Below are 68,648 nucleotides of genomic sequence, written 5' to 3'. Positions count from 1 at the left end.
CAGCTTGTATCCTTCCTAACCTTGCTGCTCACGGTAAACATACCATGTCCAGAAGCCTGGAGTCATCCTTGATTTCTCTTTCTGTTATAGCCCATATTCAATTCTGCCTTCAAAGTGGTTATGTCCAGTGGTGAGGTGGTAAATCTTTAACAAATGATTCTCCAAATGTAAAAAAAATAAAGAAAGAAAGAAAGAGAGAAAGAAAAGCCTGACAATTTCTTGGTGTAAATACTCCCAAAGTAGTCACTTTCAAGTTACCCACATTTAAACAGCTAGCTTTCAAAATTCCTGAAAATGTAAATCCTGGTACTCATGAGCTTGTCCAAGCCTCCTCCAGCACACCACTGGGTTGTATCCATAATCTACACATTCTCACACCCACTTCTACTGCCTGGTCCCAGCCACCATCATCTCTTTCTGCACAATTGCTATGATCTCTGACTGGCTTTCCTTTTTCAGCCTCAGTGATTGTTTGCTAATATAAGTCAGATCCTATCACTCTTCTGCTTCCTCTCCCCACGTGTCTGCATGGTTAACTCTCTCTTCTTTCCAGCATCTGCTCAGATGTGACTTTATCAAAGGCACCGTTCATACACCATCCTGTATAAAATATCAATTCCTCTCTCACCCTGGCATTCCATGACCTCTTAACGTGCTTAATTTGTTTCCTGAGCACTTATTACCATCTGACATAGGCAGTTCTCACTATGTATTGTAGAGAAAGACAAAAAAAAATTACTGTGTACACTGAATCATGGACAGTAATCAATGGGAGAAATAATGTTTGTTCTGTGATCTTTAAAATTTGCTTTCAAAACATTAGAAACTCTCTTACTGTCCGCTTCAAATTTATAGAGAAAAAATAGCAAAACTAATAACATGTGGTTTGACAAATTAGAAAGACTGAGATTTAAAGCAATTTATTTCTTTATAAAAAGTTATCAGAAGTGTTTGAACAGTGCTGGCCTTCTTCTTGTGTAATTTACAATATAAGAGCATCTTTTTCACAACTTTGTGAATTATCATGCTCCTTGCTAAGTTTGGGTCAGTTTCTGACATTTTATGCCTTATACCCTCAATGTTGTAAAATCTTTACAAAACTTCCTTTAATTAGAAGTAGTTTCTGCTGTCACTTCCTCTGGGACATTGTCACTCTTTTTCCCACCACCACTTTCCTCACTTATGTGGTAAGTTTGCCTTCACGAAGTTCTTCTGACTGCCTATCTGGAATCTTTCTAACAGTATCAAGTTACTATTGCCATGGTCAGCGATTTCTTCTGTACACCATTTATATTCAGTTTGAATATAACCTCTGACATCATTCATTTTTTGCCTCTCCATTGCACTTTCATCTTTGCTGCTGTTTCTCTTTCATAATGATTCATTTTGTAAATGTCATGTGGGTTCATCACTAGGAGAAAGGTGACAATACAGCTACATATTTTGCTGTCTGTGCCTAAACTGAGTAACAGAGTCACAGTGACCAATCACTTTCAAAGAACTGATATGATTGGTTGGTGATCAGGATAAGCATCTGCTAGTATATCATGATTTGTGGACTGAAGTAGAATTCGCAGCAAAGTTGTACTTCATGCAATTGTTCACAGTGGTAAATTTCCTGTGGCAACTGAAGTCTGAACTGTGTGTTGGGGCACTGATGTTATTTAACTAAACTGAAATTCACGCACCAGGGAAAATGAACCCTGATATGTGTGCTGTCTCTTCCTCAAACAGGAGGTCAGTTCTATGAGAAGGAACTCTGAATCCTCAGTTGCCGGAACAGTGACTGCCACATACTAGGCCATTACCATTTATTTTAATAAGTGATTGAATTAGTTTTTACTAGATGCCGGATTTCAAAATAAAAAGTATCTAATTCAATCACCTGACTTGTGTTTTAAACTCCTTTCATTAAAGGCTAATCTCCCTTCTTTGTACATTGAAATCCTCTCCAAAATTCACTATCCTTCAGAAAGAAAGGAAGTGAAAAACCAAAGAAAATAAAACAGAAGAAAGGAAAAACTGACATTGATTAGAGTTTGTCAAAAGGGCTGAAAAGCAACTGAAGAAGGTGCCAATGGACAAAGCTGAAACAATTTGAGCAACAAATAAAGTATTGGAAATATATATATTATGAATGATGCTGTCCCCTCAAAATTCACATTTTAGAATGCAAATGCCCAAGGTGACCATGTCAGAAGTTGCAGCATTTGCAATGTGATTACTTCACAAGAGCACTTTCTTCATGAATTGGATTTGTACCCTTGTAAAAAGGACCCCCAACATCTCCCTAGCCCCTTCTGCCTTGTGAGGATACAATGAGAAATCTGCAATCCGGAAGAGGGCCCTCACCCATTCAGATGGCCACTCTGATTGCAAAATTCAAGCTTCCAGAACTGTGAGCAATATATGTCTGTTGTAAGCCATCCAGGCTGTGATATTTTGTTATAGACCCAAATAGACTAAGATTATAACCCAACATATAACATAAATACCTGTGAGTCCATAGTGATATAAATAAGTAATTGAATACATTAATAACTGGAGGAGAATTTTACAAAACCTTTTATGTAGGAAATTTCCCAATTATTTATGTAGATACATCACTCTAAAGAAGGGGAAACCCAGTTCTTCACTGCTGAAATATGAGGTACACATGGTGAATCTCTTCCAAGATGGCAGAATTGAAGGACGAAAAATGGGTAACTAAACAGTTGGGGAAACTGACACATACAAGTGAGCAAGGTAATTAACATTTCATCAACAATCATAAATCAGCATCAATAGGCATAAATCATGCAGATTTGATGAAAATGGCGCTTTTCTTCTCAATCTTCTTCCCGCAAACCCATAACCCTATTTTGACTATGCAAAAAGCATCAGACAATTGTAATAGAGGGACATCCTGCAATACATCTGAGCAATATTCATCAAATTTCTCAAAATCATCAAAGGAAAGTCAGAGAAGCTGTCACAGCTGAGAGGAGCCTAAGGAGACACGACAAGTAAATGTGTGTGGTGTCCTGAATGGGATCGTGGAACAAACGAAAACTTTATGCAGAACGTAAGGAAGCCTCTTATGGACCGAACGTTTGTGTCCCTCCAAAGTTCATATGTTCCAATCTAATCTCTGACGTGATGGGATTTGCAGGTGGGCCTTTGGGAAGGAATTAGGTCATGAGGATGGAGCCCTTTCCCAGAAGGTCACATGGTTGGAATCATGCAGCATGTCCATGCTTCCTTTCAGTTATTAATAAGCATTGAAGATACCTCCACATCTTGTCAGGGCTTGAGAGCTTATTTCATTTTAGTTCAGAATAATATTTGATTATCTGGATTTACCAATTTCCTTACCAGTTCACCTACCAGAGGTCATCTTGGTTGCTTCCAAATTATTGCAAGTATGAATAAAGCTGCTATGAACTTCAGGGAGACTCTTTCAAGCTTCTCTCCCAGCTTCTAGTAACCTCAAACATTCCTTGGATTGTAGATGGCATTCCCCTGTGTCTTCATATCATCTTATTTCTGTGAATGACAGCTCAGCTAAGCTGGGCCTGAACTCCTGATTCACAGAAGCTATGAAATAAACAACCTGTCATTTTTAACGCCATTATGTTTGTGGTAATATGTTATTCATCAATAGAAAACAAATAAACTAAGACTGAGAAATCCTTCAGGAGAAAGTTCTTCATAGGTTTGTAGAACTCACCTTGCAAACACTCTGTGTACTTTTATTTTTTTATTTTTTTGGGGGTACACCAAGTTCAATCATCAGTTTTATATACATATCCCCGTATTCCCTCCCTTCCTTGACTCCCCCCGCCTCAAGTCCCCCCCACCCTCCCCACCCCAGTCCTCTAAGGCATCTTCCATCCTCGAGTTGGACTTCCTTTGTTATACAAGAACTTCCCACTGACTATCTGTTTTACAGTTGGTAGTATATATATGTCTGTGCTACTCTCTCGCTTCATCTCAGCTTTCCCGTCACCCCCTGCCCCCTCCCAAACCTCGAGTTCTCCAGTCCATTCTCTGTATCTGCATCCTTGATCTTGTCACTGAGTTCATCAGTACCATTTTTAGATTCCGTATATGTGAGTTAGCATACAATATTTGTCTTTCTCTTTCTGACTGACTTCACTCTGTATGACAGACTGTAGTTCTATCCACCTCATTACATATAACCCCATCTCATCCCTTTTTATAGCCGAGTAATATTCCATTGTATATATATGCCACATCTTCTTTATCCATTCATCTGTTGATGGGCATTTCGGTTGCTTCCATGTCCTGGCTATTGTAAATAGTGTTGCAATAAACATTATGGTACAAGTTTCTTTTGGGATTATGGTTTTCTTTGGGTATATGCCCAGGAGTGGGATTACTGGATCATATGGTAGTTCTATTTGTAGTTTTTTAAGGAACCTCCAAATTGTTTTCCATAGTGGCTGGACCAACTTACAGTCCCACCAACAGTGCAGGAGAGTTCCCTTTTCTCCACACCCTCTCCAACATTTGTGGTTTCCAGATTTTGTGATGATGGCCATTCTGATCAGTGTGAGGTGATACCTCATTGTGGCTTTGACTTGCATTTCTCTGATGATGAGTGAGGTTGAGCATCTTTTCATGTGTTTGTTGGCCATCTGTATGTCTTCTTTGGAGAAATGTCTATTTAGGTCTTCTGCCCATTTGTGGATTGGGTTATTTGCTTTTTTGGTATTGAGCTTCATAAGCTGCTTGTATATCTTGTAGGTTAATCCTTTGTCCGTGGTTTCATAGGCAATTATTTTTTCCCATTCTGAGGGTTCCTTTTAGTCTTGTTTATGGTTTCTTTCACTGTGCAAAAGCTTTTAAGTTTCATGAGGTTCCATTTGTTTATTCTTGATTTGATTTCCATGATTCTAGGAGGTGGGTCCAAAAGGATCTTGCTTTGATGGATGTCATAGAGTGTTCTGCCTATGTTTTCCTCTAGGAGTTTTCTAGTGTCTGGCCTTGCATGTAGGTCTTTAATCCATTTGGAGTTTATTTTTGTGTATGGTGTTAGGAAGTGTTCTAATTTCATTCTTTTACATATTGCTGTCCAATTTTCCCAGCACCACGTATTGAAGAGGCTGTCTTTTTTCCATTGTATATTCGTGCCTCCTTTGTCAAAGATCAGGTGCCCATATGTGTTTGGGCTGACTTCTGAGTTCTCTATTCTATTCCATTGATCTTCCTTTCTATTTTTCTGCCAGTACCATACTGTCTTGATCATTCTGGCCTTGTAGTATAGTTTGAAGTCAGGAAGCCTGATTCCACCAACTCCATTTTTCCTTCTCAAGGTTGCTTTTGCTATTCGGGGTCTTTTGCATTTCCATACAAATTGTAAAATTTCTTGTTCTAGTTCTGTGAAAAATGCCATTGGTAATTTGATTGGGATTGCATTGAATCTGTAAATTGCTTTGGGTAGTACAGTCATTTTCACGATGTTGATTCTTCCAATCCAGGAACATGGTATGTCCCTCCATCTGTTTGTGTCGTCTTTGATTTCTTTCAGCAATATCTTAAAGTTTTCTGCATACAGATCTTTTGCCTCCTCAGGCAGGTTTATTCCTAGGTATTTTACTCTTTTGGTTGCTATGGTGAATGGGAGAGTTTCCTTAATTTCTCTTTCTGCTCTTCCGTTGTGAGTGGATAGGAATGCAAGAGATTTCTGTGCATTAATTTTGTATCCTGCTTCTTTACTAAACTCCTCAATTAGTGCTAGCAGTTTTCTGGTAGAGTCTTTAGGGTTTTCTATATATAATATCATGTCATCTGCAAAGAGTGACACTTTTACTTCTTCTCTTCCAATTTGGATTCCTTTTATTTCTTTTTCTTCTCTGATTGCTGTGGCTAAAACTTCCAAAACTATGTTGAATAACAGTGGTGAGAGTGGACACCCTTGTCTTGTTCCTGTTCTTAGAGGGAATTCTTCCAGTTTTTCCCCATTGAGAATGATGTTGGCTTTTGGTTTTTCATATATGGCTTTTATTATGTTGAGGTAATTTCCTTCTATGCCCATTTTCTGGAGAGCTTTTATCATAAATGGATGTTGAACTTTGTCAAAAGCTTTTTCTGCATCTATTGAGATGATCATATGGTTTTTATCCTTCAATTTGTTGATATGATGTATCACATTGATTGATTTGCATATATTGAAGAATTCTTGCATCCCAGGGATAAACCCCACTTGATCATGGTGGATGATTTTTTTAATGTGCTGTTGCAGTCTGTTAGCTAGTATTTTGTTAAGGATTTTTGCCTCTATATTCATCAGTGATATTGGTCTGTAGTTTTCTTTTTTTGTGACATCTTTGCCTGGTTTTGGTATCAGGGTGATGGTAGCCTCGTAGAATGAGTTTGGGAGTATTCTGCCTTCTGCAATATTTTGGAAGAGTTTGAGAAGGAAAGGTGTTAGCTCTTCTCGAAATGTTTGATAGAATTCGCCCGTGAACCCATCTGGTCCTGGGCTTTTGTGTGTTGGGAGATTTTGAATCACTGCCTCAATTTCTGTACTTGTGATTGGTCTGTTCATGGTTTCTATTTCTTCCTGGTTCAGTCTTGGAAGATTGTATTTTTCTAAGAATGTATCCATTTCTTCCAGGTTATCCAACTGATTGGCATAGAGTTGCTTTAGTAGTCTCTCATGATGTTTTGTATTTCTGAGGTGTCCGTTGTGACTTCTCCTTTTTCATTTCTAATTCTGTTGATTTGCATCTTCTCCCTTTTTTTCTTGATGTGTCTGGCTAATGGTTTATCAATTTTGTTAATCTTCTCAAAGAACCAGCTTTTAGTTTTATTTATTTTCTTATGGTTTCCTTCTTTCTTTTTCATTTATTTCTACTCTGATCTTTATGATTTCTTTCCTTCTGCTCCCTTTGGGGTTTCTTTGTTCTTCTTTCTCTAGTTGCTTTAGGTGTAAAGTTAGGTTGTTTATTCGATCATTTTCTTGTTTCTTAAGGTAGGACTGGATTGCTATAAACTTCCCTCTTAGAACTGCCTTTGCTGTGTCCCATAAGTTTTGGGTTCTTGTGTTTTCGTTGTCATTTGTTTCTAGATATTTTTTGATTTCCTCTTTGATTTCTTTAGTGATTTCTTGGTTGCTTAAGAGTGAATTGTTTAGCCTCCATGTGTTTGTATTTTTTGCAGTTTTTTTCCTGTAATTGATATCTAGTCTCATGGCGTTGTGGTCTGAGAAGATGCTTGATATGATTTCAATTTTCTTGAATTTGCTGAGGTTTGATTTGTGACCCAAGATGTGATCTATCCTGATAAATGTTCCGTGTGCACTTGAGAAGAACGTGTATTCTGTCGTTTTTGGATGGAATGTCCTATAAATATCAATGAAGTCGAGATGGTCTAATGTGTCATTTAAAGCTTGTGTGTCTTTATTGATTTTCTGTTTGGATGATCTGTCCATTGATGTAAGCGGGGTGTTCAAGTCTCCCACTATTATTGTGTTCCTGTCGATGTCCCCTTTTATAGCTGTTAGCATTTGCCTTATGTATTGAGGTGCTCCTATATTGGGGGCATAGATATTTACCATTGTGATATGTTCTTCTTGAATGGATCCCCTGATCATTATGTAGTATCCTTCCTTGTCTCTTGTAATAGTCTTTACTTTCAAGTCTAATTTGTCTGATATGAGTATTGCTACTCCAGCTTTCTTTTGACTTCCATTTGCATGGAATATCTTTTTCCATCCCTTCACTTTCAGTCTATGTGTATCCTTTGGTCTGAGGTGGGTTTCTTGTAGGCAGCATATAGAAGGGTCTTGTTTTTGTATCCATTCAGCCAGTCTGTGTCTTTTGGTTGGAGCATTTAATCCATTGACATTTAAAGTGATTCTTGACATGTGTGTTCCAATTACCATTTTCTGAATTGTTTTGGGTTTGTATTTGTAGGTGTTTTCCTTTTCTTGTGTTTCCTCCTTAGAGAAGTTCCTTTAGCACTTGTTGTAAGGCTGGTTTGGTGGTGCTGAATTCTCTTAACTTTTGCTTGTCTGGAAAGCTTTTGATGTCTCCCTCAAATCTGGATGAGATTCTTGCTGGGTAGAGTATTCTTGGCTGTAGGTTTCTCTCTTTCAGGACTTTCAGTATATCCTGCCATTCCCTTCTGGCCTGCAGAGTTTCTATAGAAAGGTCAGCTGTTATCCTTATGGGTTTTCCCTTATATGTTGTTTGTTGCTTTTCTCTTGCTGCTCTTAATATTTTTTCTTTGTGTTGAATTGTCATTAGTTTGATTAATATGTGTCTTGGTGTATTTCTCCTTGGGTTTATTCTGTATGGGACTCTCTGTGCTTCTTGGACTTGGTTCATTATTTCCTTTCCCATGTTGGGGAAGTTTTCCACTAGAACCTCTTCAAATATTTTCTCAGACCCTTTCTTGTTTTCTTCTTCTTCTGGGATGCCTATAATTTGAATGTTGGTATGCTTAATGTTATCACTGAGGTCTCTGAGACTGTCTTCTATTCTTTTTATTCTTTTTTCTTTTTCCTGCTCTGTGGCGTTTATTTCCCCCATTCTATCTTCCAACTCACTTATTTGTTCTTCTGCCTCAGTCATTCTGCTGGTTATAGCATCTAGAGTATTCTTAATTTCAGTTATTTTGTTATCCATTGCTGTTTGTTTTTCTGAGTTCTTATGAACTGTTTCTTGTACTTTCTCTATTATGTTATTGAGATTTTGTACCATTTTTACTATCATTACTCTGAATTCTTTTTCAGGCATTTTTCCTATTTCCTCCTCATTTCTTTGGTCTTGTGGGTTTGTTTCCTGCTCCTTTGCCTGCATGGTGTTTCTTTGTTTCCTCATGGTTGTCCAAACTTTTGGGGTTGCTTGTCCTGGCGATAGAGGTGTCTATAGAAGACTGTCCAAGCCTCAGACTAATGTCCAAGTATTGGATTAAACAAATACTAAGTCTAGGAAACACATACATGTATAAGACACATGATTACTGAATCCATTAGGACTTAACGCTCTAGAAAGACCTGTCAGAACCCCCATGTGCTATCAGATATTCAAAGAGAAACCCAACAGAAATTGACAACTGAAACAGAACAAATCAGAGACAAAAGCAAAAGCGAACAAGCAAACAAATAACACCTTACACATACTAACATTAATCCAGGGAGATTTTGTAAGCTAGGATCAAATATAGAAAAGAGCCAGAGTACCACCAGAGAGAATGGAGATTCTCAGAATATAATTAGACAACTGTACTAAGAACTAAGATAAAGACAAAAACCTAATATTAAATACCAAGGCGGTGCGTCATCTGAAGAATAGAGCATGGAATCTGAGCAGATCGATAGTGTTGCTTATAAGTATGTTAAGATAAAATAAACTTAAAATGAGTGGAAGAAAGGGGAACAGAAGAGTGTAGTGTGATTGGAAATATGCAAATAAAAAGAAAGGAAAAGAAATGTATAAAAGACAGGGATGAAAGGAAAGTATGAGAGATATATTGTCCGTACTACCCAAAACTTAGCTAGATATAGAAGTATACAAAAAGGCAAAAAAAAAAAAAAAAAAAAAAAAGAATAAAAAATATCATTAGAAAATTATGTTATAAAACTTGCAGATCCCTTAGGGCTAAGGTTGTATTTAATAAAGAAAAAAAAGAGAGAGAAAAAGAAAAAAAAAAAGGAAAAAAAATCCAGAACTGATCCCAGAATGGACCAGTTCAATAGAAATTGATACTAATATTTCTGTTTCCTTAGAGTCTCAGCTGTAAGTGTCCTTCTCCTCACCTTGGGTTTTTTTGCATTATTCTGTGACCAGCAGAGGTTCCTTTATTGTTCATCTGTAAGCATCGGTGTGTGGGGAGGGAGAGGGTACAATAGTGGCTCCTTCCCCTTGGAGTGAGTGAGCAGTGGCACACTGTTGTTTCAGTCAGACTTGGAGGTGCCTGTTGCAGAGGGATGCCAGTGGCTCAGGCGTAAACAGAAAGTGTTAGAGTTGGGCCTCTCTCAGGTTTTTGTTGTTGTTGTTGTTCTTTTTTCTTTTCTCGGCAGCCTCCCTGCTGCCGGCGTTCCAAGGGGTTTTAATCCAGCCCCCCCGCTGCCCGAGTGCCTGAGGATACTTGTTATCCCTGAGCGCCTTAGGTGGCCCAGGGGTGTCTCTCCACTGCCTGCTGCAGAGGTGCCGAAAGAGAGAGAGAGGCTATTCGTGCAGCTCCTCCCCCCAGCCCCTGAACCTGCAGCCTCCAGCTGCCATCATGGCCGGGCAGCTCTCAGGGGAAGGCACTCCTCATCGTGGACCTCTTCCCTCCTGTCCTCTTGGTCCGTCACCTTACTGGCAACAATGTTTCTCACACTGAACCAGCTCTCCAGTTCCCACGCTCCTGCTCCGGGACCCTCTGTTCAGCTGTGGATCGACATCTCGGTCAGGGAATGCTAAGCTGCGGTGCGGACCCTCCATATGTTTTTCACTCCCTCCCATCTGCCACAGCTCCGCCGCTTCACCCTCTTCTAGCCCTCGTAGATGCCTCCCTACCAGTTATGTTGGGCTCCTTGCAGTCCTTTCTGGTGTCCGAGGCCGTCTGCTGGTGTTCAGCTGGTTCTCTGTGGGAATTATTGCATCCTTCAGTGCATTTCCAATGCATCTGCGGAGAGGGATGCATTCCACGTCCCTCTACTTCACCACCATCTTTTTTCTCCGTACTTTTCACAAACTCAATGACAGTGCTGCTTGTGTAATACCCAAGAGCACATACCAAGAGCAATTAAAGCCTGAGGAGGGAGATTTTGTAGGTAAGGTGGAGCATGGATTCACATGAAGCATTGTGATCGTTAAGATTTTGTCTGACTCTAAGAACCAATTTTCACCCCTCAGGAAAAATATCAAGTTCATGGAGAATGCAAGTCTCAACCTTTATTTGGTGAAGGTGAATGAGTGGGCTTTTATACCACAAAGGAACTTGCAGAAAATGGAAGATGGCTCTTTCTCCAGGTAACTCTCTGAACACAGTGCGTTATGAAGTTTTGAAGACAGTGTGCCTAGTTTGGTGCGTTCTCTGATTCCAGAACGTAAATAAAAATCTGACACAAAATTATTTGCCATTTCTTGTTTAATAGAAATGTATTTGTCCTCATTGCAAATATGTTTGTTTAAGTGCCTGCTGTGCTCCAGGCCATGCTCACATCCTGAGGCAGAAGGAAGGTGCCATCCTCCTTTCTGTGCATTGGTCTCCTTCTCCTAATCCATATGGCAGCCACATTTATACTTTTAATATTTTGGTGCCAGTACACACAGCTGAAAGGAGCTCTAATGAGACCTCTCTTTGATCTATGCCAGAACCTCAGACCATCTTGGGCCAAGACAAGCAACATGAGCGATGCTGTGACATTTGTTACAGGAGCTTCAGGTGAACAGTTCCATGTGAACCAAGCTGAGAGCTCTGTGTCAGTCAAGGCTGGAGATGATGTAACACTGAGCTGCAACATGTCTTCTCTGTCCCCAGAAGGGCCTGTCTAGTGGTCCATGGGGACTGGGCCAGAAGAAAATTAATTTATGGTCTCAATGGAAGACAATTCCCCCTAGTATTCCAAGGGGAAAACACAATGACCAACCAAACAGATTGATTCCATCTGCATCAAAGATCTGTCACATGAGATGGTGACAATGCTACTGTGTGAAGTTAATGAAGGGGCATCCTGACATGTCCATATATATGGTCCAGACACTTATGTGTCTATGAATGGTCAAAATAATCTGAGAAACTGCATCCCTTGCCTTGCAGAAGTAAATTTTTAAAGAATCTGCAATATGCACTAAATCATTACCACATACTGGGTACTGTGCCCCTTCATTCAGAAACAACCCCACAGGATGGCATCCTGCTGATGGCCCTTCTGCTTATTCATTCTGGAATCCTATGTCTAATACTTAGTCAAGCCATGCTGAGAGACTATGCCCTTCTGTGATGGGCCGCTTCACTAGAATCTGAACATAAGCCATTGTGCACTCCCAAGCAAAAACAGTTGAGGTAGGGAAAAGGCAAGTGTGCACTGAAGGGTCCAAAAAGTTGGAAAACTGAACCCTGGACAGCTGACTAGTCATTCTGAGATTTCAGGACAAACCTGGGCTCAGAAACATGCATTGTGTCTATTATGACCTATTTCCTGACCCTGAATATCAGAAACAGATACTTGTAGCTACAGCATAGCTTTTGATTTCAAGAAAAAAGTCTCCACATGGGTGAAGTTTGTCCCCAAATGCCCAATATCAACTGGGCCAAAATAAAGGAATCCTTAGGCCAGCAGAAACTTGTACAGCAGGCACAATTCCACGCACCCATTTCCAACTGGAATGTGACCAGGTCCTGGTGGCAGGTACCTGAGGGGTAACCACAATTCAGTCTGGGACCTTGCTTCCCCTCCAGGAAGTCAATGAGTGGCTGTGTCCTCCTACTATGGACAGGAGCAGCTCTGGGGCATCATGAGACTAGAAAACATGGTCTTGAGTGTCACCCACTTCCAGATCTTGTTTAGAAAATCCCTCCAGGAGGGGTTAATAACTCTCCTGGCATGTGACCTTTCCCTGATCTGCTCTGAGAATTGTACTCCAAGCTCTGCTCTTCTTTTATTCTCTGGGGATGACCAGTGCTTCGTTTCCCTTGCCACCCTCTGAACTAATATTGTGAAATACATTGAGATGAGTGTGCTCCTGTGTTTTGAACAAAGACCTCAGAAGGATGAGAATGAAAAGATTAGAGCAGATTAGAGCAGAGATAAATAAACCCCATGAGAATCAAAAGGAGGCACTAGGAGAGGAAAGAAGTGCTGGGGGGTGGGGGTGGGGGGATACAAAACATACAGAACACAGTGAACAAAGCAGCACTTGTAGCCCGTCCCTGTTAGTAATTATTTTGAGTGCAAATGGATTCAACTCCTCAATAAATCGACGTAGGTTGACTAAATGGGGAAAAAGCAACCAGGATCCAAGCATATGCTACCTATAAGGCACTCACTTTAGATGTATGAACATATAAAGGCTGAAAGTGAAAGAAAGGAAAAGCATGTCCACGTTAATGGTAACCGAAAGATAGCAGGGGTGCTATACAAATAGTAGATAAAATAGAATTTAAGTGAAAAGCTGATACAAGAGACAAATAGGACATTATATAGTGAGGAAAGGATCAATTCAACCAAAAAAATACCTAATATTTGTGCAGCAAATGACAGAGCTCTAAATATAAGAAGCAAACATTGCCAGAATGGAAGGGAGAACTAGACACAAGAAAATAATAGAAAGAGATTTTAATACCTCACTTTCTATGATAAATGAATAACCTGAATGAATATTAATAAGGATGGAGAGGACTTGAATAACAATGTAGATCAGTTGGACTTCACAGATTTGTATAGAACATTCCACCCAATAACAGTAGATTATATACTCTTCTCAAGTGCATGTGGAACATCCTCAGGATAGACCATATGATAGGAAACAAAAAAGTCTTCACAAACTTTAAACAATTGTGATTATAGAAAGTATCTTTTCTGATTACAATGGGAAGAAATTACAAATCAGGAACAGAAGGAGAAGAGGAAAACAAAAAAAAGTGAAAATTAAACAGCACACTCTCAAATAACCAATAAATGAAACAAGAAATCATGGAGGAAATTAGAAAATGCCTTGAGACAAATAAAACCAAAAACAACATACCAAAAATCATGGATACAGAAAGCAGTGCTCTAATATCCCTACTCTTATTTAATTAATATTAACATTTAGCTCTATTTGCCTTACATTGAGCATCAAAGAAAAACATACTTCTTTAATATTTTTAAAAGGTAATTTTTTTGAAAGTGATAGATCTTGACACTGGTTCCTGGGACAAGAAGACATAGAGAGCAGGCAGGCAGGGGTAATTTCACTGGATGCTTTTTTTTGTTCTTGTGTTCAGTTGTCCGCACCCTGAAGGTCACCATCAATCCCTGTGGGATACATATGTGCATCAGAGAGTGACTCTCATGTGCCATGTGAGCCACTTCTATCCCTCCTCCTGCACCTCACCTGGAAGGAGAACAGGGACAAGACACAGACCATGAAGTCCCTTCAGGTGGCCAGAAGCCCAGATGACACCTAAACTCTAGAGCACACCTGGTAGGCAGAGGTCACGCTGGAGAGAAGCAACTTTGTCTGTTGGGTGCTGCAGGATGAGCCGCCCCCAGTCCAGTCCAACATCACCCTGTAGGCTCAGACATCCAGTCTGGAACAAGGTGGATGCAGCCTCTTGCCGGCCCCTCTGGGCAGCACGGCTGGGAATGTCAAGTGTGAAGATACCTGTCATCTGCCTGGGGTGCAGACTGTGGTAGGTCAAGGATTCAGGGTAGCCAGGGTTGAAGGTGAATGAAGGGAGGACACCTGAGCTGGTGATGAAACTCTCAGGAACTCATCCCCAAATTTCATTCCTCCATTCCCTACAACCTCCTCCAGAAGAAGGAGTTGGCCTTCCATCCCCAATGCCATATACTCTTTGGGTAGAAAGTTGTCTGTCTGAACACTTGACTGCAGGAAACAGTAGACACGAAGGACAGCTTTGGACCAAAATGCCTTCTAGGAAGGTTTTATTCAATACTGGTTCATATGGAAGTTGTTGGAAGTCAATTTTAAAGAGAGGGCAGAATTATTCTTGACTGGCTTAGCTGGGAAACAGGGTTGGCATGGACGTTGGGGGAATGCATGTTTGAGATTCTCATTCTCTCTACTAGTTTTGAATTTCTTCTTCCACTTCTGCCCCGCCCCCCCCCCCCCCATCGCTTCACCTCCTCCTGCTCTTTCTCCATCTTTCTTCCCCATCCTAATCCTTTCTCCTCCTCCCTGTCTCATCCTGTGTAGCCTCAAGTGACTTTCTCCACAAGGGGGAGCTGCCTGCTAGCAGTTCAGACTAGAGGAGGCAGGGGCTTTTTATGGTCCCACATTGATAGGTGAGTCAGTTTGGGAGAATGAAAGACTAGGCAGAAGGGCAGCAGTTTTGGGGAGGGGGAAGAGGTGGAGAAAAGGTAGGATCAGGATTTGGATTAGCCAGTTCTCTGCCAAGCAGGCGTAAAGCAGAGTGTGGGGAAGGAAAGCTCCCTACAGGCAGTGGGAACTTCTGTGCCTGCAGCATGTATTACAGCGCAAGCTACCAACAGCAAAAAATGTGTAAGAGATGCTGGGCTCCAGGACCACACATCTTCAGCACAGGAGCACACACCCTGCATTCCGTCTCTCCCTGAAACAACTGGCCTTTTCTGCCTGCTCTAAGAATTCTCACGTCGAATAACCCCACTATATTTCAACTTCTCCATACCTTTCTCCCTGTCCAGCAGAAACCAGAAAAATGCCCACCCAGTCGGATATACAGTTCTGGGTGAAAAACTCCAAACTGATTCTTTCTGATCAGAAACAAGTTACCTTATTTCTTTCTTGACTCCCCTCCAGGTTTTTTGCTGTGTCTAATTTTTCTCCTTGGCCTGCACACATGGAGCTGCAAGGTTAACCTCCTGAGAACATCATTTTGATTCTATGCCCCACCCCCAACCTGGCAGCTGTTTAATGTGTCTGTGGTCTGCTGTGGGGAAGGGAAACTTTCTTTCCTGGCATCAGGCCACCCTCCTGTTTGGTGTTAACCTGCCTTTGCAGCAACACTTCAGCCTGATCCCTAAACCCCTTCTTCAGCTCGCACCCCTTAACACACTCCAACCTTTGTGCATCTGGTCATGTTTGCTGACACTCAAGGAACACTTACTGTGTTCCAGGCATCTTCATGTGCGTTGTGTGATGTATGACGTCTGGGACAGGCAGCAGAGGGACAAGTCTCAGGGGTCTTGAATAGCAAAGTGGGGATTAGAGGCAGGGCTGTCTGTTCACAAATTCAATTTATTTTCTATGTATTTTCCCCCTGCATTCTGCCTCAGAATACATGTCTTAGTGTTATCTCAATTCTTTTTCAAAATCCCTCTTAAATATTTTCTTTATTTCTTCCTGAATTGTCATGTCTGCCAACCTCATTCAGTTCCCACAGTCGGCCCTGAAACTATGGGGTCTCTTGCAAGTCTGGCGCAAGGATTTTCTCCATTTAAGCCTCTCCTCCCTGCTGACACCCTCATGGCCCTGAAGCAAACATGAGCTCTTATGTTTGGAGGTGCCCAAACTTTCAAGTGAAATGGATCAGTGTCACCTTTCAGAGCTGCCACAGATCATCTGAGTCCTCAGACAAAGCACTGCCATCCCTGAGCTCAGTTTCCTCCTCTGAGCAATGAGGACTGTTATGCCCACCAGGTGGGGACCAGCTGGGACTCCTTCCCTTGACCCTTTCTTGGCATCCAGATATTGGGACACACAGAGGGTGCTCTGTGATGACTGATGGCCATCTCCATGATGCCCAGACCATGGTGGGGGGAAAGTAGGGAAATGTTGAAGTTCACTGATTATTTGGGGTATGCTATGGAAATTGAGAAAGCTGTGTTGTGATAGAAAGTGCCCTTGCCTTGAAGTCAGAATTCCTGGGTTGGAATATGTGTTCTTTTTGCTGTGAGGCCCTTGGGTGAGTCAATGACCCGCTCAGCCTTTTTCTCTCTAACATAAAAAATATAATTAATAACAATCCCTTAGGTGGTTGTGGTGAGTAATTGATGAAGACAGCTATTATTTATAGAGTGATGCCCACATGTCTCATATTCTTTACTAGTTACTGTAGGTAATTTTTTAATTAACTCCGAATAAAGAATCATCCCCATTTTACAGATGAGGAAACTGAGGCTTAGATAGTTGAGTTGTTGAGACTCACGCAGTGGAGGGGCTGGGATGCAAACCTGCACGGAGTGTGACCCCAAAGCCTGTGCTCCTACCCCTTCTCTGGGCCACCTCCCTCACATGATCTGTCCTGGGAGAAGTGAGATGCTTTTCCCTGTCCAGGGAGTGAGGACAGCTCTGAGCCTGGTCACTTGGCACAGACCCTGGGTCCTTACTTCCTGGCTAAGAATCCTGGTTCTACTATCCTCTGTGAAGCTTGGACAAGTTACCTAGACTCTGGGCCTCAGAGTCCTCATTTGTGAGATGGGAATAGGAGCAGATCCTCCCTCCTAGGGTTGCAGTGAGAACTCGCTGGGGTAGGGCTCAGAGTCAGGAAGCGTGGTGGTGAGGTGTAGGTGGGAGTCAGGCCTCCTTACAAACTGCTGTGGTCCCTGAAGCTTCATTGTCTGGCCTCTGATATCAGCTTCATAATTGAACTCCTATCAGAATATAATCTTTAAAGCCTATGGAAGAGGCGGCGGTGGGGCTTCTCCATGGAGATGCTGAGGATTTGTTCTCATTGGGTTTGGGTTCCTCCACATCCTCTCACAGGTGGAGACTCTCCTACAGGCAGGATCATCCTCTTTTATGCCCTACAAGGCCCCCTTCAGTGTTCTGAGCCGGGCACAAATATCCAACTGACCTTCCCATCGTCCAGATTTGCCACAGGTCAGGTTTACTGTGACCTGGCTTAAAACCGCCCACCAGCTGTTAAATCCCCAGACCAGCATCCACACTTGTGTAGACAACTACCATATGACCAGCAGTGTTCTCATCCTGCTGAAGGCTGACGATGTGCACTCCCTTGTCCTCTGCCAAACCAAGGACAGATCCATACTCTTTTCCCACATAACCATCAGACTGGACCACTACCTCCGTGGTAAGGATGTTCTCTTTGTCCAGACAGGTTAGTGTAGAATTGGGCTTGACGTTTCTGAGCTTTCGTTTCCTCAACTGATAAATGGGACGTGCCTCAGTTTGTTGTGGCAAGAATTCAATGAAATGATACTGGTAAGTAATGAACTTTACCTCTGTGTTCATATCAAGCACAGAGAAGTGGCAAATGTTATTATTCTTTGTTATTACTCCTAGAATCACCTCTCAAGAACTCAGTGTTTTCAGCTATAAAATGGAGACAAAATACCTTCTGGGAATTTAATTTTATTATTATAATTTTTTATATGAAGAGGATAAAGGCCCTTGTGAACTTCTAAATTTTAGATATAATGATGATTTTTTATCTTTACTCATATCTGGCTAAGAGCGTAGATTTTCCATCTTTTTTGTTGTTGATTTTTATTTTCTTGGTCTGGATCAATGCCTGACAGGTCTGCACATCCCATCACATGAAATTCCTTCCTATCACACCTACTAGGAAGCTTAGTGACCATCTCATTGTTTACAGAATCTCTGAAGCCCAGAGAAGGCAAATGAGTTGTCCAAGGTGACACAGCATTAAAATTAATTTCTAAAATATTTATAGAACTTTATGAAGATTACAAAACACTTTTCTTATTTTTGTGATTACTGTGGAAGGAAACACATCATTTTACATGGATAAAATATTGATATGAATGACTCAAATGATCAAGCACATGTCAATATACATGCTTCTGTGGATTGGCTTATTTCATGTGTACAACTGCTCTGTACTACTTATCCCATTCATGGTTTATAGAAAGGAGCTGAGGGTGTAACAAGTGAAGGCTTCCTGAGGGTGTGAAGCTGGTGAGTGAGAGAGCTTTGACAGGAATTCAGGCTGTGAGTTGGCTATTCACCAGCTGTGGGACTTCCTGCTGGTTAAGTTCTCTGAGTCTCAGTCTCTCTGACTGTAAAATCGGAAGATGATAATGCAGGGAGTCCTCCTTATCTGAGTATTTGTATATAATTCCCTGGAGTTAGGACAATTGTGTAGAGAAGCAGAAGTCATTGATAATAAAACATATTCACAAATGAATTGATTATGTATAAATTAGCCTCCTCATTAAATCCTCCTTGCTCAACCCTGCCTGCATCTCAGATTGGTTTTCCCATCACAGAAATGACATTGTGGGTGTCTTTATTTAGATTCCCCTGGAGGCAGAGACTGAAACTAGGTCTTGGGTGCAGGTGGTTGGGATATGACTCAGTGAGGCTGGGATAAGAGATGGAGCGACTGAGACAGGGAAGGAGGGACACCCCAGAAAGGGTGAGTTATTGAATTGGGTGCCCCGTGGGTGACTGAGGCTCAGCGCTACTGGGGACCCTCTGAGGAACTCTGTAGACCATTCCTCGGGATTGTCCCATGGAGGAGGGAGGCTGAGATGTGCCCACATTGAGTGGGTGGCATTTCCTGGTTGTGGAGAAATCCTGAGGCAAAGCACTGGGGAGGAGCTTCAGGAATCTGAGATAGAACGTGGCACCCCCAGCACTGCTGCGCTGAGATTCGGTCGCTGCAGAAGGTGGTGTGGAGCCCAGAAACCCTCTGCTCTAGGAGGTGATTTTTTCCTTGATGATGTGTGGCAAGCATCAGACCACACTGTGCCATTATAATCCACATCTATTGCCAAGTGAAATCAGAGATTTGGAAAGTGTATTACAAGTAATTGATGTAAATGATGTTTGAGAACTGCTGGGATCCAGGTGAATCTTCCAACCTTTAAAAATAAAAGAAGGAAAATAAATCTATGATCCTAATGATTCTGCAGACACTTCAAAAGGAAACACTTTGATTAAAGAGGTCCCTTATGATATATAGAACAGTCAAATAATTTCAAATACCTTTTCAAAATTACCTTCTGATGATTGTGTTTGAATGTGAAATCTGAATTGAAGAGTTTGATTGTACTTGGTATAAGTTTGTAGGAAAAAAATTATGTCAACTTCCTTACGCTCCCAACAGTTGTTCCTTCTAAGAACTGGTGCATAGTGGTCATTATATTTTATGCTTAATTAATACACAAATTAATTACAATTATTTTTATAATTGAAATGTTGTTCAAGTTGACGTTTGAATCAATTCCTCTTTGACAACTTCATTGAAACTGGGGCCTGATTTTTTGTGTAAGGTCCTTCTATTGGCTTTTGTTGTCTTTTCTGATACCAAGTGGCTGTTTGTGTTTATACCATTTGGTTGTGAAGAGTAAATAAGAAGTGCAGTGACTCAAACAGTGTTCTCAGTGCATGGGGACAGTTATGACCAACTGTGCCTGGGTATCTATCCTTCCTCTCTCTGAGACCTTCATCCTTTTGTTGGCCTTTGTCACCCTCTAGGGCCCATGGCACTTGCTTGGTGGTACCTTGCCCTGGCCTGTTCTCCACGGGCAACACCTGGTTACCAGGCCTTCACAATCTGTTCACAGGGTCCTTCTCTTTGTTTGGTAGGAACCCCTGCCTGTATTCTGATGGAGAAAGACAGAGAACAGTCTTCTAGGGATGGTGTCTTGCTTGGCGCCCTCCCCATTAGCAGCATCATTGAGGTAACCACAAGGTTGAGGTGGGTTGAGTGTAAAGAAACAATATTTGGGGAAAAAAGATACCCATCGTTCTTTCAAATTGCACTAAATAAAGGGAGTTACTCTCTCTACCCTAGACCAAGAGTTGAAGTCTGTCTTCACTGGGCCCCTGAGAGCTGGGTCTGGCCATATACTATTTCATAATAAGGGTCTTGGAAACAGAGGGAGGGTGACCTGCACAAGCTCTTGCATTTGGCTGTGGTGTCAGTGCAGGGGCCAGAATCTGGTTCCCATTCCTTGCTTTAGCATGAGGACTGCACTATGCTGTGTGTTTCTATGAATTCTACTCAAACACTTAACGTTTTTCAGTATTTTAAAAATATTCCAAATTTTCATCAGTATGCATACATTTTACTTCATAGCTGAAAAATCTGGCTGAAAAAATTCTAGATGTTGTTAGGTCATAATTCCAAAAGCCTGCAATCATAAATGCTTGTAACCTTATCGTTTGGGTGTCAGAATAGCAAATGGTAAAACACTGTCTTTGGCATAACCCCTGCTTTGCCACTTGTGATCTTGGGTCAACACTTAACTTCTCTAAGCACAAATTCCTTCATATGTGAAATATTAGTATCTAGAGGCTAGGAATCTTCATCAAGTCATGGAGTAAGTCTACAGATTCATAGATTCTTAAATGGAATTCAGGGTCACCTTTTCATATTTAATGGCCATCGTGGGCAAGAAAGGAAGGATTAGGACGGCTTCATCATTCCAAGCTTCCACCCAAGCATGCATTCACTCATGCATTCCCACACTCATTCAGTCATGCATTTACTTATGCATCTGTTAACCAATAGCAACTCCTTCTCTGTGGCAGGCCCTGGGCAGAATATCCCATCCTCACAGAGTCCCCAGGTTCCCACAGTGAACTTCCTATAGTAATTGTCTGTTTTCTCTGGGCTGTCTCAGTTCCCCCTCCAGTGACTGTGTCCCAGTCTTCACCTGCCTTGGATTTGGTGGCCATTACCTCCCTCGTGCAGATATTCTATCCGTAGACAATGCCTCTCACCTGGTTGGAGAATTGTGATATATTCAAGGGAGCTGAGCACCCCACGTCCAAGCAGAATAGTGATGGGACCTACACCCTGGAAAGCTTGCCGTTGGTGAATGCCTTGGTGCAGAGGTCCGAGCGTGTGCTTCCCTGTAAGGTGCAGCATAAGGCACCGCCGCCCACTCAGGCTGGCCCCATAGTGTTCTCAGCTTCCCAGGGCATATACAAACCTACTGGGAGCTCAGGTAATCTCACCTTTACACCTGTGAGCAACTGGGTGACCTCTGTCTGCAAGTTGAATGAGGTAGTAACTCCCAGAGCCCCATGTGATATCCCCTCTGCCCATTGTCTCTTAGGTCCAGAGATGCCTGCCCTTATCTTTGTGGCTTTCCTCCTGGGCTTCAAAGTGCTGCTGGTGAACTGTTTCATAGTCACCTATTTCCACAGGTGGTGGAACCTGTAACAGGTGAGTTGATGGCAGTCTTAGTCCTTAGGGAGGGAGATCAGGGCCACCTTGCTGGGCTGGCAAGAGGTGTCCAGGGCGAGCCTAAAAGTCACACGATGATCCAGTCTCAACGGAGAGTTGTGAAAAATTTTATTTTCTCCAGTTGTGTCTTGGAATTCTCAAAGGCTTTCAACTCTCATACATTATTTAGTGCCCTGGAACTTGAAGTTTGTACAGTTACATTCATTCGGACCCAGGAGGTGAAGGTCCAAAGTATGCATGTAGGATAAAGGTCCGAGGTTTGAGATCCAAACTCCAAAGAGCCCCTCCATAAACCATTGTGTATTCAGTTATCACATGATATGTCCTTGGAATGAATAAGGAAAGTTTTATTAAAAGCAACTAATGGAATCTATCTGGGGGACTTGGATGTATTGACTAATAAGACTTCATTTCTGATCAGTGCCATGGACCCAGGTCAAGCAAAGTGACTGCATAAGAGTGTGCTCAAAAACATTTGTGGAATTAATGAATGAATGTTTTCCCCTACAGCTCCTGCATACCTTGATATACTGCTTTTTGCCCTGTGCAAGGGGCTCAAGTGGAGACAAGCTGTAAGGACTGAAGGTGACCAAAACCCCCCTCCCCCACCCCACCCTTCACTCTGCCATCCCCACCTCCACCACACACATGATCCCCTCCACACACCCTCCTACTTTCCATCTGACTGAGCTTTGGAGCTGAGTAAAGGTTGGATTTCGGTCATGGAGATCCGGAATGTCTGACCCTCATCCTTTGACCTTCAAATTGGCCTTGCCTCTACCCCAAAGCTAATCAAGTAGATCAATAAAAAAGATTCCCATTGTGCCCCAGATCATCAATACCCTTTAATTTTCAGAGTTCTTTTTACTTACATCTAGAGCTTTTGCAAGTGTGATTTTTTTAACACATATATATTTCAAATCACAAAATTAAAGAAGCATTTTTCTATTTTGAAATTTACAGAGCATAATAAAAATTATCCATGGACCTATCTACTATGCTATCTTTGCAATTGTTCACATTTTGTTATGGTCTGTTGTTCATTTTAAAATTACTGTCCTGCAGGGAAGCAACCTAAATGCACATGAACAGATGAATGGATAAAGAAGATGGGGCACATATATACAATGGAATATTACTCAGCCATAAAAAGGAATGAAAATGAGTTATTTGTAGTGAGGTGGATGGACGTAGAGTCTGTCATATAGAGTGAAGTAAGCCAGAAAGAGAAAAACAAATACCATATGCTAACTCATTTATATGGAATCTTAAAATAAAATATGGTGCTGGCTATTCTTTCCCAGTGACAGGGCAAGAGTTAAGATGCAGATGTAGAGAATGGACTTGAGGACATGTGGTGGTGGGTGAAGGGGAAGCTGGGACAAAGTGAGACAGTAGAATTTATATACATACACTATCAAATGTAAACTACAGAGCTCGTGGGAAGCTGCTGCATAACACAGGGAGATCGACTGGATGATGGGTGATGACTTAGAGGGCTAGGATGGGGAGGGTGGGAAGGAGTCGCCGGAGGGAGGGGATATGGGGATATATGTATAAATACAGCTGATTCACTTTGTTGTACAGCAAAAAGTTGCACAACAGTGTAAGGTAATTATATTGCAATAAAGAGCTAAGAAGTAAAATAAAATTACTGTCCTGAGTTTGGTATTTATAATGTCAATACTTCTACAACGTATGTGTAAATTTTTAAGCAATATACACTATTACTGGCATGTTTTAACTTTTATATAAATGCTATTACGCTTCATCCAGCATCATAGAACTTTAATTTTTTATACTTACAGTTTGTGGGATTTATTCGTGTAATGTACGTAGCTTCATTTTGTTAATTTTCATTGCTCTATATAGCTTCTATTGCAAGAGTACGCCACAATGTATTGATTTTTTATGTGATGGATGTTAAATCTTTATCTAGTGTTTTGCTAACACAGTTTTGCCCAAATATTCTTATCTTTGGTTCCTTGGCACATATAGGAAAGTCCTCTCCTGGTGTGGTCAACAAAGCAGGCTGTTAATATCATTTGGAGCTTTTTTTTTATATATATATATATATTTTTTTTCCAATTCTTGGTCAAGCTTTGCTCTTTCCATTTATGTCATTGATCTCACTTTATTTTGTGTGTGTGTATGTGTGTGTGTGTGTTTGGGGATCTTCTTGAGTTTTTTTTTTTTTTTTTTTGATGTGCACTGCCCTTTTGCCATACCTCAAGTTTCCATAAATTTCTGGTTCTTTTAATGAGGTTTTTGTTTGTTGTGCTCCTTGTCTATCTCTCTGACCAAACTCCCCTGTCTTAGTTAGAATAGCTTTATAAGAAGTTTTAATATCTCAGTTGGGTAAATCTTCCCACCTTTTCTTGTTCTTCAGAACTGTCGTGGCTATTTTTGACCCCAGTGAATTTTAGTTTACTTTATTTTCTGCTTTTTAGAAATTGAACTATAATTGATTTACAATATTATGTTAGTTTCAGGTGTACAACGTAGTGATTCAAGATTTTTATAGATTATACTCCATTTAAAATTACTACATAATAATGGCTAAATTTTCCTGAGCTGTGTAATATATCCTTGTTGCTTATTTATTTTATACATAGTAGTTTGTATTTCTTGATCCACTTCCCTCTCCCCAGTGGTAACTACTAGTTTATTCTCTACACCTGTGAATCTCTTTCTGTTTTGTTATAGTCATCCGTTTTATTTTTTAGATTTCACATATAAGTGATAACAGAGTACTTACCCTTCTCCGTCTGACTTATCTTACTAAGCATAATAAACTGCAGTCCATCCACATTGTTGCAAATAGCAGAATTTCACTTTTTTAAATGACTAAGTATTTTCCATTATATATATATGTATGTATAATGTATTATAAATATATATATATATGTTATATATACACCACATCTTTTTTACCCATTCATCTGTTGATAAACACATATTTTGCTTCCATTTCTCAACTATTATAGATAATGCTCATATGAACATTGTGGTGCATGTATCTTTCCAAAGTAGTGTTTTTGTTTTCTTTGAATAGAGTGGAATTGCTGGGTTATAAGGTAGTTCCATTTTCAGTTTTTTGAGGACCCTCCACACTCCTTTACAGAGTGGCTGCATCAATTGACAATGCCACCAAACGTGTACTATGGTTTCCTTTTCTCCACATCCTCACCAACATTTCCTCTTTGTAGAATTTTTCATGATAGCCATTTTGACAGGTGTAAGGTGATGTCTCATTGTGGTTTAAAGTTTGCATTTTCTGGTGATTAGTGATGTTGAGCATGTTTCACATGCCTGTGGGCCATCTGCATGTCTTCTTTGGAAACATGTCTACTCAGGTGTTCTTTCCATTTTTCAATCAGGTTGTTTTTTTCATATTGAATTTTATGATCTGTTTCTATATTTTGGGTATTAACCCCTTATCAGTCATATTATTTGCAAAATATTTTCTTCCATTCAGTAGGTTGTCTTTTTGTTTTGTCAGTGGTTTCCTTTTCTGTGCAAAACCTTTTCATTTTAGTTAGGTCTCATTCAATTACTTTTGCTTTTGTTTGTTTTGCCTTAGGAGACAGATCCAAAAAGTATTGCTACAATCTATGTCAAAGAGTGTTCTGCCTATGTTCTCTTCTAGGAGTTTTACATTTAAAGTTTTGTTCTTTAATTCAGTTAAAATTTATTTTTGTGTATGATGTGAAGGAATGTTCTAATTTCATTCTTTTACATGTAGCTGTCTAATTTCCCCAGCACTACTTATTGAAGAAACTGCCTTTTCTCCATTGTATATTCCTGCATTCTTTGCCATAGATTACTTGACCATCAGTGCGTGGGTTTATCTCTAGGCTCTCTATTCTTCTCCATCAATCTTTGTGGCTGTTTTGTGCCAGTAGCTGTGTAGTATAGTCTGAAGTGAGAAAGACTTCAGACTATACTACAAGCTTGTTCTTTATTTCCCAAGATTGCTTTGGCAATTCGGGGTCTTTTGTGGTTTCATATAAATTTAGGATTATTTGTTTTCTACTTATGTGAAAAATGTCATGGATATTTTGATAAAGATTGTATTAAATCTATAGATTTTTTGGGGTAGTATAAACATTTTAACAATATTAGTTTTTCCAGTCCAAGAACATGGGATATCTTTCCATTTCTTTGCATTGTCTTCAATTTCCTGCATCAGTGTTTTATAGATTTCAGAGTATAGCTCTTTCATCTCCTTGTATAACTTTATTCCTAGGTATTATGAGTAAATTGTTTTTGATGATAATTTATTTTAATTTTAAGCTCTTTATTGGAATATAATTGCCTTACACTGTTGTGCCAGTTTTTGCTGTACAACAAAGTGAATCAGCTGTATTTATACATATATCTGTATATCCCCTCCAGCCCATGACTCCTTTCCACCTTCCCTATCCCAGCCCTCTAAGTCATCACCCATCATCCAGTTGATCTCCCTGCGTTATGCAGCAGCTTCCCAGTAGCTATCTATTTTACATTTGGCAGTGTATATATGTCAATGCTATTGTTTCATTTCAACCCAGCTTCACCTTCACCCCCCAACCCATGTCCTCAAGTCCGTTCTCTACATCTGCATCTTTATTCTTGTCCTGTCACTGGTTTCATCACTACCATTTTTTTAGATTCCATATATATGAGTTAGCTTACGATATTTCTTTTTCTCTTTCTGCCTTACTTCACTCTGTATGACAGACTCTAGGTCCATCCACCTCACTACAAATAACTCAATTTCATTCCTTTTTATGGCTGAGTAATATTCCATTGTATATATGTGCCCCATCTTCTTTATCCATTCATCTGTTGATGGACATTTAGGTTGCTTCCAAGTCCTGGGTATTGTAAATAGTGCTACAACAAACTTTGTGGTACATGTTTCTTTTTGGATTATGATTTTCTCAGGGTATATGCCCAGGAGTGGGAATGCTGGGTCATATGGTAGGTCTAGTTTTAGTTTTTTAAGGAAGGTCCTTACAGTTTTCCATAGTGGCTGTAACAATTTACATTCCCACCAAGAGTGCAGGAGAGTTGCCTTTTCTCTGCATCCTCCACAGCATTTATTATTTTTAGATTTTTTGATGATGGCCATTGTGACCAGAAGGAGGTGATACCTCATTGTGGCTTTGACTTGCTTTTCTCTAATGATTAGTGATGTTGAGCATCTTTTCATGTGTTTGTTAGTTTTCTGCATGTCTTCTTTGGAGAAATGTCTACTTAGGTTTTCAGCCCATTTGTGGATTGGGTTATTTGCTTTTTTGATTTGAGTTACATGAGATGCTTGCATATTTTGGAAATTAGTCCTTTGTCTGTTGCTTCATTGGCAAATATTTTCTGCCATTCTGAGGGTTGTCTTCTTGTGTTGTTTTTGGTGTCTTTCTCTGTGTAAAATCTTTTAAGTTTCATTAGGTCCCATTTGTTAATTTTTGATTTTATTTCCATTATTCTAAGAGGTGGTTCAAAAAGGATCTTGCTTTGATGTATGCCATAGAGTGTTCTGCCTATGTTTTCCTCTAGGAGTTTTCTAGTGTCTGACCTTACATTTAGGTCTTTAATCCATTTTGAGTTTATTTTTGTATATGGTGTTATGAAGTGTTCTAATTTCATTTTTTTAAATGTAGCTGCCCAGTTTTCCCAGCAACGTTTATTGAAGAGGCTCTCTTTCCTGCATTGTATATTTTTGCCTCCATTGTCAAAGATAAGGTGCCCATATGTGCGTGGGTTTATCTCTGGGCTCTCTATCCTCTTCCATTGATCTATATTCTTCTTTTTGTTCCAGTACCATACTGTCTTGTTCACTGTAGCCTTGTAGCATAGTTTGAAGTCAGGGAGCCTGATTCCACCAGCTGTGTCTTTCCTTCCAAGATTGCTTTGCTTATCTGGGGACTTTTGCATTTCCATACAAATCATAAGATTTCTTCTTCTAGTTCTGTGAAAAATACTATTGGTAATTTGATAGGGATTGCATTGAATCTGTAAATTGCTTTGGGTAGTATAGTCATTTTCACCATGTTGATACTTCCAATACAGGAACATGGGATATCATTCCATTCCTTTGCATTGTCTTCAATTTCTTTCATCAGTGTTTTATGGATTTCAGAGTGTAAGTCTTTCATCCCCTTGTATAAGTTTATTCCTAGGTGTTATGAGTATATTCTTTTTGATGCTTTTTGAAGTGAGATTGTTTTCTTCTTTTTCTCTTTCTGAGAATTCATTGTTGGTGTATAGAAAGGCAGCAGATTCCTATATATTAATCTTGTATCCTGAAGTGTTACTGAATTCATATTTTAGTTCTAATATTGTTTGTGTGTGTGTGTGTGTGTGTGTGTGTGTGTGTGTGTGTAGCGACTTTAGGGTTTTGTCTAGATGGTATCATGTCATCTGAAAATATTGACAGGTTTATTTTCTTCCCTTCCAATTTGGACACCTTTTGTTCCTTTTTCTTGTCTATTGTTGTGGCTAGAACATCCAATACTGCATTAAATACAATTGGTAAGAATAGGCATCCTTGTCTTGTCCCAGAATTTAGTGGGAAGGCTTCAGCTTTCCAATACTGAAATGTTAGCTATGGGTTTGTCATAAATAACTTTTAGTTTGTTGAGATATATTCTGTTTATCTCAACTATGATGAGAGTTTTTACTGTGAATGGATGGTAAATTTTGCCCAAGGCTTTTCCTGTGTCTATAGAGAAGCTCATGTGATTTTTATCCTTCCTTTCGTTGCTGTGGTTTATTACACTGATATGAGAATACTGAACCATCCTTGCATCCCCTGCATGCATCCCACTTGGTCATGGTATATGATCTTTCTAATATATTGTTGAATCCGCTTGCTAATATTTTGTTTATTTGATTTTTTCATCTGTATTCTTTAGGGATATTGGGGTGTAAGTTTCTTTTTCTTGTAGTGTGTTTGCCTGGTTTTGGTGTCAGAGTAATGGTGATCTCGTGGAATGAATTTTGTAGCATTTCATCCTCTTCAATATTTGGAATAGTTTGAGAAGGATAGCATTAGCTCTTCTTCACAGGACTTTAGGTCCTGGACTTTAGGTATGCTGGCAGTTTTAAAATTAAAATCCATTTCACTACCCATGATCAGTGTGCCTATTTCATCCTGATTCAATTTTGGAAAGTTGTATGTTTCTAGAAATTTGTTCATTTCTTCTAGGTTGTCTAATTTGTTGGGCTATAGATCTTCATCGTATTCTCATGATTTTTTTCTGTATCTGTGATATCAGTTGTTATTTCTCTTTTGTCTTTTCTTGTTTTGTTTATTTTGGTCCACTGTCTTATCTTCTTGATCAGCCTGGCTAAAGGTTCATCACTTTTGTTTATCTTTTCAAAAAACCTGTTCTTTTTTTCATTTATCTTTTCTATTTTTTTGTCTCTATTTTATTTATATCCTCTCTGATCTTTATTACTTCCTTCCTTCTGCTGACTTTTGGCTTTGTCTGTTCCCCCTTTCCTAATTCACTTAGATGGTAGATCAGGTTGTTTAATTGAGATTTTCCTTGTTTCTTGAAGTAGGCCTGTATTGCTATAATCTTCCATCTTCAAACTACTTTTGCTGTATCCATAGATTTTGGAAAGTTTTGTTTTTATTTTCATTTGTCTCATGATATTTTCTGATTTCCTCTTTGATTTCTTCATTGTTCCATTGGATTTTTAGTAGCAAGTTCTTTTAGTCTCCATGTGCTCGTGCTTTTCCAATTTTTCTCCCTGTAATTATTTTACTTTCATACCATTGTGGCTGTCAAAAATGCTTGATCTAATTTCTATTCTCTTGAATTTTTTGCAACTTGATTTGTGGCCTAGCATGTGATCTACCCTGGAGAGTGTTCCATGTGCACTTTAAAAGGTGTGTATGCTGCTGCTTCTGTGTGTTTATCTATTAATTTCAACTAGTCTACCGTGTCACTTAAGATCACTGTTTCCTTATTGATTTTCTCTCTGGACAATCTGTACATTGATACAAAAGGGTGTTAAAGTCATCTGCTATTGTTGCATTATTGCCAACTTCTCCATCTGTTAATATTTGCTTTATATTTTTAGGTGCTCCTGTATTAAGTGCATACATGTTAATAAGTTTAATATCCTCTTCTTGTATTGATTGTTTTATCAATATATAATGCCTTTGTCTTTTGTTATAGCCTTTGCTTTAAAGTCTATTTTGTCTGATATGAGTATTGATACCCCCACTTTCTTGTCATTTGTATGAAATCTCTTTTTCTTCCCCTCAGTTTCACTCTCCAATTTCATTTCAGAGTCACTCTTTCAAGTTTCATGAAAAACCGTTTTCAAATTATTAATTGATTGCATTGAATTTACATATTACTTTGGGAAAATTGACATCTTTTCCAATATTGAGTTTACTCATTCATGGATATGATATACCTCTATTTATTTAGTTTTTAAAGTAATTTTAAATTCACAATTTTACAATTGTTTTTTCCCCTAATCGTCTTATGCATTTTTCTTACACTTATCTTTAATAATTTTGAGTTTATGCAATCTTTAAAATTTATAATTTCTGCCTTCCATAGTTTTGACTACTAACTGTAATTGATGTAAGTCATCAATGTTTTATCCAGGAAGCTTACATACCTCTTAGCATTGCTAAAAGGAAAGGCATTTTTTTGTGTGTGTGTAACTCTGTTAACATTAACCCAATCATCCAAATTAGTTTCATCTTTCTCAAAGATTGGTATCCAAATGATCTATGAGTCAGATATTTCTACAAGTTTTATCTATGGAAACTGAAGTCTCTCTAACTTGCTCCTATGTTCCACCTCTGTGAGGAAACAATTTTCAAATCTTTTAACAGCCTTTTTTAGGTTTTAATGCCAAATGTCATACAGCATGCCTCTAGAGCAACTTCCTGTTTTCTCACGCTTTGGCATTGTTTATTGCTATCCCACTATGGAAGATATGTATGTAATGTTTTGTTACACCTGACCTCATGACACACACATGCATGTTATAGCCTTTTCACCCTAAAATAACTTAGGGTGGATATCTTAATAAACAGTGTCTATGTTATTGTGACTAAGAGATTGTTATTTATAGCTGATTTTATAACATTCTGAGTTTTGGTTTATGTTGATCCTCTTGTATGTATGTTTGTGTAACCACCACCATGATCAGGATGCAACACGTTCCATGACCACAAAGTCTCCCATGTGCTAGCCCTTTAAAGTGACACATAGCCCCACCAAACCACACCTCCGGCAAATGCCATTCTGTTTTCGATACATATAATTTTCAGAATATTGTATCTGTGGAATTGATATTTTGAGATTGGCTTTGTTTTCTCAGCATAATGCCTTCAAGAGACTTTCAGTTGTTGCACACATGTACAGCTCATGCCTTTGAGTTGCTGAGTAGTATTTCCTGGTATGGATGCACTGCAGTTTGTTAAGCTGTTCACCTATTGTTAGATATTTGAATTTCTTCCAGGTTTCTTTTGCTTTAAAAAGAAATCTGCTATAACATTCATGTACTGGTTTTGTGTGGACATAGTTTTCAGTTCTCTGAGATAAAGGCTTTGGAATGTAATTTCTGGGTCCTATAACTCACTTCCTCTCCTGAAAAAAGTAGAAATTCTTTTTTTTTTTTTTTTTTATGCAGGCCATACAAGTTTTGAGGTCCACATTGCACTGTGTTTTTTGGAGGTAAGTTTTACCAGTTATATCAATAAAGGGCTGGAATAGGAAGTCAGATCTTGTTCCATCCCATAGGTGAGGGTCCCTGGCGATCCCTCTTTCTTTTTCCCCCTGAGTAGCTCTTGGTTGAGGTAGGTACATAATGAGACCACAAACCTGCCAATGCTTGGGTACTGGACTTTGGACTTTGGATCACAGCCCACAACCACAGTTCCTTCTTGATATCTGTGAGTTTGGCTGGGATTCCAGAGGGGAGATCATCATGAATGGGGTGAGAGGCCCATTGGAGAAATCAGAGGCCCCAGGTGTGGGAGGAGGCCTCATTTCTGCTAGGCCTGTCCAATCTGTGAAAACATGACATAAGTAACTCCTCACTTTGTAGCCATGTTCTCTGCCTGATCTCTATATCACCATCTAGAAGCAGGAACTATAAGAATCTAGTAGTAAAGTATTGTCTCACAGCCATTTCACCCCTTCATAGACACTTCCTCTTACATCATGGGGGGTGTGGCTTCTCTCCTCTCCACAGAACACAGAAGTTCAGGTTCTCCCCAAGACACACATTTGGACAGAGCAGACTCCTCAGGCCTCCACGATGCCCATCCCTGCCTCCTGGTCCCACCCTCCTCCTTTTTGCCTGCAGCTGACTCTACTGCTTGGACTCACAGGTGAGCATTCCTTGAGGTAGAATCCCCTCTCCCTGACCACTTGACCCTCCCATGCCCCTGTACTTTTAGCGTCTGCATGTAGGTATGAGTGTTGCACCCAGGGCAGCCACAGAACACTAAGGACTGGGCATTACTGAGAGAATTAAATCAGGTACATGAGCATTTCCTCTGTGGATCCATTGCCCACAGCTTTTTATCAGAGGCACTGAAACAGATGGTGCTTCAAACACCAAAAATGACGGCTTTTTGTGTATTAACTTGTCTGTTCCTCACAACATCCCAGTGTGATAGTTATGACCATTATCTCCGATTTGCCGTTGCAGAAACTGAGGCATAGGCAGTAACTTGCCCAATGTCACCTATCTAAGGCAGTGGAGCACTGGAATGCAATCCAGGCCAGAAAACTCCAGGGCTGTTTCTTTTAACCACGTTGTACTGCTCAGCTTCTCAGAGGAGGCTGATGGCAGAAAAATCAGAAAATACTGAGAAGCATCCTCACCCATCATGCCACTCAGAGAACAGCGGAGTTCAAATCCTGCTGTGTGTTCTCCCAAACTTTTGTCAGTGATGTGCTGGATGGCTTCTATGTGCTAATTGTTTTTTCACTGAGCATTTAACATGTCTTATAATTTCATTAAATCCTCAAAACAACCTGTACACTAGCATGCTAGGCTACACTTTAATATATGTCTGTGGATGCATGTATTTATGTGCGTGTGTGTATGTATGTGTATGAGTGGGGGTGAGGAAGTGTTCCCAGACACACAGGATTCCAAAAACACTTCCTTATTGTTCCCCTTAATCACTTTTCAGTCTACATGAGATGAAACAAACAGATTATTAGCTTTTCCTGTCTTTCAACAATATCCTTCCTTTTCTACTTCTCTGTAAATCTATGCCTTACCCTCACCCAAACTCTTAAAGCAAGAAAGCATCTCTCTTGTTAAATGAGTAGAACTTTGTGCATTGCTATCTTAGAGTCCCCTCTTCCATGCTGATAGGAATGAGGAGAAAATGAGGTGTTAAAAGACACAGAGACTCTTGTGTATATGACCTATATACCCATATCCATATATATATCTATATCTATCCCTATATCCATACCCGTATCTACAAGTATCTATATCTATATCATCAAATGCTAGTTGCAGCCTTCAGGTCTGAAGAAATCTAATGAGTAATAACTGTTCATTTTCTTCAACATTCACGCGCCAGACATTGTTGGAAATGCCCATGGCTGTTAGCTCATGTGATCATTATATCCAAGCTACATACTCTTGTCACCCCTACCTTACAGATGAGAAAATTTAACAAGGAGAAGTTCAAGGTCACTCACTGGTAAATGATAAAGGTATGATTTTAACTCAAGCAATCTTATTCTAGAGTTCATGATTTTAACATCGCTCTTCTTGATACTGTGGTCCTGCTTCTAGCACATGAGATTTCTGCAGCTTCTACAAATGGGTGTGTAGAAAGGTGGAGTGTGGGGAAGAGGGTTTGTGGTTTTCTTCTTTACGCTATCCTGCTGCTTGCATACATGCAAGTTCCTTTTTGTTTTCCACCAAGTCATCTCCATGGGGAACTCAGTTTCTGACATAATTTTCACAGAGATGACCCACTAAAAATAGAACTCAGTGTTTCAGGGAGATGTCACACAAGACAATTCGCACATCATACATATATTTTTTGGATACGTACTATATGTCAGGAACAGTTATAGGAATATGGGATGCACTGGTGAATAAAAGTCAAAGTAGTTGCCCTCATGGTTATTTATCTCAGTGGAAGAACTGACAATAAACAATACACTTATATTTAGGCAAATAGTATAATATATTATAATGTGATAAGTGTTAGAAAAAGAAGAGAGAGGGGCTTCCTAGGTGGTGCAGTGGTTGAGAATTCGCCTGCCGATGCAGGGAACAGGGGTTTGATTTCTGCTCCAGGAAGATCCCACATGCCGCAGAGCAGCTAAGCCCGTGCACCACAACTACCGAGCCTGCGCTTTAGAGCCTGTGAGCAACAACTATTGAGCCCATGTGCTGCAACTATTGAAGCCCACGCGCCTAGAGCCAGTGTTCTGCAACAAGAGAAGTCACGGCAATAAGGAGCCTGTGCAGCACAACGAAGAGTAGCCCCCACTCACCGCAACTAAAAAGAAAGCCCGTACATAGCAAAAAAGACCCAACACAGCCAATAAAATAAATAAAGAAATAAATTTAAAAAAAAAAGAAAAGAGAGAAGCTGGATAAGAGAATTGGGAGAATCTGTAGGATGGGATACATTTTAAGCCTGGTAGTCTTGAGTGGGTATCCCTGAGAAGGGGAAATGTAAGCAAAGATTGAAAGACTATTCTAGAGTGAGCCATGTGGTTATCTGGGGGAGGACACTTCCTGTCATGAAACAGCATGTGCAAAGGTCCTGAGAGTAGAATCATCCTCCTGTGTGGAAGGATTTGGGCTTTTGCTCTGAGTGAAATCATTGCCTTTGCGACGTTTTAAAGAGAGAAGTGATATAAGTTTTAATTTATTCTGGAATTTGTTTGAATACTAGAATAGGCTAAAGAGGACACAGACAGAGACAACGAGAGCATTTGAGGTCATTGCATTCATGCAAAAAAGTAAAAGTGGCTTGCACCTGAAAAGTAGTTAGTAGAGATAAGAGAAAGAGTTCAGCTTCTGGATGCACACTGAAGAGGAGGCAACAGGATTTCCTGATGTGTAGGATTTGGGGTGGGAGAGAAAGCCTCCAAAGTTTTGAGACCTGAGCATCTGGAAGAAGAAATGTGGCTCAGCCGAGATACAGAGGGTGTGGGGGAAATTCAGTTCCGTTTTAGGTGTGTTAACATTGAGATGTTTACTTCTATCTGAAGAACATGATGAGTGGATAGTTGGTTATACAAGTCCAGAGTTCAGAGGAAAGGTCTGGACCAGAGAAGTAATATGAGAACTATAGATACACAGATTGTAAAGTTTTTGCTATCACCTGGCTCCTCTCAATGCCCTGATCCCTCTTCTCTCCTCCCTCCTCCTCTCCCTCCATTTTGCCCTACAAAGTTCTTTCCTATTTCTTCCCATTTTCATCTTAGCAGTTCAACTCCCCCAACCTCAATCTCCTCCAGACTTAAAAACCCAAACCATCTGACGTTGTTGACATATCACAGGCACCTGCCCTGTAATAGCATGGGTCCTCCCTAGGTGGCATGTTTGGTTAGAAATAGTGGTTAGTGGGTGAGTTTACTAGTTCACACTCTGCAAAGGTGAACCACACATTTTCTCCCTAAGGAGAAAGTACAAAGGATTTGTTTGTGGTGCCACAACAGCCTGTTCCTCTGGTTTATATCCCTGTAATTTAATAGGACATTTCAAATAAGAAGGAATATACTCATATTTTCCTGTATCTGGGAGAAACTGAGTAGTCAGGGAGGCAGTGAACTCAACCTGGGAAACTTGCACCTGTAGTTAAATAATTGGCCCAGTGGTGACTTATGGCTCTTCAACTCATAACTCACTGTCCACACGTAGTCAACCACCCATAGTTGTTTTCAGAACACGATTTTTGAGTTTCTTTCCTTGCTTTTATTGTTTGTCTCCATGGTTCTATCTCCCCATTCACCTATAGGTTTCTCCAGTGTATAAACGTTTAGATCCACACATTTTAGTTTCCTTGAGCCCTTTAGTGCAATTCAAAGGCTCTACATGGGGCAGTCACCTTGTTTAGGTTCACATTTTTTTATTGTGGTAAAATATACATAAGACAAAATTTACCATTTTAACTATTTTGAAGGCTACACAGTGGCACTAAGTACCTTGTTGTGAAGGCATCACCAGTATACATTTCCAGAACTTTTTCAACATCTGTAGCAGCAACTCTGTATCCATTAAACTATAACTCCCCCTTCTCCTTGCCTGCAGCCACTGGTAACCCCTATCCTTTTTTCTCTGCGAATTTGCCAATTCTATGTACTTCATATAAGTGGAATTACCTATATTCCTTTTGTATCTGGCTTATTTCAATGAGTATATTTTTAACGTTCATCCATGCTGTAAAAGGTGTCAGAATATCATTGCTTTTTAGGGCTGAAATATACTTTATTGTATCTATCTATTTATATATCTATCATCTATCTATTATCTGTCTATCTATCTATATCACATTTTGTTTATCCATTCACCTATTGATGGAATTTTGGATTGTTTATACTACACATTTTTATTGAAATATAGGTGCTTTACAATATTGCATAAGTTAAAGTTGTATAATATAGTGATCCACAATTTTTAATGGTTATACTCCATTTATAGTTATTGTAAAATATTGGCTATATTTGTGGTGTTGTATTATACATCCTTGTAGCTTAATTTATACATAATGTTTTGTATCTCTTAACCTCTACCACTATATGGCCCCTCCCACCTTCCCTCTCCCCACTGGTAACCACTAATTTGTTCTCTACATCTTTGAGTCGGTTTTGTTTGTTATATTAAGTAGTTTGTTGTATTCTTTAGATTCCACAAGCAAGTGATATCATACAGTATTTGTGTCTGTCTGACATTTATCTTAGCACAATATCTTCCAAGTTCATCTGTGTTGCTGCAAAAGGCAAAATTTCATTTTCTTTTATGGCTGAGATGTATTCCATTTTATACACACACATACACACACACACAAACACACACCCCTCACATTTTCTTTATCCATTCATCTGTTGATGAAATTTTCAGTTGTTTCTACTGCCTTTTGGTATTGTGAATAATGGTGCTATGAACATTGATGAACAATTGTATGCTTGAATTCCTGCTTTTAGTTATTTGGGGTATACAACTAAGAGTGGAATTATTGGATCATATGGTAAATTCTATTTTATGGTTAATTAAAAAAACAGAGTTAAAAATAAACAAACAAACAAAAAACCACTAGTGTTTCCACAGAGACTCCACCATTTTTGACTCCTATTAACAACGCACAGGGGTTTCAATTTCTCAACATCTTTGCCAACACTTATTTTCAAGTTTTCAATTTTTTATTTTGTTTTGTTTTGTTTTTGCTGACAGCTATCCTATAGGATATGTAGGGGTATCTCATTGTGATTTTAGTTTGCATTTTTCCAATTATTAGTGATGTTGAGCATCATTTCACATGCTTATTGACCATCTGTATATCTTCTTTGGAGAAATGTCTATTCTTTTGTTCATTTTTAAATTAAGTTGCTTATTATTTTGTTGCTGAAGAGTAGGACGAAATATTCTGGATAGAAATCCCTTATGAGATATAGGCTTTGCAAATGTTTTTTCCTCATTCAGTAAATTATCTTTTCACTCTCTTGATAGTATCTTCTGAGGCAGGAAAGTTTTACTCTTGATGAGGTCCAATTTCTATATTTTTATTCTGTTGTTTTTGGTGTCATATCGAAGAAATTATGGTGAGATTCAATGTCATGAAGTGTTTCACCTGTGGCTTTTTCTCAGAATTTTGCAGTTGTAGCTCTTACATTTCGTTTTTTGATTATGTTCAGTTCATTTTAGTATATGGTATCAGGTAACGATCTAGTTTTATTCTTTTGCATGCGAATATCAAGTTTCTCCACATTCGTGTATTGAAAAGACTGTTCTTTGCCCATTGAACGGTCTTGGCCCCTTATTAAAAATCAGTTGACTATATATGTGAGGGTTTATTTCTAGGCTCTCTATTCATTTCCATTGGTCTATATATCTTTCCTAATGTCAATACCACACTATTTTGGTTCTTGTAGTTTTGTATTAAGGTTTTAAATCTGGAAGTGTGAGTCCCCAAGCTATATGCTTCTTTTTCAAGATTGTTCGCTGATTTTAGGTTCCTTGAGATTTCACATGAATTTAGAATGGGGTATTCTATTTCTGCAAAAAAATGTCTTTGGGATTTGAATAGGGATTGTATTGATTGCTGTAGTTTCTTCAGGTCAATTGACATTTTAACAATATTAAGTATCAGAATGGATAATAGGATTGTTTTTCACTTATTTATGCCTTGTTGAATTTCTTTCAGCAATGTTTTGTATGTTTTTGATGCACAAGGCTTTCATTTCCATGGAGAAATTTACTCCTAAGTATTTCATAGTTTTTGTAGCTATTAAAAATGAAATTGCTAGCTTCACTTCCTTTTTAGATTTTTTGTCATGACTGTATAGAAAAGCAACTGATTTTTGTGTGTTGAGCTTATATTTCAAAAATTTGCTGTATTTATTTATTAGATCTAACACTTCTTAATGTTGGAATCTTTGGAATTGCTTCATAAAAATCATGTCATGTACAAAAAGGATAGTTTTACATTTTCCTTTCCGATCTGAATTATTTTCTGTATTTTTCCTGGCTGACTGCTTTTGTTGGAACTTCCAGTATTATGTTGACTACAAGTGGCAAAAATGGACATCCTTGTCCTGTTCCTGATCTTAGGGAAAAGCTTTCAGAATTTCACCATCAAGTAGGCTGTTCAGTGTGGGTTTTTCATATGTGACTTCTTTTGGGGGGCAATTTTCCATCTATTCCTAGTTTATTGGCCGGTTTTATTATAGAAAATGTTGACTTTTGTTAAATGCTTGTTGTGCATCAGTTGAGATGATCTGTTTTTTTCTCTTTATTCTATTAAAATGTTAAAATGCATTGTTTGATTTTCATATGTTGAACCATTTTTACAATCAATCCTAGTTGTTCATGGTGCATAATTCTTTAAGTATTCTTTTGAATTAGACTTGAAAACATTTTGTTGATGATTGCTGCATCAAAATTTATAAAAGATATTGGTCTGTGTTTTCTTGTTATGCCTTTGTCTCACTTTTATATCAGAATAATGCTGAGAATGAGTTTTAATAGGACTCTGAAAAAGTTAAGAAGTCTTCCTCCCTCTTCAATTTTTTGGAAAAGTTTGAGGAGGAATAACGTTAGTCCTCTTTAAAGGTTTAGAAGAATTCACCAGGGAAGACACTTGATACTTGATCTTTTTTTGTTACAAGGTTTTTGATTATTGATTGAATCTCATTGCTAATTATATGTCTACTATGATTTTCTGTTTCTTCAAAATTCAGCCGTGGTGTTTTGTATTCCCAGGAATTTTTCCATTTTACCTAGGTTATCCTCTTTTTTGGTGTTTAAAGGTTTGTAGTGTTCTTTTATAATTCCTTGTATTTTGATAAAATTATCAGTATGTTCTTATTTCTGACTTTAATTATTTGGGTTTTCTCTCGCTCTCTTTATTTTCTTTGTCAATCTAGCTAAAGTTTTGTGAATTGTGTAAATCTTTTTGTAGAACCACTCTTGGTTTTCTTGATTTTCTCTTTTGTTTTTCCATTCAGATTTTACTTTTCTCTTCACTAATCTGGATATTTTTCTTTTTTTTTTTTTTTCTTCCATTTGGGGTTTACTTTGCTCTTCTTTCTCTAGTTTCTTATGGTATAAAGTTACTGATTTGTGATCTTTTTCTTAAATGTCTGCATTACCAGCCATAAATTTCCCTTTAGGGCTTCTTTTGTGTATCTCAAACATATTGGTATTATATGTTTATGTTTTCATTTGTCTCCAGGCATTCCCTAATTCCCCTAATGATTTCTTCTTTGACATGTTGATTTTTAAAGAGAATGTTGTTTGGTTTCTAAGTACCTGTGAATATTTTATTTCTCTTTTGTCATTGATCTAGTTTAATTTTATGTAATGTTTGACCAATGGGCTTCTTGAATAGCCCTTCTTCAGATTCCAATAAGTTGTCTTCTTATTCATCCTGTGTTGCAATGAAACATGCAGAGTTTTTTCGATATGGCAACTGACTTCTGTAACTATCAGGGCAGATGTGTGTGGTAGACAGAATCTAGCCCACAACATTGGAGGAGCAATCAAGATTGTGGTATAGTAGGATGTGTAGCTCATCTCCTCCCACAAATATATCAAGAACACATCTACGTGTGGAATGATTCTCATAGAATATCTACTTAATATCTACTTAATGAAGACCTCAGAATTCTGAAAGAGCAAGAAAATCTCCATGCAACCAGGAAGGACAAAAGAAAAAAGAAAAAAAAAAAAGGAAAGTGAGAAAGGAGTCTGATGGGACCTGTGTCTCTGGGAGGCAGCTGTGAAAGAGGAAAAGTTCCATTGCTCTGGGAAGTCCCCTCACTGGTGGGGAGATCTTTGGGACAGATGGGGAGCTTCGTAGCCTCAGAGGAGAACACAGCAACCAGGTTGCACTAGCTAGAGCAGAGAGAGACCTGTGCAGATTGTCAGTGCAACTGCTTGGATTACCCAGCGTGAAATGTTTGTCTGCTTGTACAGGTGGGGGCTGGGTTTGAAGCTCAGTATTCAGAGATCAAATCCTGGGAAAGGACTGGGGTTGGCCTGTGGGGAAACAGCCTGAAAATCTGGAGTGTGGTGCAGGCTCACCTGTGCATATAGGTGGAGAAAGCCTGGACTGCCTTAGAGGATATGCACCATTGTTTGCTGGGTGCATGAGGGGAGGGGGTGGGACCCTCCACTGTAGCCTTTTTCCCTGCATGCACTCTCAGGCTGCAGGACACCGCCTACATGAGCTTCAGGAGCTATCACCAGTCACAGCAGCCACCAGCCACTTTCTTCAGAAGTGGCTGGGAGTCCCTGGCCCCACCCCTCCCCACTTTAGGAGCAGTCACAAGGAGCAGCGTGAGCTACCTACCTCCACCCTTTGGGCTTTAGGAGCGGTGGTCATGACCATTGCTACTGCCCTCAAAGACTCCAGAAGTGGTTGCACACCAGCTCCACTCCCACTGCAGGCTCTGGGGGTACACATGAGCTACCGTGGCCACCAAGAACCCCAGGACTAGGCACCAGACACCACATCTGCACACCCCCATCAAGGGAATAAGGTTGGCAAGTGCTGAGGAAAGAGGTGACAGGCATGCATTCTAAAAGCAGCCCTCGCACCAAATATTAAATCCACACAAGCTACACAGGGACACTCTCATGTATAAATAGCACTGCAGGGCCACAGTAGATAATTGCTTCTCCTCAACTCACAGAATAAGAGAAATATAAGTACAATGAGGAAGCAGAGGAACCACTCCCAGGTAAAAGATAAAGGACTGCCCCTTAAAAAAACAAACAATGATACAGACCTCTTTAATCTAATAGACACCAATTTCAAAAAGAAGATAACGAAAATACTGAAGGAATTAAGAAAGACTCTCAGCAGAAATGCAGAATACTATAAAGAGGAACTAGAAACTATGAAAAGGAACCAAGAAAAATTAGAAATCTCATTTGTTGAGAGAAAAACTGAACTAAAGGCAATGAATAACAGAATGGATAACGCAGACGAATGAATAAGTGATCTGGAAGACAGAAAAATGGAAATCACCCTATCAAGGCAGCAGACAGAAACTCAAATGAACACAAAAAATGAAGCCAATATAAGCGACCCATGGGATAATATAAAGCAGGCATCAATCTATGCACAACAGGGATTCCAGAAGGCGAAGAAAGAGAAAAGGGGATCAAAAATGTATTTGAAGGAATTAGGGCTGAAGACTTCCCAAAAGTAAAGAAGGAAACAGAGACTCAGGTACAGGAAACAGAGGGCCCCAAATAAGGTAAACCCAAAGAGACCTACATCAAGACATATTCTAAAATAAATTGCAAATTTAAAGATAAAGAGAGGATTCTAAAGGCAGCAAGAGGAAAAAAAAAAGGTGTTAATTACAAGAGAACCCCCATAACGCTATCAGCTGATCTCTCTACAGAAATGTTGCAGGCCAGAAGGCAGTGACAAGATACATTCAAAGTCCGGAAAGGGAAAAATCTGCAATCTAGGATATTCTACCCTGCAAGATTATCATTTAGCATAGCAGGAGAGAGAAAGAATTTCTTAGGCAAGGGAAAGCTAAAAGAATACAGCAATACCAAAGCTATCCTAAAGCAAATAGTGACAGGTTTTCTCTAAAAAGAAAAGAAATAAGAATATATAGGAATGAGCAAATCACACCTGGAAAGCAAATCACCTAAATAAGGTATCACACAGATTAAAAAAATCAAAAAATTTCCATGAAAGTGATGATAACCATAAAGAACAGCAAAATGATGAACATGAAGATATAAAAGAGGCCATCAAAATCATCAAGTGTGGGGGAGGGGGGTTAGAAAACATACATTTTTTAATTTTCTAGACTATGTTTCTATATGACCACCCGTCTAAGGCAAGCAGACATAGGAGGGATTCACATACTTGAACAACAGGGTAGCCACAAATCAAAAACACACAATAGATTCCCAAAAAGCAAAAAGAAGAGAACATAAGTATACTAGGAAAGGAAATCATGAATTCACAAAAGGAAAGACAAAAAGGAAAAGAAAAGGGCAACGAAGAAATACAAAATCAATGGGAAAATAAGGCTTAAAATGGCAATAAATACATATCTATCAATAATTACCTTAGATATGAATAGAATGAATGCTTCAATAAAATGACACAGAGTGGCAAAGTGGATAAAAAAACAGAAGCCTACAATACACTGCCTACAAGAGAACTACTTTAGGGCAAAGGACATGCATGGATAGAAAGTTAGGGGTGGAAAAAGATGCTTCATGCAAACAGAAATGACAAGGAAGCAGGGGTTGCAGTCCTCATATCAGAGAAAACGGACTTTAAAACAAAGGACATAAAGACTGACTCTATATAATAATAAAAGAATCAATACAAGAAGAGGGTTGTACACTTGTCAACATATATGCACCTAATATAGGTGTAGCCAGATACATAAAACCAATACTAACAGCTATTAGGGGAGAAATTGGTGGAAATCCAATAATTGTAGGAGACTTTACCACCCCACTCAAATCAGTGGAGAGATCTAGACAGAAAATCAATAAGGCAACAGAGAATCTAAATGATACAAAAGAACAGTTAAACCCAATTGACATTTTCAGGATATTACATCCAAAAGAAAAAAAAAGCAGAATACACATTCTTTTGAAGTGCACATGGAACATTCTCTACAACTGACCACATATTGGAGCACAAAAGAAGCACCAACAAATTTCAGAGTATAGAAATTATCTCAAGCAACTTTTCTGATGACAAAGGCAAGAAACGAGAAATCAAACACAGAAAAAAGAAAAGAGAAAAAGATTTACACGGAGGCCAAACAACATGCTACTAAAAAACCAATGGGTCAAAGATTAAATCGAAGAGGAAATTTAAAAACAAATGCCTTGAGACAAATGACAATAAAAACAGTAGCATACAAAATCTATGGGATGTAGCAAAAGAAGTCCTTAGAGGTAGGTTCACAGTAATACATGCCATCATCAAAAAAATAAGAAAAATCTCAAGTAAACACCCTAACTTACAACTTAGAAGGTGTAGAAAAAGACATTTAAAGTCAGCAGAAGGAAGGAAATATTAAAGATCAGAGAGGACATAAAATAGAGATTAAAAAATATAACAAAAAAATCAATAAAACAAAGAGCTGGTTCTTTGACAGAGTAAACAAGATTGACAAACCTCTGTCCAGGCTCACCAAGAAGAAAAGAGAGAACCCAAATAAACAAAATAAGAAATGAAAAACAAATATAACAACAAATGCCACAAATATAAAAATAAAACTTAACAACAATTGCCATAGAAAGACAAAAATCCATAAGGCAATACTATGAACAATTATATGCCAACACATTCCATAACCTAGAAGAAATGGGCAAGTTTCTAGAAACATGCAGCCCACCAAAACTGAACCAAGAAGAAATAGATAATAACTATTTGAATAGACCAATCACTAGAGGTAAAATAGAATTTGTAATTTAAAACTCCCTACAGACAAAAGTCTAGGACCAGATGGCTTCACAGGCAAATTCTACCAAGCATACAAAGAGGAATGTATACTGATCCTTCTCAAACTCTTCCAAAAAATTGAAGAGGAGGGAACACTCCCAAAGCCATTCTATGAGATTACCATCACCCTGATACTAAAACCAGACAAGGACACCACCAAAAAAGAAAATTACCAGCCAATATCTTTGATGAATACAGATGCAAAAATTCTCCACAAAATATTAGCAAACTGAATCCAACAACACATAAAAAAATCATGCACCACAACCAAGAGGGATTCATCCCAAGTTCAACAGGAGGATTCAACATACACAAATCAATCAATGTGATACACCACATCTGAATCTTTAACGAAGGAGGCAAGAATATGCAATGGGAGAAAGATGGTCTCTTCAGCAAGTGGTGTTGGGAAAGTTGGACCATCACACGTAAATTAACGAAGTTAGAGCACACCCTTTCACCATACAGAAAAATAGACTCAAAATAGCTTAACAACTTAGAGACATGACACCATAAAACTCCTAGAAGAGATCATAGGCAAAATATTCTCAGACATTAACTGTAGCAATGTTTTCTTAGGGCAGTCTCCCAAGGCAATAGAAACAAAAACAAAAATAAACAAATGCCAACTGTAAAATAGTCAGTGGGAAGTTGATGTATAACAAACGGAGTCCAACTCGAGGATGGAAGATGCCTTAGAGGACTGGGGTGGGGAGGGTGGGGGGGACTCGAGGTGGGGGGAGTCAAGGAAGGGAGGGAATACGGGGATATGTGTATAAAAACAGATGATTGAACCTGGTGTACCCCCAAAAAAAATTTAAAAAAAATTAAAAAAAAATAAATAAACAAATGGAACCTAACCAAGCTTATAAGCTTTTGCAGAGAAAAAGAAACCAAAAAATACAAAAAGACGATGTACAGAATGGGAGAAAATATTTGCAAATTATGTGAGCAATAAGGGCTTTATTTCCAAAATATGCAAACAGCTCATACAACTTAATAACAAAAACAACAAAACCAACAACCCAATAGAAAAATGGGCAGAAGACCTAAGCAGACATTTCTACCAAGAAGAAATACAATGGCCAGTCGGTATATGAAAAGATGCTCGCTAATTATTAGAAAAATGCAAATCAAAACTAAAATGAGATACCACCTCACTCACCTCACCTCACCTCACTCTGGTCAGAATGGCCTTCCTTAAAAGCTCTAACAGACAACAAATGCTGGAAAGGATGTGAAGAACAGGGAACTCTCCTACACTCTTGTTGGGAATGTAAGTTGGTAAAGCCACTATGGAAAATAGCATGGAGGTTCCTCAGAAACCTTGCCGTATGATACAGCAATCTGATTCCTGGGCAAATATCCAGCAAAACTCTTATCCAAAAAGTTACATGCACCCCTATTCATAGCAGCAGTTTTGCAGTAGCTAAGACATGGAAACAACCTAAAAGTCCATTTGACAGATGAATGGATAAAGAATAGGTGAGAATAATGAAAATAAAGTCAAGAATCAACAAATGGGAACTAATGAGACTTAAAAGCTTTTGCACAGCAAAAGAAACTGTAAAGACGGCAAGAAGACAACCCTCAGAATCGGAGAAAATACTCGCCAACAAAGCAACGGACAAAGGATTCATCTCCAAAATATACAAGCAGCTCATGAAGCTTAATACCAAAAGTGCAAATAACCCAATCCACAAATGGGCGGAAGACCTAAATAGACATTTCTGCAAAGACATACAGATGGCTAACAACCACATGAAAAGATGCTCAACATCACTAATCATTAGAGAAATACAAGTCAAAGGCACGATGAGGTATCACCTCACACTGGTCAGAATGGCCATCATCAAAACATCTAGAAACAATAAATGTTGGAGAGGGTGTGGAGAAAAGGGAACTCTCCTGCACTGTTGGTGGGAATGTAAGTTGGTATAGCCACTATGGAAAACAGTTTGGAGGTTCCTTAAAAAACTACAAATAGAACTACCATAAGATCCAGTCATCCCACTCCTGGGCATATACCCAGAGAAAACCATAATTCAAAAAGAAACATGTACCAGAATGTTCATTGCAGCACTATTGACAATAGCCAGGACATGGAAGCAACCTAAATGCCCATCAACAGATGAATGGATAAAGAAGATGTGGCACATATATACAATGGAATATGACTCAGCCATAAAAGGAATGAAATGGAGCTATATGTAATGAGGTGGATAGACCTAGAGTCTGTGATACACAGTGAAGTAATCCAGAAAGAGTAAAACAAATACTGTATGTTAACACATATTTCTGGAACCAAAAAATAATAAAATAAAAAATAAATAAAAAAGGTACTGATGTACCCAGTGACAGGGCAAGAATAAGGATGCAGATGCAGAGAATGGACTGGAGTACATAGGGTTGGGGAGTCGGGGGGCGAAGGGGAAGCTGGGATGAAGTGAGAGAGTAGCATAGACATATATACACTACCAACTCTAAAATAGATAGCTAGTGGGAAGTTGCTGTATAACAAAGGGAGATCAACTCAATGATGGGTGATGCCTTAAAGGGCCAGGACAGGGAGGGTGGGAGGGAGTGGCAAGAGGGATGGGATATGGGGATATATGTATAAATACAGCTGATTGACTTTGGTGTATCTCAAAAGCTGGTACAAGAGTGTAAAGAATTTATATTCCAATAAAGAGCTTAAAAAATCAATTAATGTAAATCATCATATTAACAAGTTATAAAGCAACATTACATCATTATATGAGATGCTGAAAACCCATATGACAAAATCTAATATCCATTATTCGTGATTAAAAACTCTCAGTAAACTGAGAATAATGGGAAACATCCTCAATTGGATAATAAATATATACAAAAAACCTATAGCAAACATCATCTTAATGATGAGAAACTAGAGTTTCTCCTATTAAGATCAGGAACAAGGCAAAAATTTCACTCTCTCCACTTTTTCAACATTTTACTGAAAGTCCTAGATAATTCAATAAGACAAGAAAAATTTTATAAAGGTTTACTGATTGAGAAGGAAGAAATAAAATTGTGTTTGTTTGCAGATGACATAACCATCTACACAGAAAAGCTGTAAGAATTCACAAAAAAACCCTCCTGGAATTAAGAAGGAATTATAGCAAGATTGCAGAAAACAAGGTTAATACACAAAAGTCAAGCACTTTCTTGTATGCCAGCAGTAAACAATTGAAATTTGAAATCAAAAACACAATACAACTTACATTAGCATCCCCCAAATGAAGTACTTAAGTATAAATCTAACAAAACATGTATGAGATCTATATGAGAAAAACTGTAAAACTCTGATGAATGAAATCCACGAAAATGTAAATAAATAGAGAGATATTCCATGTTTAGGAATAAGAAGACTCAATATTGTCAAAGTGTCAATCCTTACCTACTGAATCTATATATTCAGTGTACTTTCAATCAAAATCCTAGCACGTTATTTTGCGAATATCAAAAAGTTGATTCTAAAGTGATGTGAAAGACACAGATTAGCCAACATGATATTGAAGAAAAACAAAGTTGGAAAACTGACACTACCTGACTTCAAGAACTATTAGAAAGCAACAGTAATCAAGACAGTGTGGTATTAGCAAAGTAATAGAAAAATAGATCAAAAACAGAAAAATGGAACAGAATAGAGAGCACAGACATAGACCTACATAGAAAAGTCAACTGATCTTTGAAAAAGGAGCTAAGGCAATACCATGGAGGAAAGACAGTGCTTTCAAAAATTGGTACTGGAACAATTGCACATTCACATGCAGAAAAAAAACAAGAGTCTAGACATAGACCTTACACATTTCACAAAAATTAACTCTAAATGGATTATATACCTAAATGTAAAATGCAAAAATATAAAACTCCCAGAAGAACGGTCGTTTGACCTGAGGTGGCCCAGCGCTGGAGCTTACAGGCTCTTTGGTGGAGCTGATGGTGGACTCTGGAAGGGCTCACGCCAGTGAGTACTTCTCAGAACCCCTGCCACCAGAGCCCCTGTCTCCTCAGTGAGCCACAGCTGCCCCCCACCTCTGCAGGCAACCCTCCAACACCAGCAGAATTTGGGCTTATAAGAATCAGGTGGAGAGAAAAAGATGGCGGCGAAGTAGAGAGACGTGGAGTGCATCCCTCTCCACAGATGCATTGGGAATGCACGGAAGGACGCAGTCATTCCCACAGAGAACCAGCTGAACACCAGCAGACGGCCTCGGACACCGGATGGGACTGCGGGGAGCCCGACATAGCCGACTGAATATTCGTCTAATCCAATACTTGGACATTAGTCTGAGGCTTGGACAGTCTTCTATAAACACCTCTATCACCAGGACAAGCAACCCCAAAAGCTTGGACAACCATGAGGAAACAAAGAAACACCATGCAGGCAAAGGAGCAGGAAAAAAACCCACAAGACCAAATAAATGAGGAGGAAATAGGAAAAATGCCTGAAAAAGAATTTAGAGTAATGATAGTAAAAATGATACAAAATCTCGATAACAAATTAGAGAAAGTACAAGAAACAGTTCATAAGAACTCAGAAAAACAAACAGCAATGGATAACAAAATAACTGAAATTAAAAATACTCTAGATGCTCTAACCAGCAGAATGACTGAGGCAGAAGAACGAATAAGTGAGTTGGAAGATAGAATGGAAGAAATAAACGCCACAGAGCAGGAAAAAGATAAAAAAATAAAAAGACTAGAAGACAGCCTCAGAGACCTCAGTGATAACCTTAAACGTACCAACATTCGAATTATAGGCATCCCAGAAGAAGAAGAAAACAAGAAAGGGTCTGTGAAAATATTTGAAGAGGTTCTAGTGGAAAACTTCCCCAACATGGGAAAGGAAATAATGAACCAAGTCCAAGAAGCACAGAGAGTCCCATACAGAATAAACCCAAGGAGAAATACACCAAGACACATATTAATCAAACTAATGACAATTCAACACAAAGAAAAAATATTAAAAGCAGCAAGAGAAAAGCAACAAACAACATATAAGGGAAAACCCATCAGGATAACAGCTGACCTTTCTACAGAAACTCTGCAGGCCAGAAGGGAATGGCAGGATATACTGAAAGTCCTGAAAGAGAGAAACCTACAGCCAAGAATACTTTACCCAGCAAGAATCTCATTCAGATTTGAGGGAGAAATCAAAAGCTTTCCAGACAGGCAAAAGTTAAGAGAATTCAGCACCACCAAACCAGCCTTACAACAAGTGCTAAAGGAACTTCTCTAAGGAGGAAACACAAGAAAAGGAAAACACCTACAAATACAAACCCAAAACAATTCAGAAAATGGTAATTGGAACACACATGTCAAGAATCACTTTAAATGTCAATGGATTAAATGCTCCAACCAAAAGACACAGACTGGCTGAATGGATACAAAAACAAGACCCTTCTATATGCTGCCTACAAGAAACCGACTTCAGACCAAGGGATACATATAGACTGAAAGTGAAGGGATGGAAAAAGATATTCCATGCAAATGGAAGTCAAAAGAAAGCTGGAGTAGCAATACTCATATCAGACAAATTAGACTTGAAAGTAAAGACTATTAAAAGAGACAAGGAAGGGCACTACATAATGATCAAGGGATCCATCCAAGAAGAACATATCACAATGGTAAATATCTATGCCCCCAATATAGGAGCACCTCAATACATAAGGCAAATGCTAACAGCTATAAAAGGGGACATCGACAGTAACACAATTATAGTGGGAGACTTGAACACCCCACTTACATCAATGGACAGATCATCCAAACAGAAAATAAATAAAGACACACAAGCTTTAAATGACACATTAGACCATCTCGACTTAATTGATATTTATAGGACATTCCATCCAAAAACGACAGACTACACTTTCTTCTCAAGTGCACACGGAACATTTTCCAGGATAGATCACATCTTGGGTCACAAATCAAACCTCAGCAAATTCAAGAAAATTGAAATCATATCAAGCATCTTCTCAGACCACAACGCCATGAGACTAGATATCAATTACAGGAAAAAAACTGCAAAAAATACAAACACATGGAGGCTAAACAATTCACTATTAAACAACCAAGGAATCACTACAGAAATCAAAGAGGAAATCAAAAAGTATCTAGAAACAAATGACAACGAAAACACAACAACCCAAAACCTATGGGACGCAGCAAAAGCAGTTCTAAGAGGGAAGTTTATAGCAATACAGTCCTACCTTAAGAAACAAGAAAATGATCGAATAAACAACCTAACCTTACACCTCAAACAACTAGAGAAAGAAGAACAAAGAAACCCCAAAATGAGCAGAAGGAAAGAAATCATAAAGATCAGAGCAGAAATAAATGAAAAAGAAAGGAAAGAAACCATAAGAAAAATAAATAAAACTAAAAGCTGGTTCTTTGAGAAGATTAACAAAATTGATAAACCATTAGCCAGACTCATCAAGAAAAAAAGAGAGAAGATGCAAATCAACAGAATTAGAAATGAAAAAGGAGAAGTCACAACGGACACCTCAGAAATACAAAACATCATGAGAGACTACTACAAGCAACTCTATGCCAATCAATTGGATAACCTGGAAGAAATGGATACATTCTTAGAAAAATACAATCTTCCAAGACTGAACCAGGAAGAAATAGAAACCATGAACAGACCAATCACAAGTACAGAAATTGAGGCAGTGATTAAAAATCTCCCAACACACAAAAGCCCAGGACCAGATGGATTCACAGGCGAATTCTATCAAACATTTCGAGAAGAGTTAACACCTATCCTTCTCAAACTCTTCCAAAATATTGCAGAAGGCGGAGCACTCCCAAACTCATTCTATGAGGCTACCATCACCCTGATCCCAAAACCAGGCAAAGATGTCACAAAAAAAGAAAACTACAGACCAATATCACTGATGAATATAGATGCAAAAATCCTCAACAAAATACTAGCTAACAGACTGCAACAGCACATTAAAAAAATCATACACCACGATCAAGTGGGGTTTATCCCTGGGATGCAAGGATTCTTCAATATACGCAAATCAATCAACGTGATACATCATATCAACAAATTGAAGGATAAAAACCATATGATCATTTCAATAGATGCAGAAAAAGCTTTTGACAAAGTTCAACATCCATTTATGATAAAAGCTCTCCAGAAAATGGGCATAGAAGGAAATTACCTCAACATAATAAAAGCCATATATGACAAACCAAAAGCCAACATTGTTCTCAATGGAGAAAAACTGGAAGAATTCCCTCTAAGAACAGGAACAAGACAAGGGTGTCCACTCTCACCACTGTTATTCAACATAGTTTTGGAAGTGTTAGCCACAGCAATCAGAGAAGAAAAAGAAATTAAAGGAATCCAAATTGGAAAAGAAGAAGTAAAATTATCACTCTTTGCAGATGACATGATACTATATATAGAAAACCCTAAAGACTCTACCAGAAAACTGCTAGCACTCATTGATGAGTTTAGTAAAGTAGCAGGATACAAAATTAATGCACAGAAATCTCTTGCATTCCTATACACTAACAACGGAAGAGCAGAAAGAGAAATTAAGGAAACTCTCCCATTCACCATTGCAACCAAAAGAATAAAATACCTAGGAATAAACCTGCCTAAGGAGGCAAAAGATCTGTATGCAGAAAACTTTAAGACATTGATGAAAGAAATCAAAGATGACATAAACAGATGGAGGGATATACCATGTTCCTGGATTGGAAGAATCAACATCGTGAAAATGACTGTACTACCCAAAGCAATTTACAGATTCAATGCAATCCCGATCAGATTGCCAATGGCATTTTTCACAGAACTAGAGCAAGAAATCTTACGATTTGTATGGAAACGCAAAAGACCCCGAATAGCCAAAGCAATCTTGAGAAGGAAAAATGGAGTTGGTGGAATCAGGCTTCCTGACTTCAAACTATACTACAAGGCCATAGTGATCAAGACAGTATGGTACTGGCACAAAAATAGAAAGGAAGATCAATGGAACAGAATAGAGAACTCAGAAGTAAGCCCAAACACATATGGGCACCTTATCTTTGACAAAGGAGGCACGAGTATACAATGGAAAAAAGACAGCCTCTTCAATAAGTGGTGCTGGGAAAATTGGACAGCAACATGTAAAAGAATGAAATTAGAACACTTCCTAACACCATACACAAAAATAAACTCCAAATGGATTAAAGACCTACATGTAAGGCCAGACACTATCAAACTCCTAGAGGAAAACATAGGCAGAACACTCTTTGACATCCATCAAAGCAACATCCTTTTTGACCCACCTCCTAGAATCATGGAAATCAAATCAAGAATCAACGAATGGGACCTCATGAAACTTAAAAGCTTTTGCACAGCAAAAGAAACCATAAACAAGACTAAAAGGCAACCCTCAGAATGGGAAAAAATAATTGCCTATGAAACAACGGACAAAGGATTAACCTCCAAAATATACAAGCAGCTCATGCAGCTTCATACCAAAAAAGCAAATAACCCAATCCACAAATGGGCAGAAGACCTAAATAGACATTTCTCCAAAGAAGACATACAGATGGCCAACAAACACATGAAAAGATGCTCAACATCACTCATCATCAGAGAAATGCAAGTCAAAGCCACAATGAGGTATCACCTCACACCAATCAGAATGGCCATCATCACAAAGTCTGGAAACAACAAATGTTGGAGAGGGTGTGGAGAAAAGGGAACTCTCCTGCACTGTTGGTGGGACTGTAAGTTGGTACAGCCACTATGGAAAACAATTTGGAGGTTCCTTAAAAAACTACAAATAGAACTACCATATGACCCAGTAATCCCACTCCTGGGCATATACCCAAAGAAAACCATAATCCCAAAAGAAACTTGTACCATCATGTTTATTGCAGCACTCTTTACAATAGCCAGGACATGGAAGCAACCTAAATGCCCATCAACAAATGAATGGATACAGAAGATGTGGCATATATATACAATGGAATATTACTCAGCTATAAAAAGGGATGAGATGGAGCTATATGTAATGAGGTGGATAGAACTACAATCTGTCATACAGAGTGAAGTAAGTCAGAAAGAGAAAGACAAATATTGTATGCTAACTCACATATACGGAATCTAAAAATGGTACTGATGAACTCAGTGACAAGAACAGGGAAGCAGATACAGAGAATGGACTGGAGAACTCGAGGTATGGGAGGGGGCGGGGGGTGAAGGGGAAACTGAGAAGAAGCGGGAGAGTAGTACAGACATATATATACTACCAACTGTAAAATAGTCAGTGGGAAGTTGTTGTATAACAAAGGGAGTCCAACTCGAGGATGGAAGATGCCTTAGAGGACTGGGGCAGGGAGGGTGGGGGGGAACCGAGGGGGGGCGTCAAGGAAGGGAGGGAATATGGGGATATGTGTATAAAAACAGTTGATTGAACCTGGTGTACCCCCCAAAAAAATAAAATAAAATAAAAAAAAAAAAAAAAAAAAAAAAACTCCCAGAAGACAACACAGGAAAAAATCTAGGTGACCTTGGGTTTGGTGATGAATTTTTAGGTAAAATACCAAAGCACAAGGTTATCGAGGGGATGACAGAAATAATTAACAAGTTCTACTTTTTAGATTAAAAATGTCTGCTCTGCAAAAGATAATATCAAGAAAACGAGAGGATAAGCCACAGACTAGGAGACAATATTTGCAAAAGACACATCTTATAAAGACTGCTATCCAAAATATACAAAGAGGGCTTCCCTGGTGGCTCAGTGGTTAAGAATCTGCCTGACAATGCAGGGGACACGGATTTGACCGCTGGGCTGGGAAGACCGCATATGCCACAGAGCAACTAATCCCATTTGCCATAACTACTGAGCCTGCACTCTAGAGCCCGTGAACCACAACTACTGATCCCACCAGATCTAGGGCCCGTGTGCCACAACTACTAGGCCCACGTGCTGCGACTACTGAAGCTGCATGCCAAGAGCACATGCTCTGCAAGAAGAGAAGCCACGTCAATTAGAAGTCCATGCACTGCAATGAGTAGCCTCCGCTCACCACAACTAGAGAAAGCCCATGGGCAGCAACGAAGACCCAACATAGTTAAAAATAAAGTTAAAAAAAAAAAAGACAAAAACAAAATTTCCAAAGAACTCTTAAAACTCAGTGATGAAAAAATACCTGATTAATAAATGGGCCAAGGCCTGAATAGACACCCCATCAAAGAGAAAATATGGATGGCAAATATGCACATGAAAAAATTCTCCACATCATTTATCATCAGCAAATTAAAACAAACATGAGATACCACTATTCACCTACTAGAATGGCCATAATCCAGAATACTGACAACACCACATGCTGCCAAGCATATGGAGTAACAGGAAATTACATTCACTGCTGGCGGGAGGCAAAAAGGCACAGCCACTTTAGAATAGAGTTTGTCAGTTTCTTACAAAACTAAACATACAGTAACCATGCAATCCAGCAATCACACTTCTTGATATTTAACTAAATGAGTTGAAAACTTATGTCCACAGGAAAACCTGCACCACCATGTTCATAGCAGCTTTATTCATAATTGCCATATCTTGGAAGCAACCAAGATGTCATAGATGAATGGATAAATAAGTTGCGGTAAATCTACCCAATGGAATATTATTCAGTGCTAGAAAGAAATGACCTATTAAGCCATGAAAAACATGGAGGAACCTTAGATGCATATCATTAAGTGAAAGAAGCCAATTGGAAAAGGTAACATACTGTATGGTTCCAACTAGACATTCTGCAAAAGGCAAAACTGTGGAGATCTTAAAAAAGATGAGTGGTTGTCGAGGGGATGGATGAACAGGTGGAGCAGAGAGGATTTTTAAGGCAGTGAAAATACTCTGTGTGATAATACAATGATGGATACATGTCATTATACATTTGTCTAAACCCATAGAATATACAACACCAAGAGTGAATCCTAATGTGAACTACGGACTTTGGGTGATTATGGTGGTGTGTAAATGCGGGCTCATCAGTTGTAACAAATGCACTACCCTGGCGGGGGAGGTTGGCAACGAGACAGACTATGAATGTGTGGTGGAAGGGCTGTGTGGGAAATCTCTGCACCGTGCTCTCAGTTTTGCTGTGAACCCAAAACTTCTTTAAAAAATACTGGAAAAAAAAAAAAAAAAGAATAGGTGGTACATATATACAATGGAATACTACTCAGCCATAAAAAAGAACAAAATAATGCCATTTGCAGCAACATGACACAACTAGAGATTATCATACTTAGTGAAGTAAGTCAGAAAGAAAGATAAATACCATATGATATCACTTCTATGTGGAATCTAAAAGATAACACAGGGAATTCCCTGGTGGTCCAGTGGTTAGGACACCACACTTCCAGTGCAGGGGGCCCAGGTGTGACCCTGATCAGAGAACTAGGATCCTACAAGCTGCACCATATGGCCAAAAAAAAAAAAAAAAAAAAAAGATGACACAGTGAACCTGTCTATGAAACAGAAACAGACTCACAGACATAGAGAACAGACTTGTGGTTGCCGAGAGGGAGAAAGGTAGGGGAAATGTAATGTATTATACATGGAAAAGATAAACAACAAGGTCCTACTATATAGCGCAGAGAACTATATTCAGTATCCTGTGATAAACCATAATGGGAAAGAACTTAAAAGAATGTTTAAAAAAAGAATGTATGTTATGTGTATAACTGAGTTATCTTTTTGTACAGCAGAAATTAATACAACATTGTAAATCAATAATACATCAATATAAAAAGTTATAAATCAAGGAAACAAATTAAAAAAAAACAGAAAATACCCCCCTAAAGAGATCCATGTCCTAATACTTGTGAATATTTTACTTTACATGACAAGAGAGATTTTTTAAAAGTGATTAAGACTCTTGCTATGGGGAGAATATCCTAGATAATCAGTGTGGGCCTCATATAAGCTTATAATAAGGAGGCAGGAAAGCCAAAGTTAGAGGACAACTGACAATGGAAGCAAGACAGGAAGATGGAAACCATGAGAACATGAGGATAGACAGTCTCAAGAATTTGGAGGAGCAATGATCAGAGCCTCCAGAAGAACTGAAGCCCAACTGACTCCTTCATTTTAGTCCAGTAATACCATTTTTGGTCCTTTGACATCGACAATTGTAAGATAAAAAAACTGTCATTTAAAGCCACGAAATTCATTATATCAGCCTTATATAACTAATATAACATGACTATGTCATTGGAAAAATCCCAGGGACTTGAAACAATGTTTTAATTTCTTCTTAAACTCAATGTTCATTGTGTGTTGGGGGCTCTGCACGTCGCTGTCACTCATGTATCCAGGTTGCTGGAGCCGACCCCACCACCAGTGTCTGGATCTCTGGGGAAGAGGGACATTGGTCCATAAAGGTTCTTGAAGTTACATGAATAACCTACGAAATAGATCCATCAGTTCTCCTCACAATTCAGTGTCTAAAAAATGCATGTGGTCCCACCTAATGCACAGGCCAGAAGTGCAACAGTCTGTGAGGCCAAAAAGTGAAGAGTTAGAAGTATTTGGTGAAACATGACACTTCCAGAGAGGGCTCAAGTACTCAAACCCATTCTCTGCCACATCATTTAACCTCTCTGAGCCTCAGTTCCTCTCTTATATTAGAGGTTGTATTAGGGTCTCATGTTACAGGCTCAGGGTGCAGGTTACATGCGATGGACATGCAATGGGCTGAGTTCAAGGCTGGCTCAAGGGCACTCAGTTAGTGAAGGTCATTGTTGATAAACACTTGAGAAAATCTACAGGATCACATAAGGATGAATGAATAACTGCATTGTGTTTCCCTCCAGGAGTAGCAGGTGAGGACAGGCTGCAGGTGATTCAGCCTGAGAGGTCAGTGTCAGTTGCAGCAGGAGAGACGGCCACGCTGCACTGCACCGTGACCTCCCTGCTCCCCGTGGGGCCCGTCGCGTGGTTCAGGGGAACTGGGCCAGGAAGAGAGTTAATCTACAATCAGAAAGGAGGCCCCTTCCCCCGAGCAGCAACTGTTTCAGACGTCACAAGGAGAAACAATACGGACTTTTCCGTCCGCATCAGTAACATCACCCCAGCAGACTCTGGTGTCTACTACTGTGTGAAGTTCAAGAAAGGAGACCCTAACGACACGGAGGTTAAGTCTGACCAGGCACTCATCTCACTGTGAGTGGTGAGTATGGCCTGGATGTCCTTTGTCCCCTGGTCTCTGACAACAAGGGAACAACAATGCCCTCCACTCTTTGAGGAAAAAAAAAAAAATTCAGGTGCAGCAGTGGGTGCTTATATCATGATGTGGACATGATCTGATGTCACTCCCTTCTACAGATCAGGGAAGTTGAGGCCTGTGGGGGTCATGCTATTTGCTGAAGGGCCCATGGCTGTTAAAAGGGGGGAAAAGTCTAGAAACCAATCTGCCTGGCTCCTCATCCCTTGTCTTTTCAATCCCATCCAGCTCTTTGGCTCCAGGGATGAGGGAACTGAAAGTCGGAGTGCCTCGCCCTATCACAGGCCCGACCTCACCTCCTGCTTCCAGAGAGTGCTCCCTTCCATGTGGCTGAGTCTTCTCTCTATTCAGCATGTATTGAGCACCTACTGTGTCCCAGGCTCTGCTCTGCATGCTGTAGAAGCAGCGGTGAAACAAAGCAGACCAGGGCTCTCCTCTCCTGAAGCTTATGTCCAGTGTCCCTTCCAAAGAGGAGAAATCCATCCAGGCAGGGAGGGAAGAATGGGTTTCTTTATTTCCTCTTTAGAACCATCACCCTGAGAAAAAATTCCTAGAGGCATAGGGTTCAGCATTTATTCTGATGGCCCTGCTTGGAGGAGATGCTCAGAGGTTTGGTGTTTCCTGGGCATCTGGTGAGAAAACCCTCCTGTGATTCAGGGACTGACTCACAGTCACTGAAGGCTCCAAGCAGAGCTGTGTCATCTCAGAGTGTCCCTCCCCAGGGAAGAGGTTCCCCATGTGAGTGACTTAGGGGCAGCCCCACTGAGGTAGCAAAGGTTCATTTAGAGTTTTCGGACAAAGACCATGGATCCTCTTTCTAACTCCTGAATCCTGGGCTGTCAGCACCAGAAAGACCTGTAGACACCATCCTCCCAGCTCCCCCATGTACAGATGGGGGCCTGAGGCCAAGAGGTGACAGGGGCCCAGACCACAGTCCCATGGTCAGTGAGTGAGAGGATCCGTCCAGAACCAAGTCTGATTCCAGGCCAAGCTCCTTCTTGCACAGGCATTGGAACTGGTTTCTGGAAGAGCCTGGCACATAGAAGTTGCAAAATAAAAGCTCCTTGAAATAACCATTGAGCAGACTCTTTTCATTGCTTTCCCAAAAGGTTCAGACTGCTCCTTGCATTCAGACCCTGAGTCCCCAGGTGACTGGAAACCTCTCCCTACTTTCAGCCACGTGATCCCAAATCCCTCATCCTACATCAGCAGCTAGAGCTGCCCAGTGATTCAACAGCTACTTTACACTCAGTCTATGGAGACAAAATTGTTCATTTTACAGTCTCCTGTTGACAAATACTCAGTTGTTCCTAACCTTCAAACAGCGCTTCAGTGGAGAACCTTTCCACATGTCACTCTCCTCTCGGAGGAAATACCCACTGGAAGCGGCATTGCTAGATCAGAGAGTATGTGTATTTTATTTGTGTGATCATATTGCCAAATTTCCCTCCTAGTCATGGTGGCAAATGAAGTTCGCCAAACTCCAGGCATCAGCAGTGAAGGTGGACTTATCTTGATGTTGCAGCTATTACTAAACTTCCCAGATGGTGGGTCCCTTGCCCCGCCAATCACGGGTCGTAGGTGGCTCCCCCGCCACTCAGACCTGCTGCCTCCCTGGAGGCTGCTCACCCTCTTCCCCAGGCCGCCTGCCCTGATGATTCCCAGGAGGAGAAAGGAGGGAGGGGAGGGGCCAGGGAGCAGCAGCCTGTCGGATGCTGAATCTTCCTCATGGCGTTCACTCCTTATAACCAGGGCTCTGAGGGAGGGGATCCTCTGTTGTCCTTTTCAGATGAGGACACTGAGGCTCAGAGAGGGGACCTGATTTGTGAGCCGGTAGGGGAGCCAAGATTGAACCCCAAGTACCGTGACTCACAGCCCTGCTCTCTGCACACCCTACGGTGCTTGTCAAAGTGTGGGGAAACCTCCAGCCCTGTCCTCTTAAAATTTTATATTGTTCTTTTCTTTAGCAAAAAGCATTTCTAAAAGTCCCATGAAGGAGGCAAGTCTCGCTTTACAACAGATCAGATACTGCAGTGTCTCCTGATGTGCTGAATGTTGCGAAGAGACAGGGCTCAGCACACGTAAAAGCATCAGGAGTGTTTCTCCCCCTTGTTGTGATGTGGACCCTTCACTGTGGGGGCAGCTCTGGGAAGGGTAGTGTGGACAGAGTGGAGAGGGGCCACTGCAATCCCCGCAGCAGGTGTTCCCCCATTCCTGGCTCTGCAGACTGAGGATGAGGAGCGGGAGCTGTTCCCTAGAGGGTGCTGGAGGCCCCGTGTGAGCAAGAGTTCTTATTCCAGACTCACACATCAGGAGCCCTGTGGCTACAGCATCCCCAGGCCTGGGCACTCGGACGCTACTCCTCCCTGTAGTTGCTTGAAGTCGAAATCTCAGAGGCAAAAGGGGAGGGTGGTGGTCACTGTGGAGGCTTGTGAAAGTGGGGTGCTTGCTCTGCTGATGGACATGAAAACTTGGAGATGACAGGAAATACTTCTGGGACACAATGAGGGGAGGGTGAGGACTCAGCCCCTTCAATTCTCTGAGCCTCAGTTTTCTCATCTGTAAAGTGGTGATAATCATGGTCTCCTTTGAGGAGAATTGGAAGGATTTGAGGCGCTCTACCTGGGTGCACAGAATATAGACCCGAAATCGTGGTGTTATTTCAAAGTTGTGACCCAGTTCCCTGTGTTGCGCCCCATTTCCTCACCTGTAGAAAGTGGATAATCACACCAACCTTTGCAGGGTGTCCTGAGGGTACAATGACCTGGTGACAGGACAGCCCCTCAGTGAGGGATGGTGCTGGCCTCCCAGGCTCTGTGGCCCTGAGCAAGTCTCAGTTCCCTCTGTCCTCAGTTTCCCCATCTGTGAAATGGTGGTAATCACACTACCTTTCAGGGGTCTGTGCTGACTGGAGAGGATCTAGAAAGCCCTGGATATGGTGGGTTAGGGTGTTACTCAGTGGTTGAGAGCACAGCGCAAGTGGTTGAGAGCCTGGGCCGAGCCCTCCTGCCTGGGCTCCCATGCCAGCTCTGCACTGTCCTGGCTCTGGGACCTCTGACGAGTCCCTCCCCACATTGGGGCTTGGTGTCCGCATGCAGCAATGACAGCACCGCCCTCAGAGAGCAGCTGCAGGGACTGAGTGAGGGATGCATGTCATGAGCTTAGAGCAGAGCCTGGCACGTGGTACATGTTCCACCCACGTGAGCTCTGCTCAGAGGACCTTGGAGGGGAAGCTTTCCTTCCTGGACTAAGTACAACTGGGGTTGGGGTGGGGATGCGTGCCTACCAACCTTGCCTGCTCTTTGAAACCATCTGGGAAACCTCCAAAAGCGCCCCAGACCCTGGCTCTACCCTAGAAATTCCAATTTAATTTTGTCAGATGAGGTTTTAACTCCTGCAGAGGGTGCTGGTGCCCAGCCAGGGCAAAGGAGGCCTGAGCTACGTGTTCTCTGAGGTCACAGAGGGAAAGCTGTGGTTTTCCCTGGCCAAGGTGGGTCCCCTGTAGAGCCTGGGTTGGAAGAACAGCTCTCCCAGGTGTGGGTGCTTCAGAATAGCCTGTGAAGGTGACAGCTCTTAGGAGGCCCAAGAAAGTCAGGCCTAGTCGATTGGCGGGGACACAACCCACCTCCAACAGAGCTCACCTGGGCTGAGCGGGGCTTCCTGCCCACTCAGGACACCCTGTGCAGACCCAGGATTCATTCCTGGGGAAACCTTCCCATCTTTAACCACAGGTGAGTCTAAAGAGGTGCTGGTATCTCTGCAAACACTTCCTGCCCAGCCCAGAGCCCTCCTGCCTCAACAGCCACAGTGACACTGACAACATTTGTCCTTCCTCCTTTCAAAATGCTGCCAGCTCCTGGAAGAGCTATCTGCAGAGAAATGCCTGTGATGTCCTGTGTGTTTTGAATGCCCATTCCCCAGACTTGTTTCCTGAGGGGATTATTTTTAAAAGTGGAAACAGATTCATAATTTGGTGTTTGTACTGTTTTTACATGTAGATGTTTGCATGGCAGCTGCACGGAGCAGGATTTGAGACTCTTTTCTATTGTGCTTTTGCTTTGCTTTCTTACTGTCTAAAAAATAAATAGGTAATTTCAGAAGTAGAATGGCCAGATCTTATGATAACAATCATGGCTGTCATTGATTAAGCACCTACTACATGCAGGCTCTGGGCTTTACATACACCCTCATTCATCTTACCAAGTGGTGCTTGTATTCACTCTCAAGCCTGCCTATCAGGGCTGGTGGGGGGATTAAAGAGCTGAGGGTGATGGAGAAATGAGGCCATCTTTAGGCTGGGAAGAAACTCTGGACAAGTAGTAACTGATCACAGCACCTTGTCCCTTTAGCGGTGTCCAGGATGCTGCTGTTTCTATGCCTTGAAATATTAAGGTAACTCTTTACTGTGTCCTCCAATGTTTGAGGAGTTTTAGGAAGCAGGTTAAATATTTACAAATGCAAATGTTTGTAATATTTGCTGCCTGCCTCCTTTTACAGGAGTTGTTGGGTAACAATGAACAATTTGGAGATAGGACAGGACCCTTCTACAGGGAGAAACTGCCCTCACATTTGATTTGCTGATTTGTGTGCTTCTGGGTGCTTTGTAGGCCTGGGTCTGTGTCTCTACGGATTAACAGCAATTAAGAAATCAACCACCACTGGTTTCTCACCACTCAGTGATCTTTCTTTTCAACCCAAAACTGAACCAAGAGAAGAACCAGACTCAGAAAAACATCCATTCACCCCCTTTCTTTGAACTTGAGGCATTTATATCTTAGTCCTACTGGAATATTCATGGAAAGAATGAAACTGATGAAGTAAATTCATAAATACCTGAAGGGAGACCTCTGGATATGCATTCTGGGTTAAAGAGAGATCTGTGTTTCTTTGGGTTTGTGAATCATCTTGTGTTTTACTCACATTAAAAATGCTTCCACTGCCTGATTTAACCCTCGTTGCAGCACTGGGCAGCATAATGCCTGTTTTTCCCTTTCATGGATGAGGAGCTGGGAGGTGCCACAGCCACACCTCCCGTTGTATGGCCAGCCTGGTTCAGCTTCCATGGTGATCCCACTATGACCCTGCTTCCCGTGCATGTACTTTTGTGAGTGGTTTTCTGAAGTCAATTAAGATTTCTAGGGGAGCCCAGCCAGGAAGAGTTAATAGGAGAGTTAATCCAATCAGTACCATTGTTCCTGTGCCCGGATTGGCTGGATAATCACCTGGCAGAGGAAAAAAGGTGGATTTTGACCTCAGGCCTGGAATTTCATGTGGACCCTACCCCTGACTCAGACTCACCTCTGGGAACCTCTGTGTTTCCCCCTATGATGAGAATGAAGACATTGCAATTCCAGAAATTTTTGAAGAATTTACAAATAATATATCTGCAAGCTCTTAACATTGTCACAAGCTTTTCCTTAGTGAAGGTCAGCACAATCATGTTCCTTGTTTATAAACGTTCCTTTTGTAGCCAAGCCTTCTCCTCCCGTGGTATCAGGCCCTGCCGTGAGGGCCTCACCTGAGCAGACAGTGAGCTTCACCTGCACATCCCACGGCTTCTCCCCCAGAAACATCTCCCTGAAATGGTTCAAAAATGGCAATGAGCTCTCCGCCTCCCAGACCAACGTGGACCCAGAGGGAGACAGCGTTTCCTACAGCATCTCCAGCACAACCAGGGTGCTGCTGGCCCCGGGGGATGTTCACTCCCAGGTCCTCTGCGAGGTGGCCCACGTCACCCTGCAGGGGGGCCCTCCTCTCCGTGGGACTGCCAAGCTGTCTGAGACCATTCGAGGTAGGTGCCCCTCACACCAGCCCAAGCCCACACCTGCCCCCAAGGCCCCAGCCTGCTCTTCCCCCCTGCTTTTTGCTCCAGGCTTTGAATTGCCTGGAATCTGCTTCCTGACAGTGCGGCCCAATGGCCAGCCTCCTAGATGAGCTGGTTACTCACTACGGATTGAATGCCAGCTTCCAGGTGGACATGTGCCAAGCACTGTGCTAAGCATTATTTCCTTTACTTTACCAAGAGCATCTCCAATTACTGAGCACCTACTACCAGCCAGGCCCTTATGTGCCTGCTGATTTCATTTATTTTGATACAGTTGTTATGTTCCCACTGCATGCCAGGGGCTGATCTTGCTGATTGCAAACATTTTAACCCTAAATAGGAGCTAAGAGGTTTTGAGCACCTACTGTGTGCTTTGCAGTGCGCTTAGTGATTTCACTCATATGCAGTAGACCCTCCGTGTCTGAGCACCTGCTGCCTGCCTGGCTCTGTCCTGGGTGACTCCCTTGCTGTGCTGGGAGCTGTTATCCAGCCCCTCCCCTGTGAGCTGTCTGTTCCATAAGGTCAGAGCTTCTGCCTGTGCTGTTTCAGTTCCGCCCACCTTGGAGGTTACCCAACACCCCACAGCGGGGAACCAAGTGAACATCTCCTGCCACGTGAACAAGTTCTACCCTCAGCGCCTACTGCTGACTTGGACCGAGAACGGAAAAGTGTCCCGAACAGAAACAGCCTCGACCCTCATAGAGAACAAGGACGGGACCTTTAACCGGACGAGCTGGCTCCTGGTGACCTCATCTGCCCACAGGGAGGCCGTGCTGCTCACCTGCCAGGTGGAGCATGACGGGCAGCCGGCGGTCACCAAAAGCTATACCCTGGAGCCCGCTGCTCCCCAGAAGGACCAGGGCACCACCAATAAACCCCCTGGTGAGGCCTCCACTCCAACTCACACAGGTCTTTATTTTTTTTTTTAATATTAAAGGTAGTAATTCATGCTTATTATAGAACAATCTAGAAGCCAATAGATTTAAAATAGAACTTTAAAGTGAGTTTCCTTTTGCAAATCCCACACCGCCAAGAATGACTGGTGGTAAGAGTCTGGTATATTCTTTGTTGATCTTTTCACATAAATATCCATGAAGGAAAGTAGGGAAGGAGGGGGATCATCCTGTTCACAGTGTCCTGCTTCTTGCTTTCTTAACTAACAGTGATTATGTCCATCCTTCCCTGACCGCCCACCTCCCACCTCCTTGTTCTTTCTAGGCTCTGCCTAGTCTCTCTCCAGCCTGGACTTTTCCATCCATGTAAGTAACCTCACCCCAGTAGACTTCGGCACCTACTTCTCTGTGAAATTCTGGAAAGGGAGCCCTGAGGACATGAAGTTTGAGTCTGGACCAGGCACCCAGAGGACCATGAGTGGTCAGTGCACAGGGCTCCTTTATCCTCTGATTTGGGACAGTGGACCAGCAATGCTCACAACAGCTCACTGCACATTGACGCAATGCAGATCTCAGTTCAGCCGTGATCTCCCTTCCTGCTTCAACCAGCCAGAGGATTTGGAGTTTACAGAAGGGACTCAGGAAGCAGTGGGTGGGGGATGCTGTTGAAGATTTGTTTCCTTTAGTCCAGGTGATTGGGCTATACTAATCAAGGTGAATCTGAGGCCCTGAGGACAGGAACCACCAGCCTGTACAACAGATACATGCTACTTCGAGACAGGGTCCCCCTCAGCTGGGCATTGTGCCAAGGGCATGTCCCACGAACAGTCTTCCTTTCTATAAATACAACATGTCTTGCAGGTTCTCATGTCACATCAAGAGAGGGTTGAATCAGGTTTCTAGGAATCTTTACTCCAAAAGACCTTTCAAAGTCCTACATTCCTTCCAACATGCTATCCTCATCTGGTGGGTCAACGCTGGGTCACTGAGTGTCTGTGTCCCTGCCTCCTGGAAGCCAAAGAGAGGACATGGAGAACAAACAACTTCCCTTAAACAAGAAGGGTAGAGAAGTTGCAACACTGTGTGCATTTTAACTTAGCCCCCCATGGACAACCAGTTGTCAATGGAGTCCACAATTGTGTGGTCATATGGTTAAGGCCATAGATTTTCTGTAAAAGGAATACCCGTGCATACTAATATAATCAATAATAATTCCCTAATATTTAAAAAGGAGTATAAATTCAAAATTTCCAAAACGTCTTTTATTGTTGTTTTTGTGCACCAAAATTGTTCTTAATTCATCTGTTAAGTTCTTGGCACAATTTTCCCATGACACCATCTGGGACCTTGAGAATCTTTTTTTCTTTATTTGAAAAAGAATTTGAATTAAGACTACTCAGATTATTCATTTCATATTGTTGAGCTTTGGCATGTTGTGCTTCCGAGATATTTGTTCCACGGTCTCCAAATTGGCAAATTTCTGCCTGTGCTGTTCTTCATACCATTCCCTTATTGTCCTTTTGATGTCTGCAGGGTGTGTCATGATGTCTTCTGTTTCATTTCCAATATTGGAAATATGTCATTCCTCCTTTTTTCTTTGTCAGTTGTAGTAGAAATTTTTCAACATTGGTGGTCTTTTAGAAGAAACTGCTCTTTCTGTTTCAGTTTTTTTCTCTACTGCTTCTCTGTTTTTAATTTCACGTATTTCTCTCCTTTATTATTTCCTTCCCTCTGCTTGCTTTGGGTTTATTTTGCTCCCCCTTTTCTCATTTCTTGGGGCAGGAAGTTCGATTACTGATTTAGACTTTTTCTTTTTTCTAGTGCCACACTTGGGTCTCCTGCCCCTGGGGAGTGAGGAGAGTGGACCTGGGTGCCTGACTGCTGTGTTCTTCCTCCAGGAGTCAGGTCTCTAGCTAGTCGGCCTCCTCTTCAACTTCAGAGTCCTTCTCTGTTTGTCCCTTGTGTTATTTCTAGGGTTCACGTTGTACTGAACAGGGTAAGCGGGAGAGAAGAGGCCATGCCATCTTGTCTGGAGCAGCTTGGAAGATGCTTTGTAATCTTCCATCTCCTACTGGGGCTCAGGCCAGGGCTGTTATGTCTGGGTGCTGCAGGGAGCCTGATCCAGCATGCCTGCTGCTGTACAATGACTAGAAATATTTCCAGGGGCATCTAGGCTGTGAGCATTGAGCAACATGTAAGACAACCTATGTGACCCTGCTGCCTGGTGTGTCTGAGGGCTCTGGCCACTGCAGTCCTGGGTCCAGTTGATCTGGTGTGAAGGTGTGCATCAGACTGCTTGATTTTATGATGCTGGGGTATTTTACAATACTTCTAACCTAGTGGACCTCTTTTCTCTCAGTATAGCATAATCCAGTATGTTAGATGTTAGAGTGTTTGGTTGGTAGGTTGGTTTTGATAGTGGGGGAAAGGTCTGAGTCCTCTCATTTCTTGGTTCTCCTTTGTATTTCAGGAACCTAAATCCCTCCCCCCCTGCGTTTTTCTTTTTCCCTTCACCACTTAATTGCCAAACAGCACTTCTTCCTTCTTTTTGCCTTTCCTAACAAGAAGCTTTACTGTGTAAAACGTGCCTGTCCATTTATTCACATCTGTCCTCCTTTAATTACATTCCTATAGTCACTTTATATAATTACCATGTCTAGTGATTTAATACAAGACACATGCATTACCACACAGGTGGAGAGGTCAGAGGTCTACAGTGAGTGCATGGGCTGTGTTCCTTCTGAAGGCTCTAGAGGGGAATCCCAATTCCTTGCCTTTTCCAGCTCCCAGAGATGTTCACACTCCTTGGCAAAGGGCCCTGCATTTCTCTGACCTCTGCTTCTGACATCACATCTCCTTCTCCTACTGCCCTACCTCCATCTTTTGCTTGTAAGAATCTTTGTGATTTCATGGGCTCTGCTTGGAAAATCCAAGATAAGTTGCCATCTCAAGATGCTTAACTTGATCACTACTGATCACCCCTTTTGACCTGTATGGTAATATATGCACAGATCTGAGGATTCTGTGCTTATGCTTTTAAGTCAAGTGTACATTGAAAGCCCTTCCTATTGCCCTGCGCACTGCATTGCAGGACACTTTTCCAATATTTTCAAAGCTTAGGGAAATGTAACACTGGTGGTGGTATTTACAAATAACTCTAGATGCCTGTCTTATCTGCCTTGTCTCTCTCTCCTGCAATTTCCTGGTGGCTGGTTGAGGTTGGGATTGCAGCCTAGTGAGAGATTATGCACTAGGATTTGCTGAATATTTTCTTGTCTCACAGTTATTTTTACCTCTGGCGTTTTCATTGGACACTGCAGTCTGGGAAGAGAGTGAGTGAGAATGAATGACCTTTATACCCTGATTTCTCCCTCTAGCTTGAGCCCAGGACAGGATGTAGGTCAAAGCCTCATATTGCTGACAGGCCCAGATGGCCTCAGATGGAGTAAGTGGAGGCCCATGGGACTGGCTCCTGTGTGATCACTCTAATGATGCCTCCTGTCTCTTGATTTCCAGGCCCAGAGCTGTCTTCTCCTCTCCTGGCAGCTCTCCTCCTAGGCCCCAAGGTGTTGCTGGTGGTTGGTGTCTCTGTCATCGGTGTCTACAGGAAGTGCTGGGCTTGACTGTAAGTTATGGGGGAAGGAAAGCAGCAGAAGATCTGTCCTAGAAGACACAGGTAGTAGAGGGGCCATCCAACAGGCCCCACAGGGTCAGGGCCCATGTGGAGTTAAGAGAAGGGGACACACCTCCCTCAATAACCTCTAAGAGGTTCTCAACTCCCAGGAGAAATGTGAGGTCCTATAGGAGGTGGGCTGCATCAGGGGTTTTCAAAGGTTGTCTCTGAAGGTTTCTGTGGAGGAAGTGGGCAGAGAGTGCTGAATGAGGAGCACCTGAGTAGGTGGAGACTGTTTCTAGATCACGTGAACTGTGGGGCTCCTTGAGGCAAAAGGAATCCACAATTCAGTGTAAAGTTGAGACGTCCTGGATTGGCTGTTCTGAGGGAGTGTCCTGCTCTGACCCTCCGTGTGCCAGAGTGGAAGGGCTGGGGAAGGGGCATCAGGACCTGGGGAGGACGCTGAGGGGACAGAGGACAGAGTCCTATCCCAGGGGCTGCCTATCATTTCAGGGCAGGCATCCCAGGAGGAGAACCCCTGGGTATGTGGGAGGCATGCAGGGAACATTTCCTGAGTGGTGAGCAGATAATGAAATATCAACATGTTTCCCACAGGTCCTTCCTTCCTCCCTGCCAGGTGCCACCATAGTCTCTGCTGCCTCCTTCCCTCCCTGAGGGGCCCAGCCTAGGAGAAGGAGCCAGCTGGGGGCTTCCACGACTCTGCTCCCAAACCCTCCCCTCCCCTCCATGGAGACATATCCGCTGCTCCTGAGCTGCTTCTTCTAGTCCTTGGAGGCCCCTGATTTGGGTCTTCACTTGTGGCCCTGGGCAGGGAAATGGGAAGTAGCTCTGGACAGTGACTCACGACATCCCCCTGGAATGTGAGAAATAAGTCAAATCAACACGTCAGGATGTCACTCATCATCACCTTGGACCTGGCCATGAACCACACACACATGTCCCTATGCTAAGGAGTTAGTGTCTTCTGGATTCCTGCATTCACTTACCCGCCCCCCCCTTTGAGGTTCTCTATTTCTTCTTTAGTACAAATGATTCCCCAATTTTGTTTTAAAAAAATTATTCTCCTCCTTCATTGTC

General features: G+C 40.8%; 1 protein-coding gene across 1 annotated transcript; it reads left to right on the top strand.

Annotated features, from left to right (window-relative positions):
- The first annotated feature begins 32,055 nt into the window (after positions 1-32,055).
- On the top strand, positions 32,056-68,235 carry LOC130833042 (signal-regulatory protein beta-1-like). Its single transcript, XM_057702223.1, has 6 exons — positions 32,056-32,128; positions 56,811-57,135; positions 62,647-63,011; positions 63,594-63,926; positions 67,454-67,562; positions 68,188-68,235. Exons 1-5 carry the CDS (start codon positions 32,056-32,058, stop codon positions 67,558-67,560), a joined length of 1,203 nt encoding a protein of 400 aa, XP_057558206.1. The 3' UTR covers positions 67,561-67,562; positions 68,188-68,235.
- Positions 68,236-68,648: the final 413 nt, after the last annotated feature.

This window comes from Hippopotamus amphibius, chromosome 12 (genome assembly GCF_030028045.1).
Source record: "Hippopotamus amphibius kiboko isolate mHipAmp2 chromosome 12, mHipAmp2.hap2, whole genome shotgun sequence".
NCBI lineage: Eukaryota > Metazoa > Chordata > Mammalia > Artiodactyla > Hippopotamidae > Hippopotamus > Hippopotamus amphibius.
The sequence above is the reverse complement of the archived record's forward strand: the minus strand, read 5'-3'. Positions and strand labels throughout refer to the sequence as shown.

What these genes read in the sequence shown, in the direction of transcription:
- LOC130833042 (XM_057702223.1), top strand. Translation starts at nt 32,056, where the DNA reads ATGCCCATCCCTGCCTCCTGGTCCCACCCTCCTCCTTTTTGCCTGCAG. An exon ending in TCTACTGCTTGGACTCACAG is followed by an intron (nt 32,129 to 56,810) that starts GTGAGCATTCCT and finishes GTTTCCCTCCAG; the next exon opens with GAGTAGCAGGTGAGGACAGG. An exon ending in CCTAACGACACGGAGGTTAA is followed by an intron (nt 57,136 to 62,646) that starts GTCTGACCAGGC and finishes TCCTTAGTGAAG; the next exon opens with GTCAGCACAATCATGTTCCT.